General features: G+C 39.7%; 2 protein-coding genes, 1 long non-coding RNA gene and 1 pseudogene across 5 annotated transcripts; 3 read left to right on the top strand and 1 right to left on the bottom strand.

Moving 5' to 3' along the window:
- Positions 1 to 1266: 1266 nt before the first annotated feature.
- LOC120104732 lies at positions 1267 to 1364 on the top strand (annotated as a pseudogene).
- An 18966-nt stretch (positions 1365 to 20330) lies between these two features.
- Positions 20331 to 22811, top strand: LOC103713515 (fasciclin-like arabinogalactan protein 17). The gene is made up of 2 exons (XM_008800473.4): positions 20331 to 21758; positions 22520 to 22811. The coding sequence occupies exons 1-2, from the start codon at positions 20438 to 20440 to the stop codon at positions 22591 to 22593; spliced, it is 1395 nt and encodes a 464-aa protein (XP_008798695.2). The 5' UTR covers positions 20331 to 20437; the 3' UTR covers positions 22594 to 22811.
- A 1900-nt stretch (positions 22812 to 24711) lies between these two features.
- On the top strand, positions 24712 to 43099 carry LOC120104731. The gene is made up of 2 exons (XR_005507091.1): positions 24712 to 25345; positions 42900 to 43099. It is a non-coding gene; the product is annotated as an uncharacterized LOC120104731 (long non-coding RNA).
- LOC103713516 (calcium-dependent protein kinase 10-like) lies at positions 26640 to 47252 on the bottom strand. 3 transcript variants are annotated; one of them, XR_001879812.3, is made up of 8 exons: positions 45719 to 47252; positions 43691 to 43834; positions 43441 to 43593; positions 42879 to 42994; positions 39467 to 39634; positions 37844 to 38068; positions 37495 to 37741; positions 26640 to 26763 (listed from the first exon to the last, which is right to left on the bottom strand). XR_001879812.3 is itself a non-coding variant. In XM_008800475.4 (8 exons), exons 2-8 carry the CDS (start codon positions 46545 to 46547, stop codon positions 37619 to 37621), a joined length of 1758 nt encoding a protein of 585 aa, XP_008798697.1. In that variant the 5' UTR covers positions 46548 to 46666; positions 46757 to 47252; the 3' UTR covers positions 37287 to 37618. The 3 variants fall into 3 exon arrangements, 2 of the variants coding, with proteins under 2 accessions (XP_008798697.1, XP_038972306.1); XM_008800475.4 differs by lacking the exon at positions 26640 to 26763 and having other exon boundaries at positions 37287 to 37741; positions 45719 to 46666; positions 46757 to 47252; XM_039116378.1 differs by lacking the exon at positions 26640 to 26763 and having other exon boundaries at positions 37287 to 37741.
- Between the last annotated feature and the right edge of the window lie 24837 nt (positions 47253 to 72089).

Raw genomic sequence — 72089 nt, forward strand, 5'->3', positions numbered from 1 at the left:
GCTCCTAAATCTAGTAATGCTCGCTCAATCCTAAAATTGCCAATGATGCACGAGATAGTTGGGCAACCTGGATCCTTATATTTAGGAAGAATGTTATGCTGTAAAATTGCACTCACATTTTCAGCCAGAAATGCCTTCTTCTTGACATTTAAACGATGCTTGACAGTGCACAAATCTTTTAAAAATTTTGCATAGGAAGGCACTTGTTTTATTGCATCAAGAAGAGGTACATTGATTTTTACTTGCTTAAAAAGCTCAAGAATTTCAGAGTTTGGTTCAAGCTTTTGCAAGGGCTTTAATCTTTGTAGAAATGGTGCAGGAAAAGGACATTCAATTTTTTCAGTAGATGTTGGTGCTTCAGTTTCTTCATTATCCTTTTCTTTTGTCTTGGGAGGGTCAGAATCAGGTATGACTTGTGTTTGTTCTGGGACTGGTCGGTCAATAATCTTTCCACTTCGCAAAGTTATTATACTCTTTGCTTGCTCTTTATGCGAAGTTGAAGATGATGCATTACTACCGCCATAGACTTGAGGATTAGGTTGTGGTTGAGCTGGTAGCTTACCTTTCTCTTGAGCACTTAAAATAGTGGTCAGCGTTGTCAGTTGATTTCTTAATTCATCATTGATTTTAGCTTGACCTTGCATGAAAGATTGCAAAGTTTCTTCGAGACTGGATTTTTGAGGGGGTGCGTGTGCATAATGAGGTTGCGGAGGTGGAGGAGTTGGGTTATATACTTGTTGAGGTTGGTCATTCCTCCACCTGAAATTTGGATGGTTCTTCCATCCAGGGTTGTAAGTACCCGAAAAAGAATTATTGAAAGATTTTTGATAGGTATTCATAACATTGGCCTGATCGTGCAAGACTTCCTTGAATGCGGGTATTGTGGGGCAATCAGTGATGAGATGGCCAGGCATCTCGCAAATCCTACAACACTCGCTGTTATGTTCTACGGTCTTGACGGGTTCAATCCTTCTAAGTTCAATTTCCTCTACCTTCCTAGTAAGGGCTGCCATTTTAGCTTGAATATCATCCTGAGTATTAAGGTTGTAAAGGCCCCCGTGTGGAATGCTAGTAGGCTTAGGCAAAGGTTTATTCGCTCTATCCCCTGTATCCCATAATTGTGCAGTCTCTGCGAGAGAGTCTAAATAGTCCCATGCCTCATCGGGTTGCTTTTCCAAAAATAGACCATTGCACATAGTCTCTATAAATTGTTTCAACTGTGGAGACAACCCTTCGTAAAAGAAACTAATGGTTCTCCATGTTTCAAACCCATGATGAGGACAAGAGAGAAGCAAATCTTTAAATCTCTCCCAGCATTCATAAAATGTTTCATGGTCTTTTTGTTGGAAATTACTAATGTGCCTTTTCAAAAAGTTAGTCCTTTGTGCGGGAAAGAATTTTTTCAAGAATTCTCTTTGCATGTCATGCCATGTTCCTAGCGATCTAGGTCTCAAGGAGTTCAGCCATGTTTTGGCTTTATCCTTCAAGGAAAAAGGAAACAAGGTTAATTTAAGGACATCTTCCGATACATTTGGCACTCTAAATGTGATGCTAATTTCCTCAAAATCCTTAAGGTGAAGATAAGGGTTCTCGGATTCCATTCCATGATACTTTGGCAGCAATTGAATTACTCCTGGTTTGATTTCAAAGTGTCCTACATTTTCAGGAATAATCATGCATGAAGGTTGACTAGTCCTAGTGGGATGTAAGTATTGTCGAAGTGTCATAACTGGGGGTCTACCTTCATCACCATGGTGACTTCCTACATCATCCGGAAAATTTGCCATCTCACAAGGTGTGAGATAATGCGAAGGAATTTCAAGGATGTATCCTAAGGGATGATCTAAAGTTGTACGACTTAATCGACCGGTGTCGTCCCTATTCCAACCTAGCATACAAAATTTAATTAATTTTTTTTTATTTTTTTTTAAAAAAATAAATATAAATGTAAGTACCAACTAAAGATACCCTAAAACTACACCCTAAAACAAAAACCTATTCACAATCACACATGTAACTAAACATTACACCTCAATTTCTAATGTTTTTCTTAAATTTCTAGACAGCTCCTAAGTGGTTTGAAGAGGGCACCTAAGCCTCCAATCCGGTCTAATGAACCGAGTTGACCAGGTAAGCTCCCAGGTAAGTGGAGGGGTCACGATGCGTTCGCAAAGGTCCCACTTAAAACCCACTTGCCTCGAACAGATGAACTGTCTCCCTTATAGGGACAAAGCTTGCCTAGACATCAACTAAGCCACAGAGCGAAATTGGTGCAACTTTCGGTGGTCTTCGTCCTATTGAGCTCGAATGTCCTTAGGGGCCAACGTCTAGTTGATTTTAATTAAGCTTAGGATATTTATGCAATGGGGTGATTTTTGGGCTAAGGACGAGTGATGAAATCTCGATCTTATTTTTTTAAATGGGTTCAGCTCTTAGAATAGTTTATGCTGATGCCTTATACTATATGCAACAATAAAGAGATTTTTTTTATATTTTATGACATGACATTAAATTTCACTGAATAGGTGATCAAGCAAATTATTTATTTTTTTTTCTTAAATTTTCAATTAGCAACCAGGGTTAATGAGATATGATAACAATAAAATTCTGATCTAAAACAATTAAATGCAGAAAATTCAAAACAGACAGCAGCAAGTTTTCGTATTAATCTGATAGTCTTAAAAGTTTCAGAATGTCAATCAGACCGTTCAGATGAAAGAAACACAGGTCCTGCAGCTGACGACCAAATTTGAGTTCAATCAGACGGTGAATTACTTTGATATCAGAGTTTGATGCAGACTGTGCAGGGAATAAAAAAACAGCAGTAAAGAATTTTTTTTTTTCCGAAAGAAAAAGACTAACTACTAAAGTACTAATTAAATCTAAAATTATAATAATAAATCAGCCGTTCCCCGGCAACGGCGCCAAAAACTTGATGCAAAAATAAAATTGTTCTCCCAAGTGCAGGAGAATCGCACAAGTAGTAAATTCTCGGAAGTCCGAGGTCGAATCCTCAGGGAACGAAATGTATATGAGATTATTTAATATAATTTTAGATTAATTAATTCAATAAATTTGTGGATTAAAATTATATTTTGATTTTTAGAAATTAAAATGCAGAGAATAATAAACACAATTCAATGAAATAAAAATGGTAGGGATCTGGAATCCCCCTTGATGATATTGCATCCAAGGAATAAACTCTATGGTTCTTGATTTAAGATTTAATGTAGGATAGATCTAATCATGGTATATGTTTCATGAACATATGAACTCAATTTCTAAGCATTCGTCGTGCTTTCTACGTCTACGACGAATCAAATACTAAAGCAATCCATATATCAATAATCATAATCCATTTAAGAACTATCTACGAAATAACTATGCATGGATCAAAAACATATCAGTAAATATAATTCATTCAAGGCAAAAGTTTAGAGTTTACTTCAAAGAGTAATACATCAAAGGTTCCTCCATCTCCCTCCTAAGAAATCAGCCACCCATTTTAAAAATTAGTCCCTCTTTCATTTTCCCCTTTTCCTTTCTTTCTTTTTCTTTTCGGAAACAGGGGAGGCCCTGTTTTTTTTTTGAATGAACTGCCCTCCCCTTTGCCAACCGTGAGAACCCTCTTATATGCTGCGATTGGTCCCTGATCCCACAGGATAAGGGAAGATTCCGAGTATCCCGGATGCGAGAAGGCCAAACGCGGGATGGGAGCTGATCACGGATCCTTGGGGCTGACGTGGCGTGGCAGGCTCGGCTGAAGATCCTCGCAGACGGCTGGGAATGCTGTGGATACGGGTGAATCACCACGGTTGGCTGGGAGATCTGGGAGAAGTTGGATGCGGGAAGGCTTCACGGAAGGATGTGTGGACTGCGAGGAAGACGGAAGGCTGATTGCTTGCTTAATCCGGAAGAAAAGGATGGACGCGGACGGGAGATAATCGCTGATGCTGAAATCACGGGATGGGAAGATGGATCTTTGCTGGGATGAGGTGCGGACGAGGCGTGCGCTCGTGAGGAACTCGGACGTGGACGCTGCGATGAAGTCGGATGGAGCTGGGACGTGCTGTGAACGTGGAAGCTTGGGAGATGCCGGGATGATGGATGGCTGGATCGAAGGATGAAATTTGGGTGCTGGGAGGTTGCACGGACACTGGATGAGGGGTCACACGTTGGGCTGCTCTGGAGAAGCAGACGCGGAAGATGCTTCGCGATTCTTCCACGTGGGTGGATGGGCTGCACGCGGCTCAGATGCTTGGGCTCATAGAAGACTGAAGCTGCGATGAAGTGGACAGCTGAACTTGACCTCCTCCTAGTGTGCAACTGGGGTCGACCCATGCGGTTGGCTGGTCACCTATAGTGATGCATCTTTTTGAACCCAATGTGCATTTTAGCTTTGATTTCCGATCACCTGCACCCCACAAAAATATAATATTAATACAGCAATTTTATCATTATTTGTTAGCAATAATACTAATTTAAGTGATGTATAGATCGCACTTTTGTGCTCTCATCAGGACACTCTTCCACATCCAACCTCTTCATCGGCTTCAGCTTTCATATTTATTGAAACATTCTATATACTCTGAAGCTTTAAGTTTTCTGGTTACAACATTCATTTATTTGGATTAACTGTTGCTGTAATAGTTTTATTCATTTGAAACTTGTAAAGGCTCTTCCAAGCCTTGATTGGAAGTTGCTGAATTGGGAGTATTCAGCAAAGAAAAAAGTTTTTGGTTGCTTTGTCTGAAAACCAACTGGATTGTTTGTGAGTCTGGAAAAACAAACGGTGTAAAATTTTTGGTTGGTTTATCTGAAAACCAACTAGGTTATTTGTGAGCCCGGAAAACAAACGGTGATAGGTTTTCGGTTGGTTGCCTGGAAAAACCAACTGGGTTTTTGATTATGAGCCCGAAAAACAATTAGGCTGTAATCTGCTGGATTACAGTGAATCTCAAGCTAGGCTTGGGGAGTGGATATAGGTGCTGGGAGTGCATCGAACCACTATAAATTCTGGTGTTTGTGTGTGTGGTTTATCTCTCTTCTTCCACCGCATATTTCTGACTGCTTTCCTCATCTTATTCACCGCTTTAATTATGCAACCTTATTTTCACTGCTGAATCTACAAGTTACTAGAGGACAACTGTAACTCATTCACTTCACGCTATTAATTTTTAAAAGACCCAATTCACCCCCCCTCTTGGGCTGCACCTCTAGGCAACAGGTCATCTTCTCTGCAAACAAGTAGTAGTTGTCATTGATTGTACTTAGCTTGCTGGCACATTACTCATGCCATCCTCGATCAACATTCTTGTATCATCTAATCCTCTAGCCAAATTTCTAAAGACTAGGAGGATAATTCATAGTGTCATTGACCTCGGTCTCAATGACCTAGCCAACTCTCGAAGGATGACTAGGATCTAGAGCACCATCGACACCCAACTATACACCTCTGATCTCCTAGTTGGTCATGGAGCAAACTTGACCAACCTAAGGGGTTAACTTTCTTGCTTTGCCTCAAATTATTGATTAATAGCCTGAGGATGATAGTGTTATTTTGATGATTAACAAGCAATTATCTAGAGTATGCTATAAGTTAAGTTGATACTTCATTTATAAGTTCATTACTCTCAGTATATTTGGTTAATTGAAAATAGATACATGACCTTGTTCATTTGAATGAATCTAACCTTGAGAATGCAGCAAAGTGTGGATTGAGTCGATCCAAAGGTTGATTGGGTCGACCCCGGCACATTAAGAAATCATTTGGCACACTCCTGCAAAAATGGCACAAATGAACAGTGAGTTGGGTCGACCCAAGGTAAGCATGAGTCGACCCAACCTTGAAGAACCTCAAAAACACAACTGAAGAATGCTCTCTGGATTTACTGAGAGGGTCGACCCAAACAGTGGTCGAGTCGACCCAAGCTTGAGTCGACCCAAACCCTGAGAGAGTCGACCCAAAGGCAAGACAGAAAGACAGATAGAAAATGGTTCTTTGGAATTACTGAGAGGGTCGACCCAAGAAGAAGTTGAGTCGACCCAAGTGGACTTTGAGTCGACCCAAAGAATGGTTGGGTCGACCCATGGGAAGGAAGGCTGAAATTGAAGTTTCTGTGGTTTCTGAGAGGGTCGACCCAAGGAATGTTTGAGTCGACCCAAGGCAAAGTTGGGTCGACCCAAGGACAGGTTGAGCCGACCCAAACACGGGCTGAACAGTAACGGCTAGTTCTGCAACTGTACTTTTTGTCCTTCCCAAGGTGAGTAACGGCTAGTTTTTCAAATCTAACCATTGGGACTTGTCCTAAGAAGGTGGGAAGCTATTTAAAGGGGCACTATTCATCAGAGAGAACAACTTTTGAGTGAAATATCAAAGAGTACCCAAGAATACAAAAGTGCCCTAATCTTCTTCATCAAGAGCTTCATTCAAGAATCAAAGAAAGGGATTGAGCAGATTCAAAGAGGCATCAAGAGCTCCATCCTCCTTAAAGAGTGAAGCATCCTTGACAAAGAAGAGCAAAGCGACTTCAAAGCGATAAATACTTTCTAACTCTTCCTTGTAGCTTATATTGTTTCATATGCTCATTTAGGAGTTTGAATCTTTCCTTTTGTTTATTAAACACTTTGTAAAGGTTCGTTGGTGAGCCCGCAAAATCAACAAAGGTTTTTGGTGAACCCGGAAAACCAAAGTGTAAAGGTTCGTTGGTGAGCCCGCAAAACCAACAAAGGTTTTTGGTGAACCCGGAAAACCAAAGTGTAAAGGTTAGTTGGTGAGCCCGCAAAACCAACAAAGGTTTTTGGTGAACCCGGAAAACCAAAGTGTATAGGTTCGTTGGTGAGCCCGTAAAACCAACAAAGGTTTTTGGATTGTGAGCCCGAAAAACAATCCAACTGTAATCCGCGAGATTATAGTGAATTCCCAAGGGGACGCTTGGGGAGTGGACGTAGGTGCTAAGGAGAGCACCGAACCACTATATATTGTTGTGTTTGTGTTGTGCTTGTGTTTTCATTTACTCTTGCATCATCTTCTACTCTTGCGTTAGTTTAACTCACTCAAATAGCTTAAGAAAGCATCCACCGCACTTAATTAAGAAAACGTTTAAAGCACCAAAATTTAGAAGAAACCAATTCACCCCCCCTCTTGGCTTGTCACCTTGGGCAACAAGTGGTATCAGAGCGAGGTGCTCTAATAGTGCTCATTGATCTAACAATCAAGAGTTAAAGATCATGACAACCCAAGTGGGATGTGCAATGAGTGAGGGGCAATCCACAAATAGACCACCTCTATTTAATGGCACAAACTACACATATTGGAAAGCTAGAATGAGGATATTCATTCAAGCTTCGGACTATGAACTGTGGCAAATCATCACTAGAGGACCTCACACACCCACACTTAACATAGATGGCACTATCATACCCAAACCAGAAATGGATTGGAATGAAAGTGATAGAAGATTAGCACAGTTAAATGCAAAAGCTGTAAATACACTTTACTGCTCTTTAGATGTAAATGAATTTAATAGAATATCCACTTGCACCACCGCCAAAGAAATTTGGGATAGACTTGAGGTCACACATGAAGGGACCAATCAAGTTAAGGAGTCCAAGATAAACATATTAGTACACAAGTATGAACTGTTTAAAATGGAATCTACTGAGTCCATAACTGATATGTTTACTCGTTTTACTGATATTATAAATGGGCTTAAAAGTTTAGGAAAGTCTTATTCTAACTCTGATTTGGTGCGTAAAATTCTCAGGTCTCTACCAAGGAATTGGGAGGCCAAGGTAACCGCTATTCAAGAGGCAAAGGACCTCAACACACTGCAGTTAGAGGAGCTCCTAGGATCTCTCATAACCCATGAGTTGACAATGAGGCAAAATTCAGAAGATGAGGTCAAGAGAAGAAAACCCATTGCCCTAAAGACTACCACCCCTAGACAACAAACTGAATCGGAAGATTCAGATGATGATGAAGATATTGATGAAGAAGGGATGGCAGTGCTTGGGAGAAAATTCAGAAGATTCATGAGAGGTAAGAATAAGTTCCATAAAAAGAAACCCTTTCTTAAAGGTAACTCAAGCAAAGAAAAGGTTAAGGATAAGGAAAAAGAAAAGGAGACTCCCATTTGCTATGAGTGTAACAAACCCGGGCATTATAAGATAGATTGCCCAGATTTGAAGTGGATGGCAAGAAAGTTGAAAAAAAAGAATTTTATGGCCGATTGGAGTGAAAGTGAGGAATCAAGTTCGGAGGACGAAGATCATCAAGACACGGCCCAAATATGTCATATGGCCAATGACGATGAGGTAGATTCTGAACTTGACTGTGATTTTACTGTTGATGAATTGCATGATGCATTCTTAGAACTCATGGAAGAACATAAGAAAGTAATTAATAAAAATAAAGCTCTAAAAGAAGAAAATCAATCTCTCATTAAAGATAAGATAAAACTGTCTCATAACTATGAAACATTAAGTAGGAAACTTGAAAATGAAACCAAAAATCTAATTGCTGAAAATGTCAAGCTAAAAGAAGATGCTGAAAAATATAAATCTTTGGTAGATAGATTTACTCTTAGTTCTACCAAATTAAACTTGATTCTTGATAGCCAAAAAGCTGTATATGATAAGGCCGGTTTAGGGTATAGAACAAATAGGAAACAAAAACTCTTAAAGAATATTTTTGTAAAAGCTAAAAGGGAAAATATTACTTGTTATTGTTGTAATAAGATAGGACATAGAGCATATGAATGTAATTTTAGAAAGTCTAGTCAAAACAGATCAAGTAATAATCAAAAGATAAAATTCAAGAAAGTTTGGGTTCCAAAAGGAACATGGAGTACTAACCCTAAAGGACCCAACTTAGCTTGGGTACCTAAAGGTTCTTCTTGATCTTGATTGCAGGTGTGTCTTGCAGCTGATAAAATGGAAAAACGATGGTATCTAGATAGTGGCTGTTCAAGATACATGACCGGTGACGAAGATCAATTTGTCACCTTGGAACCAAAGAAAGGTGGAGTAGTGACCTATGGAGACAATGGTAAAGGGTATATCATTGGAAAGGGTAAAATTTTCATTGCTCCATCTATTTTTATAGAAAATGTTTTATTAGTTAAGGGTTTGAAACATAACCTTCTTAGCATAAGTCAATTTTGTGATAAAGGATTTAAAGTTACATTTGAAGCATCTGTATGCATAATCACAAATCCTAAAGATAATAGCATTGTACTTGTAGGACAAAGGCAAAGAAATATTTAGTTAGTAGATCTTCATGAGTTAGGCAAGAAAAATGGTTTATGCTTAATTACTAATGAAGAAAAGAAAATTGAAACTAGTTGGCTTTGGCATCGAAGATTAGGACATGCTAGTATGGAATTAATATCAAAACTAGTTAAGAAGGAATTAATAAAGGATGTGCCAAAATTGATTTTTGAAAAGGACAAAATATGTGGACCATGTTCATTGGGAAAACAAACTAAGTCATCTTTCAAATCGAAAAACGTAGTATCAACAACTAGACCATTTGAACTCATACACATGGATTTATTTGGACCTACTAGAACTACAAGTCTAGGAGGAAAGAAATATGGACTAGTTATTGTTGATGATTTTTCAAGGTATACATGGGTTTCATTTTTGGCACATAAGAATGAAGCATTTTCAGAATTTTTGAAACTATATAATAAAATCATAAATGAAAAGAAACTCACCTTAGTAGCCATTCGAAGTGATCATGGTACTGAATTTGAAAATCAACACTTCGAGGAATTTTGCACTAAAAATGGAATATCACATCAATTTTCAGCACCTAGAACGCCTCAACAAAATGGGGTTGTTGAAAGAAAAAATAGGACATTGGCAGAAATGGCACGCACAATGTTGTGCGAGTCAAATCTTCCAAAGTACTTTTGGGCTGAAGCTATAAACACCTCTTGCCATATTCTAAATCGAGTTTTAATACGACCTATAACTAAGAAAACTCCTTATGAACTTTGGAAGAATAGAAACCAACTGCAAAATATTTTAAAGTGTTTGGATGTAGATGTTTTATCTTAAATAATGGCAAGGAGGACTTAAGTAAATTTGATGCCAAGTCAGATGAAGGTATCTTCTTAGGATACTCCACATCTAGCAAGGCATATAGAGTATTCAACAAAAGAACCTTAGTAGTAGAAGAGTCAGTCAATATTATATTTGATGAGTCTGATAGTGAGTCTGCTAGGAAAGAAAATACTATTGATGATGATACAGGAATTATCGACTTTGAAAAGTTGAAAATTGATGACGTGCCAAATCAAGATAAGGGAGATGATTGCGTGCCACCACAACCCCAAGACGTGCCAAAAGAATGGAGGTATGCACATGGACATCCTAAAGATTTAATCATTGGTGATCCATCTCAAGGGGTAAGAACTCGATCATCTCTTAGAAATTTAAATGATTATCTTGCTTTCGTTTCACAATTAGAACCTAAAACTTATGAAGAGGCTGAAAAAGATACTAACTGGATAAATGCCATGCAAGAGGAATTAAATCAATTTAAAAGAAGTAATGTATGGACATTAACTGAAAGACCAAAGCATAATTCAGTAATTGGAACAAAATGGGTATCTAGAAATAAATTAGATGAAAATGGATTAGTTATAAGGAATAAGGCTAGACTTGTAGCTAAGGGATACAATCAAGAAGAAGGAATAGATTTTGATGAGACATTTGCTCCTGTAGCTAGATTAGAGGCTATTAGATTGCTTCTGGCATTTGCATGTTTCATGGATTTTAAATTATATCAAATGGATGTGAAGAGTGCATTCTTAAATAGTATTATTGAGGATGAAGTATATGTAGAACAACCTCCAGGATTTGAAAATCATGAATTGCCAAATCATGTGTTTAAACTACATAAGGCATTATATGGATTAAAGCAAGCACCTAGGGCTTGGTATGATCGACTAAGTAAATTTCTGCTTGAAAATGATTTTTGTAGAGGAAATGTAGATAAAACTTTATTCATCAAAAGAAAGGACAAAAATCTATTAGTGGTGCAAATATATGTAGATGACATAATCTTTGGTGCCACTAATGATACTCTATGCAAAGAATTCGCTGATTTAATGCATGGAGAATTTGAGATGAGTTTGATGGGAGAACTAAGCTTCTTTCTAGGATTACAAATCAAACAAACCAAAGAAGGCATTTTCATTCATCAAACTAAGTATACAAAGGAAATACTGAAGAAGTTTGGGAATGAAAATCATAAGGGAATTGGCACTCCAATGAATCCTACTAGTAAGCTAGACAAAGATGAAAAAGGGAAAAGTGTTGATATTAAGCTCTATAGAGGACTAATTGGATCCTTGCTCTATCTTACTGCTAGTAGACCCGACATTGTATTTAGTGTAGGGATATGTGCTAGATACCAATCGGATCCTAAGGAGTCACATTTAAGTGCTGTTAAGAGAATCCTTAGATACTTAAGAGGAACTACCACCATTGGATTATGGTACTCGAGAGACTCCTGTCTAGATTTGCTTGCATATTCAGATGCTGACTTTGCTGGATGCAAGTTAGATAGGAAGAGCACAAGTGGCACATGTCAATTCTTAGGAAATAACTTAGTATCATGGTTTAGTAAGAAGCAGAACTCAGTGGCACTGTCCACAGCTGAAGCTGAATACATAGCTGCTGGTAGTTGTTGTGCTCAAGTATTATGGCTCAAGCAATAACTAGAGGACTATGGAGTCAAACTAGATAATATTCCTATTAAGTGTGATAATACTAGTGCTATCAATCTCACTAAAAATCCAGTTCAGCACTCTAAAGCCAAACACATAGAAATAAGGTACCATTTTATTAGGGATCATGTGCAAAATGGAAATGTATGTATTGAGCATATATGCACGAAAAAACAATTGGCCGACATATTTACCAAACCATTGAGTGAAGATAGATTCTGTATGCTCAGGAGGGAATTAGGCATATGTGATCCTTTTTATTAAAGAAATATAAAAGGAAGATAGTAGTCTCATGATACATTCCTCTAATTTCAAAAATCCCATGAAACATCAGTCAAATTTGTTATCTATAGATTTCTTACTCATGTATCATTGTTCCATAAAGAGTTTATAAGGATTGGAAGCAAGGAAAACTTTTTAGAAGCAAAAAGGAAGAGAAAAGAAAATTTCTGCACTTGGGTCGACCCAACCCAGAACATGGGTCGACCCAACGTTGAGTCGACCCAAGAAAAATCTTGAGTCGACCCAACGTCGGGACCCCACTGTTAAAAGGGGGCCCGAGAGCACATCTAGGGCACTGTTTGCCCTTTGTCTTCTTCCGAAAAGACTAGCCCCCACTCTCCAATCTCCACTAAACTCCTCCAAACAGTAGATTTCTTAAGGATCTTGGAGAAATGGGACCCAAACGAGCCGTAGCCAAGAGATCCGGAAGAGTGACCCGGGTCCAACAAGAGGAAAGGCACCCTACCGAGCCTTCTCCCGTGTCTCCAAGATGTGAGGCATGTGCGGAGGTCCCTCCTCCTCCTTCCCCCTCAGTGATCCTTGCAAGATTTGCGGGGAGGCCGGTTACTACCGGGAGAAGGATCCATTCGGAGTTTTTCAATCAAGAAGGGTTTCGGATTTGGGAATGGATCCAAAGACAAGGTTGGGAGTATCTTTGCTCCCTAGATGTGGTCATCTACCCCGGGTTGGTACAAGAGTTCTATGCCTTCCTCAAGACTGGTATGGGAGGGCTTGTGTCGGAAGTTCGAGGGGTTCGGATCCGTATATCCGAGGAGAGCTTGAGTGAGTTACTACACCTACCCTGCATAGGAGCCACTCCGGAGAGGCCAGAAGACAAAATGAGAGCTCTGCAATTGATCATGGAAAACGAGAACTTCGATTTTTCTCAGAAGGTAATAGCTAGTTCTCTTTCCGCTGAGATGAGGTTATTGCTCAATATGATAAATAGGATTTTATTTCCGAAGACCGGGAGATTTGATCTCATCTCAGAGCGAGATCTAGCAGTTATGGAGTATATGATTCGGGGGACTCCTCTAAATCTTCCGGCTATGATATTAAGGCAGATGAGGAAGGTGATGTGCAGCAACAGGGTATCACTACCTTATGGTATGATACTTACATTGATCTTCCGTCAGCATGGTTTACCTCTTGAGGAGGAGGCATCCAAGAGTCTGCATCACACGGACACGTACACTGCACGGACACTCATACGCATGGGATATGCGAAAGTGAACGGGCAGTGGATTCACACCGGTGCAGGCATTCAGGGTGAGGCACCAGAGGGAGAGGCACCAGAGGATGAGGATGAGGAGCCTATGGATCATCCTACTGCACCCTCAGAGGCTGGACCATCGTCATCCGCTCCTCCGACAGATACGGATGACTTCTAGAGCAGGATGACAGAGCTCATGACAGCTCAGGCGAGGACTATTACTGACGGGCTCACGAGCCGATTGGACGCCCGGTTGGATGTCATGTCTGCTGAGATCAGTGATCTGAGGCAGCAGATAGGAGCACTCCGGAGAGAGAGAGAGACACATGGACCATCTGTGCCACAGGCTGCTGAGTCAGAGATATCGGCACAGAGTCATCCCGCTCGTCGTGCTCCACGCCAGACACAGTCTCACCAGGCTCGACCTCCCCTCGCCACGTATGCTAGGAGGATGAGGACTAGATCCCAGCCATTAGATTCCCCCTAGGCTGATCTTAGCGTCTATGTTTAGAGCCTAGGCTAGATATCTAGTTCTCACATGTATCTTGCTTTTCTCCTATGTATCTTGTTTTTATCTTATGTATCTTTACATCTTGATTAAGGAACATTGTATCTGTCTTTGTTTTTGACATGAATATATGAAAATGTTCCTATTTTGATCAATGAAGTTTGAAGTTTATTATTTATTGCATCTTTTCCCATATATATATTTTTGATGATAACAAAAAGGGGGAGAAGAAAAGAAAGAGTATTTAAGAAAAGAAAGAGTATTTAAGAAAAGAAAGAGTATTAAGAAAAGAAAGAGTATTCAATTTAAGTAAAGAAAGAGTATTAATTTTGGGAGAAGTAAAGATATATAACAAAAAGGGGAGAAATAAAGATAAAAGTTATGTAAAGAAAAGAGAAATAAATGGGCAAACAAATTGAAAATCATATAAGAAAGCTTATACATCTAAGGGGGAGCAATTTGTAACAATGAAATTGACTAAATCAAAAATTTCCATCAAAGTTCAGAATTTGGCACATATAAATTCAGAATTTGGCACGCACCTCTCGCACCCCGATACATAACCTGAAACTCAGAGTTTATCTCAAATTTTTGAAGTTTCATTGCTAATGAATTATAAATGAAAGGGGGAGCAATTCAAAAAGTCAAATTGGCAACATTTGAATGATATAGGGGGAGATTTCACAAGTATATATGAAAAGCTGAAATTCAGCAATTTAATCCCTTTTATAAACTGATTTTAAAGACAAGTATCAATAGACTTATACTCTTTATTTTGTAATCATCAAAAAGGGGGAGATTGAGGATGATAGTGTTATTTTGATGATTAACAAGCAATTATCTAGAGTATGCTATAAGTTAAGTTGATACTTCATTTATAAGTTCATTACTCTCAGTATATTTGGTTAATTGAAAATAGATACATGACCTTGTTCATTTGAATGAATCTAACCTTGAGAATGCAGCAAAGTGTGGATTGAGTCGACCCAAAGGTTGATTGGGTCGACCCCGGCACATCAAGAAATCATTTGGCACACTCCTGCAAAAATGGCACAAATGAACAGTGAGTTGGGTCGACCCAAGGTAAGCATGAGTCGACCCAACCTTGAAGAACCTCAAAAACACAACTGAAGAATGCTCTCTGGATTTACTGAGAGGGTCGACCCAAACAGTGGTTGAGTCGACCCAAGCTTGAGTCGACCCAAACCCTGAGAGAGTCGACCCAAAGGCAAGACAGAAAGACAGACAGAAAATGGTTCTCTGGAATTACTGAGAGGGTCGACCCAAGAAGAAGTTGAGTCGACCCAAGTGGACTTTGAGTCGACCCAAAGAATGGTTGGGTCGACCCATGGGAAGGAAGGCTGAAATTGAAGTTTCTGTGGTTTCTGAGAGGGTCGACCCAAGGAATGTTTGAGTCGACCCAAGGCAAAGTTGGGTCGACCCAAGGACAGGTTGAGCCGACCCAAACACGGGCTGAACAGTAACGGCTAGTTCTGCAACTGTACTTTTTGTCCTTCCCAAGGTGAGTAACGGCTAGTTTTTCAAATCTAACCATTGGGACTTGTCCTAAGAAGGTGGGAAGCTATTTAAAGGGGCACTATTCATCAGAGAGAACAACTTTTGAGTGGAATATCAAAGAGTACCCAAGAATACAAAAGTGCCATAATCTTCTTCATCAAGAGCTTCATTCAAGAATCAAAGAAAGGGATTGAGCAGATTCAAAGAGGCATCAAGAGCTCCATCCCCCTTAAAGAGTGAAGCATCCTTGACAAAGAAGAGCAAAGCGACTTCAAAGCGATAAATACTTTCTAACTCTTCCTTGTAGCTTATATTGTTTCATATGCTCATTTAGGAGTTTGAATCTTTCCTTTTGTTTATTAAACACTTTGTAAAGGTTCGTTGGTGAGCTCGCAAAACCAACAAAGGTTTTTGGTGAACCCGGAAAACCAAAGTGTAAAGGTTCGTTGGTGAGCCCGCAAAACCAACAAAGGTTTTTGGTGAACCCGGAAAACCAAAGTGTAAAGGTTAGTTGGTGAGCCCGCAAAACCAACAAAGGTTTTTGGTGAACCCGGAAAACCAAAGTGTATAGGTTCGTTGGTGAGCCCGTAAAACCAACAAAGGTTTTTGGATTGTGAGCCCGGAAAACAATCCAACTGTAATCCGCGAGATTATAGTGAATTCCCAAGGGGACGCTTGGGGAGTGGACGTAGGTGCTAAGGAGAGCACCGAACCACTATATATTGTTGTGTTTGTGTTGTGCTTGTGTTTTCATTTACTCTTGCATCATCTTCTACTCTTGCGTTAGTTTAACTCACTCAAATAGCTTAAGAAAGCATCCACCGCACTTAATTAAGAAAACGTTTAAAGCACCAAAATTTAGAAGAAACCAATTCACCCCCCCCCCTCTTGGCTTGTCACCTTGGGCAACATAGCCTTATGAGAAAGTTGAGTGAGAGACCTCACAAAAAGTGGAGCTTGAGTTTGAAGTAGTCATTCTCGAAGATGAGCTCAAACCAACTATGAACACCTAAGACAACCTCCAAGATAAGATTTGGTTGACCAAGCACTTGCTTACATCTCTGGAAACATGACTGATGAAAGCTGATGATAAGTTAAAGGCCCTAGAGGCAACTCGAGCTAAGCAAGCGAGGAATAATGAGAAGAAGTTCAAGACTCTAGATGAAGCACATTCCTAGCTCTGCGACTACATTTTTCAGCTCTCAAGGTTTCTTTCTAGAAAGGGCAAGGCTGATGAAATGACTGAGCAACTGCATTGTGAATGAGAGCAAGTCAAGCATATAGCTAGGAACCTATTAGCTCCCTGACCTTGTAAACATTGGCCATAATATTGAAACGATGTATCCCCCTTCTAGCCAAAAATAATATAATAATGAATGAATCTTTTTTTGATGACCAAACACTATTGTGTATTTTATTCAATTACTAAAACCGCGTACTTTATAACTTCGCATTTGGACCAAGTTCAAGAATCTCCATTGTCATCCTTTATGGATATTTGCTAAGTATGAGAACCCTTTTCATCCATAAACTGCATGAGAGTGCTCAATTGATTGACTAACTAATTTCCAAGTGAAATAAAACTATTTGCATATAATACTAACATAATGTTAGCCCCCGACATATGAAGTTAGCACGCATGATAACTAGAGGGAAAATAGTGGTATCCATTGATGTAGTTGCCCCACGATCTTTCCAATAGAAGTAGATTGTATAACGGGGTGGTACTAATGCTACCACCCATCTGTTACCACTAGAATATGACCAGCTTCATATGTCGGGGGCTAACATAATGTTAGCCCCCGACATATGAAGTTAGCACGCATGATAACTAGAGGGAAAATAGTGGTATCCATTGATGTAGTTGCCCCACGATCTTCCCAATAGAAGTAGATTGTATAACGGGGTGGTACTAATGCTACCACCCATCTGTTACCACTAGAATATGACCAGCTTCAACAGTAGAGATGTATTGTTACTACCACCCATCCTTACCACTAGGGTATGATCGACTTTAATAGTATAGATTTATATCAGTATGATTCTACTGACCTCTCTCTCGACAGCCATCTGAAAATCAAGATGGCCATATCCCTCATATTTAATCATTGGCTTGATGTTGATTGAGCTATAGGTGACTACCTAATTAATCTGACTTGATCCTATATTCACTAGTAGGATCCTCTCCCTGCTGAGGTCTGCTGACCTCGAGGATTCTATAGAGCAGTCTTCGACCTTGCCCTTCTTGAAATCTAAAAATCAAAGTTAGGCTTCTCAAGGATCCTTACTTTCTTATATTGTAAATGTTGATAGGTTGATTTGCCCTCCACATGGTATGATCGGCCAAGTTCACAAAAGTACATATTGGAGCATGTGTGATACTAGCCCTTGACAATAGAAACAACCCTCTTAACTTGCTCAATCATCAAATCCAAGGATGTCTTGTGTCATTCATGAGTGGCCTCAGCACAATGGTTAGTTGATAGGTGACTACTTTTAGTAGGCCGCAATGGCTTATATTTATCCAGAACTGGAACTGCATAACCATCTCTCATTAGAATATAGGATGGTGGGTGGATTAATTCTACCTAAGAAATGTGGCTTTTGAAGCTAGGCTCCCTAGGAGTAGAGTCAGTCAGCTTCCTGAAAGCTTCAATTCCTTATAGGGATGGAGGAACTTATCTTGATGACCCAGCTTAGGAACTCATGATAGCTACTCGTACAATCTCATCAGGAGTGCTATTAAAGGCGTGTTGGCCACTAGATTCTCTATTGAGGGGAGGAATGATTGATCCATCCTTGGTCGATTCATACAGGTGCTTGGGCATGCCGTCAGTAGTAAAACTAAAAAAAAAAGAGGTTAAAGGGTTGGTAGCATGGGTGCTGATACCATGAGCTTTAAGAATGCTCAGTATCGTGATATCACCTACTTGGAAGAGGAGGTAGGTTATAGTTGGTTTACGATTTTACTATAAGAACTATAGATAAACTATGGTAAAATAAGATAAATAAAGCAAGTAAATTAAATGTAAATGCCAGGATATTGTAAAGATAAAGATCAACAATAGATATTTTATTGGTCAGAGAGTTCTTTTCTTAAGAGTTATATCCCATTATTTATACATAATATTATAAATAGTCTGAAAACCACCTATCTATAGTGAGAGCATCTCTCTATATCTGATCTCCATCTGTTCTGATGGTTTAGTAATTTGAGCTAATGCCACGCGTCACACTCCCTTTTTCCCTTTCTAGACCTATAGGAAGATTTTATAGGTCATTGAATCTAATTGGCCTTATACTTGATATAGTTGCTCTTCGCTCGGTCAGTCTTAGATATCTACCAACCTGTCCTGGTTGATACCATCCTCACTCAGCCCGTGAGATGTCATATATATTCTATACTAAGTCGCCCTCGAGCTTGCTCAGTCTATTTTCTAAGATGTAATTGGAGAATGTTAAGGCTTTGGCCTTTCAGTCAACCAACTTAGTTTGTCAATTCAAGGTGCTTTGCTCAAAACTCTTTATCATTATCTTGTCCTAATTTTGCTACATGGCTGGATATACGTGTACCCTTTAGATACTATCATTAGTTAAGACATAGTGTAAATAATATTATAAACGTGTTAAAGTCGTGGACTATCAATAAATGGAAGCTAATGGTGGTGTAGCAAGTTTTATGGAAAATAATATGCCTGTGTGGAATCAGACAGTGGTGGATTCATGGTTCATGTGGTCATTCCAAGTAGAGATGATATAAATTGACTTATCCTATTTCCGCTCCCCGGCCACGACCTTGTAGTATGCAAAATTCTGATATTTCTTGGCTTGCTTTTGACCGATGTAAGGGAAGTACGAAAATAAGCAAAAAAACTACGAACAGTAATTCATATGGGATAGAAGGAAAAAACAATATATTCCCTAAGTTGTATCAAAACTTGTTTATTTTCTATATTATTTTTAATAAAAAAATAAAATAAATGAATAGTTAAGATAATTAGAACAAGAGAGAAAACAATAAACATTATCAACCAACAAATGGCACCTAAAGAGAGAGAACAAGAGCAAGATCACATATAATATTGTACGGTCCAGATTAATAAATAATTTAACATGCTATATTGGCATAAAAAGCGAGAGCCACACGCCGCCGAGATTGCACCATGGAGACAGGAAAGAAAGAGCCAGAGAGAACCTCCTACCTAATACCAAAACCTGGGGCTTCTTTGATGCCTTCCCGCCTTCCGCATACCCAAATCTCTACCTCCGAAGGCTACCGGCAATTCCCGCTGTTCTTTAATCGCTAGATCTAATCCCTTCAACTTGTTTTCAGTTAATTAAAAAAAATAAAAAAGAAGACAAGAAGTTAAAAATAGATGTCTTGTAATCCTTTTGGAACAGCGACAGCTCATCTTACCATCCCTCCCTTGCCACACCATCCAACTCGCGAAGACATGTTGCAAATAGTACCGGGACAACGCCGCGCCTCGAGACACTTACGAGGAGTGATAGCTGTCAAAAAAAAAATATATTTTTATTATTTTTAAAAATTTATTGGCTAAAAAAATTCTTACTAAAATGTTTTTTTTTAAAATATATTTGAATATATGATAGTTAAAACGATAATTTCTGGTATATTTAGTTGACGATATGACACATGTTAAATTGACTTATATTTAATTAAGCATTTGATTTTCTAAAAAAATAGATAAAATGTCTGTCATGCTTTAAATAAAAAAAAAATTTATTCAATTCTATTTAAAAAGCAAGAGAGTCCTTTTGAAAAACAATAATTCATCCTAATTCTTAACCAATAAAAAATAGACTTTTCTATGTTCTATATAAATTTTTAATAAAATATTAAAAATTTATTTTATAAAAAAACTATTTATTATTTTTTATTTTTTTAATATAAAGTATTTTTTATTTTTTTGTTTTTTTCTCTTTCTGCCAACCAAACTGGTCGTCAGAAGAAGGTTACTTGCAAACCTGGCTAGTTAGTCGTCAGAAGAAAGTTACTTCTAAACCTAGCAAGTAGGAGGGTAAAAGAGTCTTGCTCACTTCCACTTTACCTTTCCCCTTCTCACTTTCCTCACCAAACACGGATACCCTAGCAAAAGAGAGAGAGAGAGGTAGCAGTAGAAGGCTTTTGTGTTCTTCTCCCTCCCCGGCGTCATGGATTCCCAGGTCTATGGCGGCTCTCCGACGATCCTCTTTTTCGTTCTACTGTTCTCCGTCGCCGGCATCCCCTCCGCATTGCCGGAGAACTCCGTCTACCGTCCCACATTGCCATCAAACGGCTCCGGCCAGATCAACTCCAACTCCATCCTCGTCGCCCTCCTCGACTCCCACTACACCGAGCTCGCCGAGCTCGTCGAGAAGGCCCTTCTCCTCCAGACACTCGAGGACGCCGTCGGCCGCCACAACGTCACCATCTTCGCCCCCCGCAACGAAGCCCTCGAGCGCGATCTCGAACCCGAGTTCAAGCGATTCCTCCTCGAACCCCGGAATCTCAAATCCCTCCAGACTTTGATCTTATTCCACGTGATCCCCTCCCGGATCGGCTCCGATTCCTGGCCGACATTCGAATCTGCCCGCCACCGCACACTTTCCGCCGACCACGTCCACCTCTCCGGCGGCGGCGCGGCTAAGCTGGTAGACCTTGCCGCCGTGGTCCACCCGGACGCGGTGGTCCGCCCGGACGGCGTGATCCACGGCATCGAGCGCCTCCTCGTCCCCCGATCTGTTCAGGAGGACTTCAACCGCCGCCGCAGCCTGGCCTCCATCTCCGCCGTCCTCCCCGTTGGAGCGCCCGAGGTGGACCCCCGCACCCACCGCCTCAAGAAGCTCGCCCCGCCCGCCCCTGCCGGCTCTCCGCCGGCCCTCCCCATTTACGACGCCATAGCCCCCGGCCCCGCCCTCGCCCCCGCTCCCGCCCCCGGCCCCGGCTCCGGCAAGCACTGGTTCGACGGCGAGAGCCAGGTCAAGGACTTCATCCAAACCCTCCTCCTCTACGGCGGCTACAACGAGCTCGCCGACATTCTGGTAAATCTAACGTCGTTAGCGACGGAGATGGGGCGTTTGGTCTCGGAGGGCTACGTCCTCACCGTCCTCGCTCCCAACGACGAGGCGATGGCCAAACTGACGGCAGATCAGCTGAGCGAACCTGGAGCACCGGAGCAGATTGTGTACTACCACCTGATCCCGGAGTATCAGACGGAGGAGAGCATGTACAATGCGGTGAGGCGTTTCGGGAAGGTGCGTTACGACACGCTCCGTCTCCCCCACAAGGTGGTGGCGCGGGAGGCCGACGGCTCTGTCAAGTTTGGCCAGGGACAGGGCTCCGCATATCTCTTCGACCCGGATATCTACACCGACGGCCGGATCTCCGTCCAGGGGATCGACGCCGTTCTTTTTCCGCCGGAGGAGGAGACTCACGCCGCCGTCGCGCCGGCAGCCGTCAGGAGCAACGTCAAGGCCGCCAAGCCAAGGAGAGGTCAGCAACTATCATTATTACCATTTACTATTACTACTATTATTATTACTATGATGAATTTTTGTACAATTATTTATGCGGTTTGTTGGGATGGGTTCGGGTTGTGTCGAGAAAGAATGATTGATGTTCTTTGGTCACGTCAACCGTTGGATCGCATTATGCACAACTTTTAAAGCACTCAGCACAGACTTCAAAGCGGCAATTGCACGATCCAACGGTGGATTCGCGCGAAGGAAGGTGAATCCTTTTTTCGTGCGTAAGATTCAACCCGCAAGAGGTTTGGCTTGGCGGTGGATATTGGAATACTCCGGCCAACATTTTGATATTTTCTTAATTACTATTTGTCTGAAAATTGAGACTTTCACGATTTTGATTGACCGGGAAACGTATGGACGAGATTATTCGATTAGATCGTGAGATTTGGTGTTGCTCTCAGGTGATTGTAACCTGGGGTTTAATTGGTGAGTTTAGTGAATTACATGTAATAAGGTGTTAATTAGGGTTGGTAACGCATATGCTTGTGTCGGTGGTGCTGTGTTTGTGTATATATATATGGTGGAGGGTATTTATCCTGTGCGCCTTTTCTTGCTATCTTTGTTCATTTGTTACCATTTTCTTCTTTTACTATTTATGATTTTTTCATTATTTTTTTTTTTTTGGTACAAGTTATTTTTTTCTTCGGAATTATTAGCTGTCGGTAGAGTAGATGAATAGTTATTTGTTTTAAGTGGAGGTATAAATTTGTTTTTTTTGCAATGCAGGGAAGTTGTTGGAACTTGGGTGCAAAATGCTGGGGGCTTTGGGTCAGCTGGCTCGTTTCACCACCTGCCAATAGGTAAAGGTGCATCAAACGGAAGCTAATTCACATGGAAAAGAAAGGTGCTACCCTGTTGCAAATTCTTCCCGTAATAACACGAAGGATGATTAAAAAGGGGTTTTGTATGTTTTTGTATATAAATGTTTTTGTGGGTTGTCAATTGGCAAGAATCATGAACGTTCATAGATAAATTCTTCTTGCACCATATGATGTGAAATCACCTATGTTCTACCCTAGCTATATTCTGCTGCTTTTTACATTTGTTTTCTACAAAAGAGGCGTCAAATTAAGACCAGGAATAAGTGGATTCATAGGCATCATCTCTTAGCAAATGAGCCAACTGGCCTGGCGCCTGAGCATCCATCCAGCACTAAAGGCTGCAAATGGGTCGGTTTGACCTTTGATCCGACCCAATCCATTTAGATCCGATTCAACCTATATTTAAGGACCCTTAGGGTGAGTCGGGATTGCAAATTAGGCCTATTTTATTTTTCGGTTTAGGTTTGAGTTTATTGAATCTCGATTCAATCTGATTTCTTGTTTTTTGAATTAATTTGAAATCGTTTTTCTAACCATTTGATCCGATAATCCGAATTATTTATGTTGGGCCTGCAGTGCCTGTAGGCCGCATGGGAGGATGAATGGATTTTACCGTCTCTTTTGGCGAGCTTAGCGGTGGGGAGCCAGGGGGGTTGGCCGGGCTGCAGCCGCGGGGTTTAATGGGGGATTAAGCTGGTTGTTGGGTGCAGATGGGATGGAATGGTGGGTTGGCTTGGTCTTGCAAACAATGGACGCGGCTGCCCATGGAGGAAGAAAGTAGATCTCCGTACGGTTTGCTTTCCTTCCCTCCCGCTTTAAGCCTGCTCTCCCAAATAAAGGAGGGGCCTGCACTTGGTACGTGCGTATATTGGCCTTGGGCTGTGAGGCTCCTGTTTGTGCATCTAATTAGGAACGGTGTACATGAGTACGCCAGGTCACGTGCATGGACGGAGGGTGCAGATATCATGCGAGGGAGATGCTTCAGTCAGACTAGCTAGCTAGGTATGAGGTATGTTTATGGAAGCAGTGAAAGAGTGCTGCTAGTATATATTTCAAAATAATATTATATTTAAACTAAAATAGTATATATTCTAAAATGTGTTAAATTTGTTTATTTTGGTAAAAAAAATTTAGATAAAAGGTTTAATTTTAAAGTAGCGAATGATGCTTCTTTATTATGAATTATAGCATGACCTGACTAGGATCCGAACTGAATTCGATTTTTTTTTTTATTGGGTCCAAATTATACATAGACTCGATTCGATCCGAATGACCTGTTGAGTCTGTGGATCCATTTCGATCCGATCTGTATTGAGTTGGGTTTGGATCTAATATTAGAATTTGAATAAGAAATCGAATTGGGTCGGGTTCACTCATAATTTAGTCCGACCCATTTGCACTCCTATCTAGTACGCATCATCAAATTGACGTGACAATGCCAACCAATTTTCCTATAGATATGAGTAGCCTTAAAAGCCTATGTTACCCCCATCTGCAATATATCTCTTAAAAAAGGATTAAAAATTGAGGCAGACTAGCATCTGAACCATTAATTGAAGATATCACTTTAATCCAATTACGTTGCAACCAAACCTGACATGCTTTAAATTTGAATATAGCTACACACAGGCCCTCCCAAGTAACCTAAATAATCTCTAATAACTATTCAAACACCTACTACAATGTTACTTGCAAAACCTGCTGTAATTGCAACAAAAAGAGAGAATAATAAAATAAAAAAAAGAAAAGAACAAAAATATATAATATTTATATAGTTCGGCCTATGACAATGCAAAAGTTTCACTATAAAATATTAGAGATTAGAAAATACAAGATTATCTCATAAACTGTTGCTCTCAATTCATCCGATCATAAAGATATTTAATTGCTCTTTTTACTTATACCATGTCTTATGTTAGGGAATCCGAATCAATCCAAATCCTCTGACACTCCTTTTCGGCTGCTATTTTTATAGTTACAAAGAAGATAAATAATAAAATAAATTAATTATCAATTGAGCTGATATTTTTCCGATAATCAACATTGCAACAATTTGCTGAAACAGCAACATTGTTTTACCAGCACATATAAAAAGTGTCGGTAAATTAAAATTTTATCCAATATATTTGTTTGTTCTGTTGGAATTAACGGTCTTAATGTTGTGATGCTCAGAAGCTAACCATCCATACACGCACATCACAATAGAACAGCCATATATGGTAGGCTTACGCTGGCGATGGGCAATGGTTTCCTTCTTTTTATTAGAAACCCCGGTCCTCGCGCGCCTATCATTTCAAGTTCTGATTTTAGAGGGAAGAGATTTGGTATTCCAATCCTTAGATGAGTGTTTTAGTGAGAGAGAGGGTAGCCGGCTTAATTAATTTACCTTGAGATCCGAGAGAACTCTGCTTCTTTCGATCCCTAGCTTTTCCTCTCCAACCTCATACAGTGCCCCATACCTCCATGATGTCAATTGCAAGGTCTTCCGCTTGCCGATAGTGAGAACTCCACTCTTCCACAGCTTTTCCTCTCCGACTTCACACAGCCCACAACTGCTCCTCCTCGTCAATCAGGAACCCTTTTGCTCGCTGATCAACGCTTCCGCTCCGGGATCAGGGGAGTATCGTCAATCGCTAGATCATAAATTTGGAACCCAAGCTGCTGCCCCCATGTACCTCCTGCAGCATGATTACCTCCTCACCATGCTTCTGCCTCCAAATCTAACCAAAAGGTATCGGATCTCTGAACCAAGTTTTTCTTTCCCTATAGAGATGCTTGGAAGGTTCATCTTTGTTTTGCAACGCATAGAAGGCTTAGTTTAAAGGGTATATACATTTAGAAGGATTAATTGGAGAGATCTCACCCCCATATTATTTATGCACATATATTAAGGATTTTTGTTCAAATAAAACCGAGTTCTGCATGACTTGCAAGGAATTATGTTACGGTTTGATAGATAGAACCGAAATATTTTGCTTTTATTTTGTATTTTGGGGTATTTGATAAGATATTCTGTAGGTATGCTTTTTGTGCTCTGTTTTGTTGCTGGAAGAAATCTCTGTTTTTGTGCTCACATGACTTTTCCATTGATCCACGTTGATTCTGCAAAATTAAATTGTTACTTCTGTACAATTTGACTGTTTATGGGGTTGCTAGAGCCCCATTGTGAAGTTCTGTAGGGAATGGAGACATAAAGCCTAAAACTGAGAATTTTGGGGATGTAGAAAAATATGAAGAAGAATTATAGCAATTGTTGAAGCAAATTGCTGCATCTTTATGTAATATTGTAACAATGTGGGGAAGTTGGAAGGTTATAGCAGAACTCGATCGATAATTCAGAACCGGTTGAGCACAATAAGCTCATTTTTTAAATACTCATTAATCAATGCAATCTATACATAGTTTATTCATCCAACTTTAGAGTGCATTTTGCACATAGCATGGCTGTTAATTCTGCATATTTATATTTTTATTTATGCACCATATACAAAGCCCATCCAGCACACTAATTGTAGCCAGCTTATGACATGAGAAGTTTCGACAATGATCAAGTTGAATTGTTTGAAGCCCAATATCTTGCTCTGATATGTGCATATGATATTGCCCCCTTTATAATAGCTCACACCCTTAAAATAGAAGAGCATGATCTGAAACTAGTACATTTACAGAAATCTAGTCTTTTATTTTTATGTTTTACCAACATATTTCAGTATTCTTTTTTGAGAAATGTACATGTTGCAGCATTCTTATGAACCATAATTTGCTTGCTAAGAAGTGATGTTGATCAAGATGCACGAATAATTATAAGGGTAGTATGTAAAATTATATGGGCAGCATTATCAATAGCAATATGCTATCCTCAAAAGGCTACTATAGATTTCCTTTTGTCACGCCCTGAACCCGGAGTGCGACAGGCGCTGTATGTTTGTACGGCGGACCGTACAGGCAGGCATGGCAATGGATCATATCAAAGCAATGATAGATCCTTAAAATTTATTTAAACATTAATTTATTCAAAAAGTTCTTACAGTAGTTTCAAAGTAGCATGTGGTAAAAAAAATCTAACTAATCTAACTAAGATATCAACAACCGAAGAATCTTCAGAAAATCTAGCGCACACCCGAGTCCTGTGTGATCATGCCTCTAGATCTGAAAAACAGAGAAAATATGATAATAAGCTACATTAGCCCAATAAGCAATATAATACCCCAGAGTGGGGACAAAGTATGACAGATATTTAATTAAAATACAAAATAATGACTGAAAAATAAATCACAAATAAATATATTTTTTTAAAAATTTATTAAGCATTTTTATAAAAACTGATACTAGGATCCTAACATCAATAGGCTATGGCGACGTAACCCAGTAGCATGGGTTGCATAAAGTGCCGAAAACCACTATTATTAACCACCGGTGGCAATGATATCCAAATACCACTATTTTAATTACTGGTGGTGCGGTGCTGAAATTGGTTTCTTACAGATTATAAGTTGATGGCCAATGAATAATTCCCATTGGCGGGGCCATATTATAGCCATGCTGAGAATACATACATACAAAAGAGATAACTTGCCCAGTCATATTTTTCAGATTTCATAACACATACATAATTTTAAAATGATTATTAATATTCCTGACCCATTTTACTAAGTACAAAACAAAATATCAGAATTTAATCAACTAATTATTAATTTTACCAAAAATTTGGAAAATACACTTTGAAGTATTATGTTATTTATCCCTTTTTGTTTTAAATCTCACTTCAGACAAATGTGTCAAATACACTTGTTTAATATCATTAAAATATTATTAATTTTAATATCATTCCAGGAATCAAAATTAAACACTACTATCTCATGCTTCTAGATTAGGTTGGTCGAGTGAGAGTGCCCGACTACTCAGGTTAGTTCGAGCCAGAAGGATTCAATGGGTCAGATAAAGATCAAAAGTAGTCAAATCTAGCTGGGGCTGAAGCAATGGTTGTGTGGAGTGATTGATTATAACCCTATTTGATTTTGATGAGCTCAAAGCATTTGAGTATATCTTATGTTATACTAATGAATTCAATCTAGTGTTTCAGCCAAATATTTGTGAATTTATGTTTAATTATCTCTAGCTTTGGTTCAATACATTTTGGCTAAGTATGGAACTCAGTTTGAACCAAAGTCTGGAACTAGAGTCGACTCCGGAAGATTTCGAGTCGACTCCAAGTGTTTCAGACGTTCTGGCACAGACTCGAGTCGACTCCGGCACATTACGAGTCGACTCCGACTGAGAACAAACAGCAAGACAGAAAGATGAATCTCAGACCCTATCACCGAGTTGACTCCTGAAGAATTCGAGTCGACTCCGATGCTTGCCGAGTCGACTTTAGCAAAGTGCGAGTCGACTCCAAGGAGTAACAGACAGATTGACAGAGAAGTTGTTTTGGACTCTGAGAGCCGAATCGACTCCAGAAGAACTCGAGTCGACTCCAGAAGAACTTGAGTCGACTCCGACGGTTGGCGAGTCGACTCCTAAAGAAGCAAGAGTCGACTCTCAGAGGAATGCAAGACTAAAAGTCAGAGAGCCAACTTCGGTGTCTGAGAGCTGAGTCGACTCCAGCAAAGTCCGAGTCGACTCCGAGGCAGTTCAACTCCAAAGACAGAAGACCAGTTTTTCGGTGTCTGAGAGCCGAGTCGACTCCAGCAAAGTCCGAGTCGACTCCGAGGCAGTTCAACTCCAAAGACAGAAGACCAGTTTTTCTGGCTCTGAGAGCCGAGTCGACTCCAAGAGAATCCGAGTCGACTCGAGGAAGTAAACCCGAAAGAAAGATCTTTGGATTCCTGAAGAACGAGTCGTCTCCAGAAGGGAGAATCATCTCCGGACATTGGCGAGTCGACTCCAGGTTTAGCCGAGTCGACTCCAGAACGGGACAGCACTTTATTTCAAATTTTGAACAGTGGGCGAGTCGTCTCCAGTAAAGCATGAGTCGACTCCAGCAACAGCCGAGTCGACTCCAGATCGAGCGAGTCGACTCCAATCCCAACGGACACTTTGTCAGGAGTTGCAGATTGTGCAGAACGGCTCTAAAAGTGTGTCTAACGGTTAGTTTTCGATGGGGATTGCTTAAATAGCCAGAGTGAACAGTAATAGAGCAAGAAAGAGAGACTCCATTCAAAGCAAAAGGAATTTCCACCTACCAAAGCCTTTCAAGAGTTAATACAAGAGAAAGAAGGAAGAAGTGCATTGAAGTCCATCCTCCAAACGTCTTCCTCGCATTCAAGGCTCTCCTCTGACATCAGACCACCAGTGCATTCAAAGAGGAGACTCAGAGTTCGAGAAGCCCCTTCTTCCTCTTCCAAAATTTGTTTGAGGGCTTCTAACTCTACATTATTTATATTGTTCATATTTGCTTGTTAAGAAGCTTTTCCTGTACTCTTTACAAACTGTTTTCTTGTTACTTGATTCAATCAGGGGATTGAATCAAGGTTGTAGAGGTTTGTTGGTGAGCCGAGGTTAAAACCAACGGTGTAAGGGTTCGATTGTGATCCCGGAAAAATAATCGGGTGGTTCTAGTCGATGAGCCTGTGAAAATCGACCGAGTTCGTTGTGATCTCGTAAAACAACAAGTTGGGTTGTGAGCTTGTAAAACAACCGGCTGTAATCCGAGGGATTATAGTGAACTCCCAAGTGAAGCTTGGGGAGTGGACGTAGGAGCAAGGGTTAGCTCCGAACCACTATAAAATCTCTTGTGTTTGTGATTGTTTAATTGTCTCTCCCATTCCCCTCATCCACTGCATATGGTAAACTAATTAATCCACTTGCAATAAAGTTTAATTAGTTACTCATTAAGTTTTTAATTTGCAATTATTACTTAAAATCCAATTCACCCCCCCTCTTGGGTTGTCTTCTTGGGCAACAGGTTGGTCAACTGCTCGGGTACCGGAGCGGTTCAAGGTCTCTAAACTGGGTCAACTTGGATTTGGGTAACAAGATTAGGGCTTGATGGGGGGCAAAATAGATCGTCCTACTCAGGGCAAGGGATCATCCCATCCCGGCCGAGCAGACGCCGACACCAACCAGGCAGGACCTCGGTCCCGCTCAGAACCAGCCTAATCTTGGACTCCGCCGAAGGCTCAATTGACCTCGGCCGGATCTCTCCGCTGCTACGACCTGCAGCAACCTCTTCTGATGCTTATAATGATGTTCTGGGCCCGAGCTCGGAATGCCCTATTGTGTCAGCTGCGAGTCCAAGAGCTTCTTCAACTGCAGGACTACTTGCTGATGCGCCCCTTATATTCGCCTTTACATTCGCCGACATGCCTCAACTCAAGCTCGGGGCGTTTTTACATTCGCGGACACGCCCCGACTCGAGCTCGAGGTGCCCTTTATTGTCGCCAATGCGCCCCAACCGAGCTCGGGGCGCCTCTTATATTCGCCGACGCGCTCTAGCTGAGTCGGGGTGCCTTTATATTCGCCGACATGCCCCAATCCAAGCTCGGGGCGCCCTTAATATTCAACGATAAGCCTCGGCCAAGTTCGGGGCGCCTCATCTAACAACGTGCCCCGACCCTTGAGCTCAGGGCGCTCTATCGAGCAAACCTCGAAATCGGAGAAGCTAGGCCGACCTCAGCACCCGCCAAGCCGACCTCGCCGAGTACACGATGCGACCCCTCATCGAGCTTGGCCTCGCCCACGACCGTATCTACATGTGTGCCCACGCTTGCCTACGTGGCCGTGCATTACAACATCACCGTGCCATGCTTTGCTTGCTGGCCAACAACAGTCAAGGACAACGCCATGTTGCTCCAGCCATACCCCGTCACACCCATCAACGTCTTACCGTTCATAGGAACAACCTACGCCATGCGCGTCAAGCAAGCTCTAGCTGCACGCCATCTGTCTAAAATCCATCTCCTCCCATGATGAGGACGGGCCATACCTCTGCCACTTGGACACCTCTACGAGGACTATAAATAGCCTCATCATGTAACACTACAGGAATTTTTGGACCAACTAAGATCCACCCTAACTTGAGCGTTGGAGGACCCTCACTGGAACTACTGGTGAGGCTTTGTGCAGGCACACCATCGCGCAGAAAGTGGCTCTCTCTTTTACTCCAGCCGGCAGCTCCCTCGACTCTCCCGGTGTGGTCACCCTCGAGCTAAATTTGAACAATATTTGGCGCTAGAGGAAGGGCCTAAGTCGTGATCATGAGGTTAAGGAGTTACAGAGCTCCAAATGCATCAAGTAGCTGGGTACCAACACCCGGCAACTTGCTTCAAAGTCCACCCCCTGCAGCTCTTGCACCAGCGGACCAGATTTCTCAGGTCTAGCCAGAGCAGTTTGATCTGCTCCTTCAGCAGGTCCAAACATTGACTGCGGCCGTCCAAGGCCTGCAGCGAGGCGAGGTCCAGTCTGCACCCCCTTTTCGCGGACGTAAGTCCATTGGACGTCACCCGCGGCGTTGTTCTCCTGCTAGGCAACGCACGATGAACGACGAAAGGGAGCCTCGCCACCATTGAAGCTTCCATCGAGCTTGATCCCCAAGCCAAGTGGCTCGTCGCGCAGCCACCGCCTTGAGAGCCTGCATTGAAGCCCAACACCCCGATCACAGGAGCAACTATCAGCGACAGGGTCCGCCCCATGACGGGATGCCTGTAGCATCGACCAAGGGCCGGAGAGGCCCCGTCAACCACATGCAACGACACCCCCCCAAGCTCAACAAAAAAATCGAGGAGTTGGAGCGACAAATTCAAATGCTTCGAGAACAAGCTCCGAAGTGCGACGTCGACGTTGACTTCATAACCGAGTCTTTGTTTCCGTTTCCTCGACGAGGAGCTGATGAGCCAATCTCCCAAAGGTTCAAGATGCTGCAATAGAGCCATATGACGGCTCATCCGATCCTTTGGATCATCTGGAGAGCTACAAGGCTCTTATGACACTCCAAGGGGCTACAGACGTCCTACTTTGCAGGGCCTTTCCAGCAACTCTTCGCAAGGCAGCTCACCTTTGATTCTCTGGGTTGAAGCCCAGCTCATTCCTTTCCTTCGAGTAGCTAGGCAGGCAGCTTGCCACCCACTTTGCTGCCAGCCGGCGTCAGTGTCGGATCTCAGACTCCCTCTTCGCCATCAAGCAGAGAAAAAGAGAATCCCTGAAAGGCTATATCGATTGCTTTACCTTGGCCACATAGGAGGTTCGCGATCTCGACCAGTCCATCGCCATGTCGGCGTTGAAGATTGGAGCTTGGTCCTACAAGTTCCACTTCTCCATCGAGAAAAGCTTCCCTGCCGACTTTGCAGAAGTGTTGGCTTGAGCTCGAAAGTACGCCAAGGCTGAGGAATCCATGGCCTCTCGGCGCGAGGCAGCCAAGCGGCCTACTAAAATGCAGAAGAAGCGCCACGAGGAACGCTTCCGCCCAAGGATCAGATCCCCCAGCGCGAGAAGAATCCTCCTCGGCTTAGGAGCCCGGTTCGCTCGAGGTCTCCTTCCCAAAATCTCAATAAATACACTCCCGTTCTTCAAGATCCTCAAGAAGCCAAAGGATTTTGTATGGTCCGAGGAGTGCCAGCAAGCCTTTGAAGAGCTCGGACGCTATCTCACCTCTCCTCCTCTGCTTACAAAGCCCTAGTGTGGGGAGGTTCTCTACCTGTATCTTACAGTCTCTCCAACCGCAATAAGCTCGGTACTAGTCCGAGAAGAAGACAAATGCCAGAAGCCCATATTCTATACTAACCGAATCCTGCGAGATGCGGAGACTAGATATTCCAAGTTAGAGAAAACAACCTACGCACTCGTCACCTCGGCCCGTAGGCTTCGACCATACTTTCAGGCGCACACCATAGCAGTGCTGACCGACCAACCTATACGGCAAATTTTGCAGCGGTCATCGAGCTGGAAGGATTGCCAAATGGGCAGTTGAGCTCAAAAAATTTGATCTTGGGTACCGCCCTAGTCCGGCGATTAAAGCTCAAGCGCTCGCCGACTTCTTGGTGGAGTCCACCTTGCCGGACGACCCTCAAACCGAGCTCAACCGAGAAGAAAAAGATGCTCCCGAACGGCCATGGATCCTAATATCGACAGCTCCTCGACTTCGGGGGGCAGCACATTCCACTTTAGCCCATAAAGGAGTTAGGCTGGGAATGTTTTATATATGAGCTTCCAAGGAATGTTTGTTTTTTTTTTTGGTGCAACGGCGGCTCACACACTACGGGTGTGAATGCGGCTAACAAAATCAAAAAATAGAACACTACGTAATGGCTCTGGAGCTTTAGATAGATAATCTTCTTTTGAGAGTAGCTAAAGGCTTTCTTCTTTGATTTTTAAAATTAATGAATTAAACTCAAAGCAATAGATTAATCAACTTTATAGTCAACTATTTTGCATAATCAAAATAAATCCTTTAGGGTCAATAGGTTGTGCCTTTGGAGACTTCATGATAACAGGTTATTTTCTTTTTATAGATGAGACCTCCTATAATGGGATCTTTGATCCTTCCTCTAGCTCAAATCTGTTGCCGCTAAGGCCCGGCCTGTCTCGGGCGCTAAGTGGGAGAGGTGCTGGAGGGCTCGGCCATATGCTACTTGTGTCGTGCAAGGCTTCGACTCAAGGTGGATGGTTGTAATCATGATCCTAATCCGCAATCGAGCTCCAACCTAAAACAACAAAGATAATGAAGTCTTCTTGCTAGAGTGTGTTCAACGTGGGACCTTTCAATGCCTAAGTCAGAACGATACTCAGGGAACAAAGGAGGTTGTCAGCAGTCTATCAGGGCACCTGAGCACTTACTTAGATGATCCCTCGGAGTGTGGATTGTATAGGCGAAGGCAAGAGCCTGTCGCCCTAGAATTCGGGCACGTCGGTTGGCCAGGTTTGGCAAGCCTCTGCAAGTTCCGAGAATAAGGTGCGAGTGTTTCGCACGCGGATCATGTCTTCCCTTTTGCCTTGCATGATCTTAAAGGCTGCTCGAGATTTTAGCCGACGTGTCGCTAGCTGTAGGGAGTCTTTGAAATTTGAATTCAGCCGTGCACTTCTAAGCATGCCACATGGCGGGCTCTAGTTGGCAGTCTGTAGGCTTTGTGGTGAGCTTTGGTTGGCCGGCCTTTCATATGAGTCGTGATCGGTTCCGAGGCATCTCTGGTGCTAAAGGATAGTAGCATTCAAGCATATTCTTCTCCAAATATTGGAACATCCACAAGGTATATTGTAGGTATTCCAAGATTTGGGAAAGTGGTACCTAGCACATTCCACTTTAGCCCATAAAGGAGTTAGGCTGAGAATGGCTAGCAATCCTACACATAAATGCCTTTTGCCTGATGCTTAAAAGTTGAAGACCTAGGTCCCCATCCGATCTAGGAAGACACAATGTTCCAAGGTGCAGCACCTTTCTATCAACCAAGTGCCCTTGTAGGAATGCTTTGAAATACTTTTCCATTCTAATCAAAACAAATTGAGGAACATTGCAACTTGACATGAAATATATTGGAATAGAGGAGAGCACAGATTGTAGCAAGGTCATCCTGCCAGCAAAGGACAAAGCCTTCCATTTCTAATTGTCAAGTTTGGCATTAATTTTTTTCATTATCGGATAATACTCAGCTGCAAAAAGTTTGCAACCAGATCAAGGCACTCCTAGATATGTCCACACCCTTACTTTGACGAGGATTTGCAAGATACTTCTGATTTTTGCTTTAACACACATAGGAGTGGAGGGACTGAAAGAGAGATGTGATTTAGTTAAGTTGACACTTTGCCCATGGTAGGTACAGTATAAATCAATAATTCTCTTGAGACACAAGCAATCTTTTTTTCTTGCCCTATCCGCCAATAGACAATCATCCGCAAATGCAATATGAAAAATTAGGCCCCTCTCTACTAATTTATAGCTCCTAAGCATACCACTTTCAGTAGCTTGTTAAGGAGTCCTTGAAAGCATTTCAGAACATAAAAAACAAGAAGGATGATAAGGAGCATCCTTGTCCAAGTCCTAACATTGAAGAAACTAGCTCGATGGAGATCCATTGACCAAGACAGAGAATCTGGGAGCAGTAATGCAAGCCTTAATCCAAAAGATCAATCTGTCATGAATGCCAAAATAAGTGAAGACGGCAAATAAATAATCACATTTAACTCTATAAACCCTTTCCATGTCTACCTTAAGTACCATTAACCTTTTCCTAGTATAAGCCTTCTCCAATGAATGCATTATTTCCTATGCTGATAAAATATTATCAGAATCTGGGAGCAGTAACGCAAGCCTTAATCCAAAAAAGATCAATCTGTCATGAAAGCCAAAATGAGAGAGGATTGCAAATAAACAATCTCATTTAACTCTATCATAAACCCTTTCCATGTACCATCAACCTTTTCCTAGTATAAGCCTTCTCCAATGAATGCATTATTTCCTAGGCTAATAAAATATTATCAGAAATATTGAGATCATGAGCAAAGGCTCCTTGAGCATCAGGTATCAAGGATGGAATGATTGATTTCATTCTATTTACTAGATTTTTTTTAGTCACAATTTTTTTTAGTGGATAACAAAGATTAGCTGGTCTGTAATCATTCAGTGGCACTGGATTTTGTTTATTTGGGATGAAGGTTTTAAACGTTTCCTTCCACGAAAAAGGCATAAAAGTAGTTCTGAAAAAATATTTAATAGCAAGGATTATCTCATTTTCTATGATAGGTCAAAACTCCTTAAGGAATAGTAGTTGAAAGCCATCAGAACTAGGAGCCTTATCCGAGTGCATACTTTTTATTGCATGCTCAATCTCCTCCAATGTAACTGCTGAGATTAGCCTCCCATTCTAATCATCACTGATCTTCAAGGAGACTGGACGCATCCAGATCTCATCTATGCATTGGTTTACAGTCCCTTTTTTGCTGAAATCATACATAAGGGTCCGTCTAATCTCATCATCTTCTTCCACCATTTGTCCATCAAGTGCTCTTATCATTGTCATTCTATTCCTTCAATTTCGCAGAATGGTATACCAATTGAAGAATTGAGCGTTGGGATCACCATCTTCGAGCCACTGGATTCTAGATTTTTGCCTCCAAAAAAATTTCCTGCATGCAAAAATTCTTGTTTTATAGCCGAAGTAATTTCAATAATTTCATGTGCTCCTAATGATTAAGACCCCTATTTTGAGCAACCTCAATATATAGATCAAGGATTTCATTATTATCACTCCCTTCTTGAAAATTTTGCCAATATATTCTCTGTCCCATCTCTTGAGGGCTTCTGTGGCGTTCTTGAGCAACAAAGGTACCTCGATACATGGAGAAGAATTGCCACAGCATATCCAAGCTTGTCAGACTACTTGTATTTCTTTGCAAGATGACTAGAATTTTTCAAAATGAAAAAGATTAGTATTATTAAGAAACTTATCCATGGCAATAAGTAAAATAGACTAGCGATCAGATGCATAACAAGCCAAATGATGCAACTTAGATTCAGGAAAGAGGTCCCTTCACTTGCTTGAGGCAAACACTCGATCTTTCCCAAACATGAGCAAGACCCATTCTATTGTTGCACTAGGTGTAATTAGGACCCTCAAAATCCAGTTCAGTTAGACCATTGGATTGAAGGAATTTTTAAAATTCTGTAACATTTCTGTGAATATGAAAGGCCTTGCCCCCTTTTTGTCATTAGCACATGTATTACCATTAAATTCTCTAGTTAGAGCCATAGGTATACCCATAGCAAGTTCATTAAAGGTATCTTCCCATATTATCCTCTTTTCCACAATATTTGTGCTAGCATACACAATAATAAGAATCCATGAAGGATATATAGGTTGAGATATATTACCGAAGACTACTTGTTTGTTTGCATATAAAGTTTGCATTACCCAGATCCTTCCTTCATATAACAATAATGCCACCAGATAAAACCTTTGCAGGCACAACAAAGAAATTCCATAGATGAGCAATGAATCTCTGAATTCTAGGGAAAAAATTCTCAGAGATTTTTCTTGCAAGAAGGCAAGAAATATCAGGACTATAACTACGAATTAAATTTTTAACATAATTTAAAAAAGGAAGGCTGAGCCGCTCCCCTACAAGCCCTATGGATGATTAATAAGTCTACTAATTTATTTTAGCTAATGTGAGCTGCTTCATATATGTCATTAATGCCCAAGGAACTTATTCTAGTTGCAAGATTGTAATGAAATGAGATAATATTTGAATATGCATCGAGTTGTACATTTCCTCTTTCAACTTTTATCACTGGATCTGTGGAGGAATATTATTGCTGCATGGTTCATGCATCCAACATACCATTGTTCAGAAGGGATTAGTTGTTAATTATCATGAGAAACACCTAGAGTTCATTGCAGAATCACGCAATGAAAATAAATAGACAACAATCTGTGTAAAGTTTGAAGATTTGCATTCTAGGTAATATTCTGAAATTTGCTAGGTAATTATTTTGGTTTGTTAATACTCCTTGTCAAGTGTTTCAGCCATTTGTATTACATAATTAAGTCCTGATCTTTTCTAAGAAATCCACTTCTTTACTCAAGCGACTCCACTTTCAAGCCTAAACACAGCAAAGAGGTTACCAAGGACGCTTAGTAGGAATCAGCTGCCACTGTAATCCATGTGCCTTGAAAAATGAAATTTCATCGCTAATCTGTAGTGGATTATAAATAAGAAAAATTATAAACCTTGCATGAGAATTCATCTGACCAAAAAATATAAGCAAATATGACCAGTAACCAACAATCATAGAGATACATATAATAACAAAATGATGAAATACTTCATGCTAAAGTAGCCTGGTAAGAGCAGCAGAAAACAGCTACAGCTGACCATAAGACCATCTAAACAACAAGAGAAACATCATGCACCACTATTCATTTTTCAGATTCAGCTTACAGAACCTACCTCTGCCATATTTTCCAATTCTGAGGGCACCCTGGATCTCTACAGCTGGAGCGCGATTTCAAACCTATGTTAAATCTATAAACAATGATTAAAGAAAAAGAATGAAGACCTTCTCACTATCTAGTTAACCAAGCCTTGGAGCCTCCCTAAAACCAATGCTGAAACTATTTTGCAACCCTTTCTTGCCAAAGCCAGCATTTCCTTTTTGCATCATTGCAACAAATTCATTATAATCTATGCATCCATCCTGCAAAATAAAAAAATAAAAAACAACTAAGATGAGCACATCATTTTCCTTAATACAGATTAAAGATTTCAATTAAAATAGATGTGAGAGTAAAAAAATTACATTGTCTTGATCCACTTCTCTGATCATTTCTTCTAGTCGGACATCTTCTATACCAAACTCTTCGCAAGCCTGCTGCAGCTCATCTTGAGTTATGTAACCACTCCCATCTTTGTCAAAATATGAGAAGGCAGCAAATAAGTGATCCTCCCTTTCAATCTTGTTCATATGTAAAGTGGCAGCAATAAACTCGCCATAATCAATTGTACCACTGTTATCAACATCCGCCTGCAATTTGCATAGGAGAGAAATTATAAAAGATGACGAGTAGAATATTATACTGGTGCACTCTCTCAGATATAATGAGTATTTTGAGAATGAGCAGTGACTATCCACAGATGAAACAAATCAAATAAAACTCATTCTCCATCAAAACTTAGAAGGGCTTACCCAAAAGTGTGACATTTTACCATATGAAGCCATGGTTTCACTAACTACAATTGTCCATATTTAGAATGAATAGACTGTTACTTCCATGCCTCATCCTGAGGTATCTTGGATGCTAACATTTATCCTGTGTCAGTTATTATCAATTGTTATCACTTCACTAATATGGTGTAATCAGGACAACAGAATACACAGACCATGTATTAAGGTTTAATCAAACAATTCTTTTGGGTAAAATTATATTTCCTATGTTACCTTGATGTCTCTTTGTTGTTAAAGTATGGTTTAAAATGCTTGTTGTAGTTACAACGTTACATCTATCAACATATACATATGCATCTAACTAATAATTAAATCTAGGGTGCTTATATACTTCAAAGTTCAAAAGATACTTATAACCACAACCATCTAGCTTTTTCCCAACCACTTGGGGTTGGCTAGCACAAAGGATACTTCAACACTAGAAATCAGGTGCGTCAGTACTAAAATCAAGTCATCTTTAGTGTTCAATAGTATATTATTAACATCTTGTTTTCATATTGAGGATTCATGCTAGCATTAATATTGTAGAACAGTATATTTGTTCTTTTTGACACACTGATCCATGCATGATACATCTAGACACTAAGAATCTATAACTCATTCTGGAGCTTTGATGAAAGCAGACCATATAGGTAAGTTAAGAACAACCCATATTTCCAACAAATCATCTTCCTTAATAGCCAAAACAAATTAAATGTGTTTTGTTTAAGCCTGGGAATGAGTTTCAGGTAGCCGTCCAAGTCTACCTTTAATCACCATCTACTTTCATCATAAGCAGATCAAATTTAGTCTTTGGTATCAACACTAGCATTCCTGTGGATGAAGTAGCTTCACTGCCTCCACTGCCTTCTTCAAGCATCAACCATGCTTGGAAAGAAAAGATGAAGAATAGACTCCAAGGGATATATAGAAGAGTCAAAAGATCACAAATAAGAGAATCCAGCCTTTTTACGTATTAACGAGAATCTTAATACATATTCAAAGCAGGGATGCTAGACAAATATAAAAGTTTCGATACAATAAACCAGGTAATCCCATTACCATTTTTGTTTTCTGTTCAGCCTCTTCTTAACGAGATTTGGCATACAAAATACAGATTTATGAGCTATAGTTGGTTACTTCTCACTAGAGAAAAAAAAACATTAACTATCAAACATGCAACAATTCTAATTCCAATGAATTTAAGTTGACACTTACCGCCTGCATAAGTGCATAAATTTCTGACTCTTTAAGGTTAGCACCCACTCTTTTCAATCCAGCCTTGAGTTCTTCAAAAGTGATCTGTCCGCTATTGTCTGTGTCTATCATCTTAAACATCTCCTTGAGGCCAGCAATTTCATCCTCTGAGAGGCTTTCAGCAATAACCTATACAATTTTTTTAAAAAAAAGTGAGAAAAGAGAACAATGTGAAATGATGATTATAGCAGAGTGCATGCGCTACGAATTATTAAAATTTATGAGGCATGCTCACTGAATCAAGTACATGGAGTAGAAATTAGATGTTTATTGTAATAATAAAAGCAGGCGGTAGACAATGCTAGATTTTGAAGATAGGTGTAAACCATTAAAAATAGTAAAGCAACAATGAAAAGGAAACAGAACATAACAAATTTTACATACATGGTTAGTTGATATAATTACTAGAAGAAATAGAATTACTAAGAGGGGGTGCAACATTTGCAATTATCAAGTACATGTTGCACCACATAGTGATTTGAACCATTGGTGAAGTCGTAAGGCATAGTAGTCAGTGGAGCATGTATGTACTTTTTTATGATACATTTCATGGAAATTATAAATTTTTATTAATACCACCATAAGTAGTGCCATAAATAATCATACGTATTTCTTTTCCGGGACTTGTATTGCCAAAAAACTTTAAAGAATATAGTAATACAGTAGTGATGCCCTTAACTAAGAGGTAAAGGTGGCAAAAAGAATATAATGCGGAAACAATATGTCAAATATATCAACTAGGCAAGTCAGGCATAGATCAGGACTTCAAGTACCCCATAAGTAAGGCAGGTGGAGTATAGGTTAACAAGTTTACTCATACATTTCAGTATAGGGGCTGAACTAACTGATGCAAACTATTTCCATGTTTGCAAAACCAACCAGCTTTTATGACACTTTAAAACAATATATGAAGCAAAGAGATAATTTTCACAGTTTATGAAGACATCAAAAAGCAACACAAAGCTCAAACAAGAGAACATTGACTTCTTCAAAAGTAGGGGGGCAACATTTGTGTATAGATTATCGAAGTAATTTGATGGTGCCAAGAGGGCATACCGGTCGATGTCCGGTACGGTTCGGTACTATACCGAACCGGTAGGGTGTATTGGTTCACGGACCGCCACCCCCAATTGTTTTTTGGAGTTTTCAAAAAAAATAATTGGTAATTACTCTTTTTTAACTTTTTCAATAAATTTAAGTCTAATTTGATATTTTTTTGATTTTTTTTATTTTTTTAAAATTCTGGTTAAACCTAGATGATGCATCTTATTACTTTAAAATGATACAAATCATAAAATGAACAACGTAAAATATCTTCAAACCCAGTAATGACGTAAAAATTAAAAAAAAATTATATAATCAATTATATATATTTAAAATTCAACATACATACTGATACCTAAAATTGAATCGAGTGGCGATACCTCTTGTAGATATCCGAATCATTAGCATAGTCAGGAGGCACATCAGCCTACCTATCTAACCAAGAGGCGTAGTCTTGTATGTTCATTCTATAAGGAACATGTACCAAATTATAAGCACTCTCGGATCTCTCGTTGGAGCTCTAGCTCTGAGAAGTGTCCTTTAGTTGATAATACGACAGTGGAGGGGCCCATATGAATATGTCGGCAGCAAACTTCGATCCATAAAACGCTCCAGGCTGCGTAGGGTAGTAGCACCAGAAGATGCCTCAGACATACCATATCCATATCCATTTACATATAGATCATAGGTTGTATGTGGCTGCGGATAATAGGATCCAATATACGACTCGAAACCTGATACGTCTATGGATCCTACTCCACGTGCGAGATCATCTGCAGTTGCATCGTGTCCTTTTGAATGATCTTGAAGAGCCCGTCTTTTCTTATTTTACAATTTTTGAACTATTTTTTCAAGCCAACCCTCAAAAAAGAAGGAAAGAAGATAGGAGAGAGGAAGCACACCTTAGTTAGCCTTGAATCTTCCTTCTGATAGCTTAAATCAGTGTTGTTTGTGGATTTTTGGAAAAGAAAAAATGGCGAAGCCGCTTTCAAATTGCATTTGTAAGGCCTTCTCGGGCCTTTCGAACGCCAAAAGGCCTTAAGTGGCAGTGGCAATAATGCCATACCCAACTCGGTTTGAAACCGGGTTGACTTGGTGCAAACTGGCCGGTTCGCACCGAGTCGGCACTGAATTGACCGATTCCGGTCGGTTCCGGTCGGTAGAGGACCGATTCTAGCGATCCAATCGCAGTTTCGTCCGGAACCGAATAGGATTGCCGACCCGATCCGGTTTCGCACTGGGTAGGCTCAGTAATGCCTAAACCGAGCTGTTCGGCCCGGTTCGGCATTCCCTGGTGCCAAGCATGTCAAGTTTGAGCCAATAAAAGATCAAATAACAACAAATGAGATTTCACAAGAAACCTGAATCTTGAAATCCTGCCATTTGCTAATTTACACCTTGTTACACTCTTTCCTTCTTTCCCAATGGCAAGGACCTCATTCTCGCCAGCTCACTCCCACTTCAAGTTTGCTAACACTCTTCCCATTTCCTTTTCCAATATAACAACCTCCATTCCTTCTGTTAGTTGGCACCAGCAGTGCTTAACCTTACACTTTCTAAAGTCCAACTTTCTTAGACAAAGGAGGGGGCAGCGATGAGATGAGGAAGGGGTGAAGGTGGAAAGGAGGCATAGAATGCAATAAGCATACCAAAATAAGGCAAAGATGGAGAGAATGTAGGTTGAGAGGAACATGCAATTCTGGATGTAAAGGTGGAAGAAGGGGAAGGTAGACTGGAGTACATGACTGCAGCAGATGTGTATGAAGAGGTGTGAGGAGAGGAGTGGCCATAGCCCTGGAATGAGAAACATGGAACACTAGAAATCAAAATGTTTTTAGGACCCATTTTTTTCTCGATTGAGAAAGGAAGGGAAGATAGTAAATTACCAACTCCAAATACTTAGAGATGCACCACCGAAAACTCAAACCCAGAACAAGCTCCAAGGAGAGGAGGGGGAGTGATTACTGGGGCATCACCCAATTCACAATGTACGTAGGACTTTAAGCATCATTGTGTCCACCAAATTTCTATATCAATAATCGTAAGAAAACATTGATAATCCACAAGGAGTATTTAATCAATTTAAGAAGAAAAGGATTTCAAAAATGTTTTACTAGAAAATATGGGTCTAGACATGCATGACAATGCATATTGCCCCTTCTCTATACAACATAAATTTGCATAATCAGATATTCATAAAAGGCCCAACATTTATTACTTGTTGGTCACATATAAGAATCACTGTTGTTGGTATATATAATTATTTTCCAAGAACTGCACAAATTAACACCGTCTTTAATTTATGAGCTTCCTGAATTCCAGAACTTACTCTGAGAGCCATCTTCTTAAGCTTGTTCATTGCAGAGAATTGCTTCAAGCGAGACAGAACTGCAGAATCCAGAGGCTTATCGAGAGCAACACCATCAACCTGAACCCAAGGATGGCCTGCAAGAAAGATGACAGTTTGAATGATCTTAGATCATAAACTCTGTGACATGAATCTAAGCTGAGCAATCATATTTTTCCTCAGAGAGATAAAATTCACTTTTATTTGCAACTTCCATTTACAACTGTTCAGAAATTTCATCAAAAATTGCATAATATAATAGATCAAATTGACCATTTGTAGGTAGCGTTGCATGATCAAAAGCCAAGCTTAAGCTTATTATTTAGTTCATATTGTCACCCTGCCAAGTTTAAAGTATGTGATGATTTCTTGCTACACCACTAGATATGATCCATTATTCTTTTTGTATTGAGCTCCTTGTATTGAGCTCCTCAAATGGATATTATGTAATTATGAATATTTTCTCCGGAAACAGACTTGAACGAGTTTCAAACCACAGTGAAGATCTCAAAATGGAAGCAATGACACTAGATTGAGAACCTACACAAAACATCATGTGCAGTCAACCGCTTTTTGGGATCCCTAACAAGCATTCTCCTTACAAGATCTTTAGCACTTGCTGAGATGCTAGGCCATGGATGTGACTGAAAGTCAAGTTTGCCATGTAAAACCTCTTCAAATATATCTTGCTCAGTTTCTGATGCAAAAAATCAAAGGCATCATAATTAGTTGCAAAGATGATCGTAATGATGTATAGATAGGCTTAAGTGTTTAATGAAGACCAAAGTTCTTACCAGCCCAAAATGGAGGGACACCACTAAGAAGGATGTAAATTATTACCCCAGCACTCCAGACATCTGCCTCTGGACCATATTGCATTTTCAGGACTTCAGGTGCAACATAATAAGGGCTACCAACGACATCAGTGAATATTTCTCCTGAAATATTAGAACAAAAGGGGGTTATTAATCAGATATAGAAAGGTATTATAATGTCTTGAAGGAAAATAAGTAAATGATAGGTCAAACTCGTGGAATTAGACTAAATCAAGGAAAATATTTGAGGGCGATATAAAGATTTGCACTGAAATAATTCAATAGCTTCATGCAAAATTATTTATACGTTATATATTATCTCTTTCTATCTGAAGAGTCTTATTAAAACAGGAAATCAGGATAGTGGTACTATGTCTAAAAAACAAAAGAACTTAGTTCAATTTTATGTCCACAGAAAAATAGGTGAAGTGTCACTATAAAAGTTTCAGAGAAGGAAATACTTAGAGCTACAAATGGATAGCTTGAGCAACTGGAATCTGTTTGAAAATGCATTAACATGTGCATGTAATACAGAAATTCATGCAGAGGCAACCAATCACCAGACAAACCCCGTGCTCAATCTGACATGGTGAAACCAGCAACTAAAACATCTTACATGGTCATCCAATCTTGTTCTTTTTATACATCAACAAAGAAGTGCAAAGAGGCATTCACCCCATCTGTCTAATCTATTGTCATAACAACATTTCCCTAGGGCATCAGTTACACTAGAAACCTGAAAAGAAACTGTACGCCTTCGTTAAGAATTTGATACACCGGGACTTTGTAAATAGCCAGTAGGTTTATCCATGGGTTTGCTGGAATAGGGACATGGTCACATCAGAGATCTCACAGGCGGACGCCACAACTGATGTTGAAGCAGAAATTTGTTTATCAGCAATATGGTAAAGATAACCGATTTTCATTGTTTCCTATAGTTCGCATTCTCTTTTATGGTCCACATCTACAAGGTTTAGACCCTTGATTTCACACAAAATTTCCTTACAAACCTCGTTAATATCTGTACAATTCCCCGCCCTTGGGTTTATTTCATAAGAATTTTCCAAAATTTTCAGCAGCAGGTACTAAAACTCATCTCAGAGGTCACATATCATGGAGACCCCTAACCATGTTTCCACAATAATTGGACACTATTATTTTGCAAAGACAATTTCATTCTGCAGCCAATCCTCTTTATGTCAGCATAAGAAAAACATGAGTCCTAATACTTCAAATTAGTGGTCCAAGCAATCATAAGACCATATGATGATAATTCACAATCATTGACAGGATTTCAATAGATCCAAAAAGTAAGACTTCTATGCCTTAGTAGATTAGCAATAAGTTCTTCTATTTTCTATAGGTACATGACAACATTGCAATGGTTAAATTAATCTTATGCTTTATTAAACCATTTCCATTGTTCTGGTCTTGCAGTAACTGTGGCCACTTGATGCATGAAAATTCCTTCAAAATGACTGACACGAAGCAGTCAGGCAGACAGCAAATTGAAAATCCTTCTGCATTTCCTTCACTTCCTCCTATCAATTGTTCAAATCCCAAGGTTGACATGCTTGATCACTCATGATAATTTTCATATAGACATATTGCGCACCTATTCTGTTCTCTATAACTAAAAGAGAGCTCCTTCGAATTATGATCGAAAATTCATGACATGAAAGCAACTAATATGGATCGAATACATTTTATCACACCGAGTTTCTTTAGATAGCTCTCTTAACAGCTAAGAGCCATTATTTTTGGGTTTCATGTTGTCATGCTTCAAACAAACCTCTTTAGCACCATAATAAAAGTCTCTGAAGTAATTAGAAAATACCATAGCAATGTGCATCATGGATGTAGTTGGCCTTCATTAAGGCAACAATATGGCTAGATGACAATAGTTTCAGAAACAAAGCCTATATATATGAAGGTGCACCTGGAACTTTATAGTTTGCAGGTATAATGAAGTAACTAAACACTTAAATTGAGAAAAGATAAATGTACCTGGCTGAAAGAAAATCGACAATCCAAAGTCGATGGTCGTCAGAGGTGCCTCCTCTGTCTGGTTGACAAACAGAAAATTCTCCGGCTTCAGATCACGATGCATGACCCCCAATGAATGGCAAACTTCCACAACACCCACAATCACTCGTGCAAGCTCTGCTGCTTTTCTCTCTGTGTAATGCCCCTTCTGGATAATCCTATCAAATAGCTCACCCCCTGCACACAACTCCATGACAACATGAACAGCCACAGCATCTTCATAAGCACCCTTGATGGAAATAACATTCGGGTGGCCTGATAAATGATGCATTATCTGGATTTCTCTCCTCACATCCTCCACATCATCTTCTGTCGTTAATTTCCTCTTCAAGATACACTTGCAAGCATACTCCTTCCCAGTTGCCTTCTCCACACACAGATACGTAGTTCCGAACTGCCCCTGCCCGAGCTTCCTTATTATGCGATAAATATCCTTCAAATTCGCCGTTTTACGCCTCAATACCGAATCCGTCAGAAGGCCGGCGCTCGAGGCTCTCTTGACATGGTGCGGCTTCCTGTGTGTCGGCGGCTCCTTTGCCGGTTTTGCCTCTTCTTGAGGAGGAAGTTCAGCAGGCTTTGTTTCTTCTTCCTGGATCTTAACTGGATCCGGAGGCTTGCTTTGGACGACAGCGGCTGTTTTAGCCGGCGCCGCCGAGGACTCGTCACAGACGGGCTCGCCGTTGGCATGTGCGAGGACGGCCTCCGGCGGTCGGGCACGCCAGAGAATGGCAGAAACTGATTGGAAAAACCCATTCTTTGTGATGCTGGGCCCGACACATGCGTTCCCCATCGGAAGCAACAGTCAAATTTCTCCGCAATCCCTCTCCGGCATCGGATTTGAGCCACCCAAAGAGCATTCAAACCATAGTCCCAGAGCAATAGCAAGAACTTGATGCAAAACAGGAGAAACTTTCCGAGAAGATAAAAAGAAATTTAGCAAAACAAAGAGGAAGATATCAAAAATGGAAGAGGCACGGAGAGAATTTCAAGCAAGTTTACCGGGAACCGGACAAAGGTCGCATCTTTCCCTGAAAACAACAAACTCCTTCCATAATCCCAGAAAACCCAAACCCGACCGACACGGAGACGTTTCTGCACCGAATCCTCCGCTTCTAACGCGGGATGGATAAGCAGAGATGTGGAAGACACACTGCCGGGAAACACAGATGGGGGCACAGACGGTCATTTTAACGGTCGGAAAAAAACGGCCTCTCTCTCTAACTCGGCGGAGTCAAACAAACGCGTTTGGAGCTGTCCAAATCTGAATTCTCTTTTCTTCTTCTTTCCTTTCATTTTTATTGTTATCAGAAGCTAACTGAGGTGGGTTCATTAGATTTTGATGGTGGAGCAGATGGTCACGCGTTTTTCTGACTGTTTTCAGGGTTTGGGTTGGAAAAGTGGGCTCTGGTAACTCCGCTGATTGCCCCGGCGAGCGCCGGTCACGCCGGGAGGTTTGGTAATGATTTCTTATTTCTCCTCGCCGACCATGTCAACAGGCGGGCATTTTGTTTGGACTATGGAGACATTTCCTCGTTCAATCACCATGTGAGGTTGGTCTTTTGTGAAGCGAGGGGGAAAAAACAAATGCCGTATTGAAAACCGATGGACAAGTCGTTTTGGGGGAAGTAATATCAATGGCAAGGAGTCCCAGTCTGTGTGAATGGTTTGTAATCCGTTGTATTGACGAATATTAATCGAAACTCGAGCGAAGTGGGCCAGATATTGGACGCAACCCGCCGAACGAAAACTTGGAATCCGAAAATTTCTCAAAAATATATCCAGATTGATAATATTCTTCTCTTCTCTTTAATTGGTTCATTCATAAATAATATAAACAAAAAATGATATCCATGCAAGATGGTAATAAAAATAAAAATATATTTCTATCTAATAGAAGAATAATGAAAATCTTAAAACAAGAAATGTGATACTAACCTCTCCAATCGTTTCGATCCCTATGGTATGGAATAGTACTTCAATTGTCGGGAGGAATAGAGACAAAATCTTTTTATGAGCTCCTGCTACCTTTGATCGCTTTGATAATAAACTCTAATTCACAATTTTTCGAGTGCGGAAAAAAAATTCTTTTTAAATTTTTTTTAAAAAAAGAAGTGGAATTTCTTTGAGCATTTTTTTTTCGAAGAGTCCCATTAGAAACCTAATTTCAGTATGATTGAATTTTCTTGTGTGCATTTTTCTTGCATGCATATAAATTTTGTAATGCATAAATATAATCTAATTTTCTCTTCTTGCATGCACTTATTTTGTTCATGCGGGTAAATTTTCTGTTTTATGTAATATATGCAAAAAAAATTTAACATGATCCCAAAAAGTCAAATTTAGCACAAAAAGAATTCCATTGCATGCTAAATACCTAATTTCATTGCATGCATAAAAAACAAATTTTATTTGAATCTTATTTTTTTATGCAATCATTGAATTGCGTGCATTTTTGTGCATGTGTACAAATTTTTTTGGTACATAAATATGTGTACACAAACAATTTCTTATGTGCATAAAAACTTAATTTTATTTGAATCTAATTTAATTATTTTTTTGAGTGCATGGAATATTTAATTTAATTGATTTCTTTTTTTTGGCATGAGTGAAATTATTGGTTGTGTGCAAATTAATTTTTTGTGAGTAAATTACTTTTTTGTGCATGCATGGATTGCTTGCATTTTTTAATATGACTTCCAAAAATTTAAATTTACTACACAAAGAATTTCCTTGCATGCATAAAAAATAATTGCATACGCTATTTTTTGTGCATGCATGCAATTTTTTTTGGTGTGTAAACATGTCTATGTAAATAATTTTATCATGCTAAGGACTTAATTTTAGTACTATCAAATTTTCTTGCATTCATAAACATTTAATTTTATTTGAATCTTTTTTTTTTTGTGTATGCATGGAATATCTAATTTAATTAATTTCCTTTTTCTGCATGCATGGAATTATTTTTTTGTGCATAAATTAATTTCTATTTTTTTGTATGCATGGAATAGCATGCACTTGTGTGCATGTGTGCAAACTTTTTTTTGGTGCGCAAGCATTTGTACATAAAGAATTTTGTTGCACAATAAAAAATTAATTTTAGTACAATTGAATTTAGTTGCATGCATAAAATTGAATTGAATTTAATTAATTTTATTTTTTGTGCATGCATAGAATTGCATGCCGGTTTTGTGCATACATCGATTTTTTTAGTGTGCAAACATGTGTATGTAAAGAATTTCCTTGCTTGCATGAAAACCTAATTTTACTTGAATCTAATTAATTAATTATTTCATACATGCAAGAAATATCTTATTTAATTAATTTGTTCGTGCGTTTATGGAGTTACTTTTTTATATATAAATTTATTTTTTGTGCATGCATGGAATTACATGCATTTTTTTGCATGCATAAAATTTTGAATCTAATTTAATTTCTTCTACTGTGCGTGCAAGAAAAATCTAATTTAATTAATTTCTTTTTTGTGCATAAATTAATTTTTTATGTATGTGTATGGAATTATGTGCATTTCTTTTAATGAATTTCGAAAATATGAAATTAGTACATATAGAATTTCGTTGCATGCATAAAATGAATTTTTTATTTGTGTGTACACTGAATTGCATGCATTTTTTTGTGCGTTTGCAAAAATTTTTTGGGGGTGTTTAAATATGTGTACATAAAGAATTTCATTACGAGCTAAAAATGTAATGTAAAAAAATACAATACTAACCTAGAAGCGGGTTTTTTTTTCCTAGTCTTCTACTACCCTCTATTTCTGTGATACTAAATGCAAGGTTGCAATTCAAATGTCACCATTATAAAAAAAATGAATAAATTTTGAAATTGCATATTAATATAACTTAATATTCAGTAAATATTTAACAGATTTGTATATTAATGTCTAATAGTTGAATAAAATAGCAGGAATAATTGAAGAAATAATGTAAAAAAATGCAATACTAACCCAAAGTTCATATAGGAAAAATCACAATACTATCCCAAAAATGAGGTTCTTTTTTTCGGTTTTCTAGTTCCTTCAATCAATGTGACACTAAATGTAAGTTTGCAATTTAAAAGTTACCATTATAAAAAAATAAATGATCAAAAGAATTGCATAGTAATAGAAGTTAATATTTAATAATTGAAAAAATAATGTGAAAAAAGTATTACTAACCCAAAAGCTATTTTTTTTTTTCCGATCATTGCAAGAAGAACTTTATTCTCATTTCCAGAGCTACTGTCGATAGAAATTTTACGAATAGGAAGAAGACGAGATTTGATTGTTAGACCTTCTCAGGATTCTAGGAAAAGCCTACTATCAACAACTTCGTAGATTTAATAATCACTTTCTTTTCCTTAGTTGTACTAATCTAAGGCTAGGAAGACTCTAGTATTATGGATGTGGAGGATGTAGAATTTTTTTTTCAATTCAAATATTATTATTATTATAAGAAAAACAAATAATCAAAGAAATTCCATATAAATGGAAGCTATTGTTTAATGAATATTTAACATATATGTATATTAATATTTAATATTTGAATAAAATAACTAGAATAACCGAACAAATAATGTAAGAAAATGCAATGCTAACCCAGAGGTGAAGATTTTTTTCTTTCCAATCTGCTCCTACACTTAATTGCATTGACACCTTAATGTCACACTAAATACATGAGACCTAGCTTTCACAACTCACATCCTTTCTAGAATTCAAGTCCTAGATCCATTTAAGAATAAAGGTAGCCACGACAATGAAAAAAAAATCCTAGATCCATCCAGGCCTGATAACTCTCGAGTCAAGAAGCTGGCTTCAACAACTCTAAATATAAAAAGCCGACCCTAAGGGCTCGTTTGGTTCGCGGGAAAAGAAAGGGGGAAAGTGTGGTCAACGGGAAAGTAATGAGATGCCTCTTGTTTGGTTGGAGTTTTCAAAGGAGAGAGAAGGGAAAGTTATATTCCCATGGGAATGTGATTCCCACATTTCATGGGAAAGTCTTTCCCATGAGAAACATGGGAAAGTTACTTTCCCATGAGGCGGGAATCACTCCATTTTTACTTTTTCCCAAAAAGTCCTTTCAGCATTAAAGAAGCATTAAAGAGGCATTAAAAACCTAATTTTTATTAAGGGCATAATAGGAATTATATATAACTTTCCTAGGAAAGTGGATGGCCAACCAAACATAAGCACCTTGGAAATTTGTCACTTTCCCATGGTCAACCAAACATGCCAAAAGTACTTTCCTAGGCATCCTCTTCCTAGGAATTTGTTTTCCAGGAATCATATTCCTAGGAAGGAAAATGCTTCCCGCGAACCAAACGAGCCCTAATAGCTTTCAGAACAAAAGGATCTCAGAGGCTCATATCAACTAAAGATCTATGCTCTCAATTACATTTCCGACCCGACAAGATGCCATGTATCTTGAACCATCAGCCTTTTGTGATTTCAAAAGATCTACCCAAAATAGTCCACGGAAAATTCAAGATCCCCGCTCAAAGATGAGATACCTACAACTTGGCCCACCTATCTGCTTCCTTAGCTCGAGCCATATAGAATGACTCAGACTCGGAAATGGGGGACATATGATGCGGCCAAACCTGACCTACCAATCAGGGGGTTAACATGTAGCACCAAGAAAAAACTATTTTAGTTGGACTCATATTTTTGGGTTGATTCAGCTAAAAAAAGCAAAGAGTTAGCTCTCTACTTGACTTTAGACTCTAAAGTACAAATCTAGTGGGACAAAGACTTTGTATCTATAAAAAAGTGCTTAGGATACCAAGTACGCATCTCATATTCGTCTACACTACTCTTCTTTTTCAGGCCTTTTTCTGTTCTACTACTCCCCAAAATCTCTATATTGGCTTGAGCATCGAAGAGTCCCCCACCGGCCACAGGTTCAAAGACCTCCAGCCTTCTATCTTCTTTCTTTGTGCATATTGATTAGCACTCTTCCACCATCCATATTGTATTTTGGCTGCAACACTATCAAAAGAATAGTTCATCAAAAAGAGATTATATTTATAAAAAAATGTTGTGTCGATAAATGACCAAGGTGATGTTGTGTGATCAGATTCATGCAGTTTATGATCCATGTGGCTACCTAGATATACTTAAGAGATTTCTAAAGCATTTTGGTTAGGACCTTAAGCCAACATGAAAGCCAGAAAGAGAAAACCAGAAGCAGCTAACCAATAGAGCCAAAGTCTCTTTACTCAGCCCGGTGATCTCGGCAACCAACCAGTGCCGAGCAACACCTCCTCATGGCAGAAGCAATTCGGTCCCTCTACCCAAATGCACATAAAATTCCAACAATTCCATCATATGCTAGGTGATTACAACATGCCACTAGGTTATTATGCCATTTCAACAAGTTGTTACAATACGACCACGAGTTTGTTTGGATACAATCCTAGAAGATTCTGAATTTTAGCTATAAATAGGCCCGAAGACCCTTTGAGAAAGGTAACTGCTCATTTGCTCAATACTCATTCGCTTTACTGCTCCATTATTTTCTAATGCATTCTTCTTCTTCTTCCTTCCCTCGAAAAACTTTCTCTAACTTAAGAATCAGAAGGCTCGATCGGAGCCAATCTGACGAGCCCTTTGACCTTCTCCTATTGCCTTGCAGGTCCATAGAGGCGATCCACATCATTATCCCAGGATTAGTGGTAGATTGGTGTAGTCTATTGGAATGAAGAAAAAAAGCCATGAGACTCAAAGAAGCAATCGTCGAGCATCCATCCGGCCTACTCTTGATGGCTTCTTATCCAGCTCCCTAAGATCTCAGCCCCCTCAATCAGTTGCAAGAGCCGTCAATGCCAGATTTTTGACCTACTCACCTAGCAGGTGCAGGATCTGATAACGGTGGTGCAGAACTCGCAGCAGCAGGCTAGCGACTCCTTTGCTAGTCAGCTGAACCACCAAGATGGTCGAGCACAAGGTAGCAGCTTCCCTCACTCCAAAAGCTCCGTGAAGGGCTAGAAGTGCAAATTCTCCAGCTCTTCCTCCAACATGAGTTCTAGTTCTAATTACTCTTCTACATGCCGACCGAAAAAAGCTTGCAATGGGAGGCCGACCTCCACCATTAGATCAAGGAGATGCGCAGCCAGATCAAGGCCCATGTAAGGGTCGAAAGTTGAAGTAGGAGATGCATCTGGAGGTGATGAACAAGCCCTCCTTCACCAAGGAGATCATGGACGAGCCCCTGTCGAATTGATTTTAGACACCATAGTTTGAGCACTAAGATGGTACCACAAATCCAATGGACCATCTAGAGTTTTGTTGTCCGATTCCTGTTTACCTGAAAATAAGCTAAACAGATCGTTGTTAGAACCGACAAATAAAGTTTAATTTAATTATACTCTTACCTTTTCTACTCGAAGAATAGTGGTCGTAAGAGGTCGATCCATAGGGAGGCGGTTTGAGTTGCAGAAAAATCAAAACGTTCACTCGGATTCAAAATCGATTTTTGAATAACAAAAGAAAAACATTACTTTGGGGATGTTGAATGATTCTCTAGTCTACCAGAGAATGTTTTCTATTTGAAAATAAATAAAGAAAAAAAAGAAAACTTTGCAATTGAAATCTGATGCAGAGTAGGGGTCGATTTCTAAAAACAGATTATAAATTAAAATCGTCAATCGAACAGCAAAAATTAATTCCAGGGTTATCTTAAAACTAAGAATTCTAGAATGCATACAATAAATTGTAGAATATTAAATTAAAACTTAGACATGGATTGCATAAAAAAAAACTTAATAGATTGCATAAAAAGTAGAAATTAAACTAAACCTAGAACATTGATTGCATGAAAGAAAATTGATTGATTTCATAAAAAAAAATGATTACAAAAAGTAAAAAAATTGAAGATGAAGCCTAATGCTTCTTTCTTCTGCAAATAAAAATAAAAATAAGAAAATTTTATTTTCTCTCCCTTTCTCTCCCACGGTGGAACTTCAACATAAAATACTCTTTTTTTTTCTTCTTTCCAAGAACAGAGCATCCCCTGTTCTTGGTTCTTTTTCTTTTGGACCAGCCGAGCCCTCCCCACCTTTTCTCCCCTCCTTCTCCTTTATAGATCGCCCCCACCCCTTGAAACCGGCAATGGATCCCCTGATGGAGAGGTAACGGACGTGGGTCTTGGGGGATTTGCCGGGACACGGAGCGGACGCAGGAGGGCTGGCTGCGATGCTGGGATTTGGGGGAGAATCACGGGCGGCTGAAGCGGCTCCTTGAATCGGCTGGGACGCTGCATATAGGATTCGCTGGCTGAAGAATAAACGGACGCGTGAGGAGGACGTGGTAACAGACGTGTTCCACCAGAAGAAGAGATGATGGGTTTCCTTCTTTGGGTGCCGGATTGGAAGCGGGAGGTTGAGATGTTATCTGGAATGGAGGGGGGTCTCCCGTGATCGATGGGAGGAACGCACGGAAGAAGCCAGGAGGAAGGCGTGGATTTGGATGTGGGGCGCTGGGATCACGGAAGAAGGGTTGGCCGCGGGATTACTTGGAGGCTGTCGCGGGATCGACGGGATGCTTCACGGCTGGCCGCGGGATTACTGGGAGGAGCTGATGATGGTGCGGATGTGGCTGGAACGGGCGGAAGAAGATGGATTTTCTTCTTTGGCCCACAGACGGATGGAGTGCTAAGTCGGAGGAGACGCGGGCTGGATGCGGAGACGTGCCGGAAAGCTAGCTGCATCGCGGGATGAACTCCATCACGTGAAGATGCTGGCTTGACTTGAGCTCGGACATGTGTTTGTTCGAAACGTCCGGAAGGAACGAAGACGAGCTGGACATGGGGACTGCATGGCTTCGGTTGGGACCTTCATCGCGTGAAGCTTGGAATGGGCTAATATGCTGAGGCATGGCATGGCACGGGCTGTTGCTGGCTGGCATGCTGGGATGAGCTGAGCTCAAACCCAATGTTATTGGGTCTCTTGGATTACTTGCACTCAAACACAAATACAACGTTAATTAGTTAATTTTATCATTAATGATTAGCTATAATACTAATTAAGATGGTATGACGATTGCACCTTTGTGCTCTCATCAAGTCTTAAAGCGCTCATGCAAGCCAATAATGTTGTGATGTACCGGGCCTTCCTAGCTACTCTCAAAAAGATTGGTCGGCTCTTATTTTCAAGTCTTCAGTCAGGCTTGGTCAGCTCCTTTAACTAGCTTGGTTGCCAACTAGTCAGCTGCTTCCTTAGCAACAAAAAGTAAAGGAAGAACTCCACCAACATGTTCGCCATCAAGTAGAGAAAAGATGAGTCCCTTTAAAGCTATATTAGCTGGTTTAATGCTAAACTCTCTAGGTACATGAGTTGGATTACTCCATTGTGGTAGCCGGAGCAATGTTGGGGCTAAAGAGCTTGGGCTTTAGTTTTTCATTGGAAAAAAGACCTCTGAAGGACTTGGTAGAGCTACCTTCTAGGTAGATAAATACATGTATGCTGAGGAGGCTATGGCAGCTTGGAAAGAGGCAGCAGGAGGAAGGAATGGTAAAAGATGCTAGAGCCATAAGGAGGTGGATGAGGCAAGGAGAAAGCATGGTTGAGAAGAAATTATCATCATGTGACCTCAGAGTCTACCTTCAAAGTTTGATATGTATACTCTTCTCAACGCTCCAAGGGCTCATCTGATGGAGTTCTAGGCCAAGGATATCTTGGCCAGCCTCGGAAGATAAAGACTCCTACTAATGAGAGGGACCTAAATAAATATTGTCAATTTCACAGGGATCATAGGTATGACACCGAGGAATGCCTTTATCTAAGGGATGAGATCGAAGCCCTCATTCGATGAGGACATCTCCACTGCTACATCGATGCCCAATAGGAGAATGTTGGATGAGATAGATGAGCCTCATTCAAGCTAGACTGTGAAAAGCTACTCCCTGGGGGTGATAGCTTCTCTCCATGGAGGAGTTGTGGCAAGAGAAGGTTCGTGATCAGAAGACCTCAGTGGTAGGACTAGATCCAAAAAGATCGTGGAAACTAGACGAGAAGAGTACCAGACATCCAGGCTCTAATATTCTTAAGGCCAACCATAGTAAGAATTATGAAATTGAGTTTTATACATTTATATTGCTAATGATCAATAAAATCGCATTTCGGCTCTTCTCCAAAACAACATTCTTCTAAATCTCAGCTTGATCGAGCTAAGGAGACACCTCAGAATTGATTGGGACCTTCGAGAAGAAAAGTCTCAACATGACTGAGCTGAGAAAACACCCGAGGATTGATTGAGACCTCAAAGAAGAAAAGTCCTAGTGCAAACTAGGTTCGATAGGAGTAAATGCACTCAGCTCGATCACTTAGGTGTTAGTAGTCTAGAAAAGCCCAACCAATCAAAAGTTGTAGTGCAAACTAGGCTCGGATGGAAGAAAGCATGCTTAGCTCGATCACTCGGGTGTTAGTGGTCCAAAAGAACCCAACTGATCAGAAGTCTTTGTATAACTAGGCTCGAATTGGAGGAAGTGTGCTTGGCTCGATCTTCCAGGTGTTAGCAGTCTAGAAGAACCCACCGATCAAAAGTTCTAGTACAAATTAGGCTTATCCTCATGGTCGTTCTCACGTGAATTATAACTATGGCTTCATTTTATCTCATTCCTGGGAGCATGTTAGCTTTATCGTGGTTTGACCTCAAGGGCTCTATGATCTTATGTATCCAACCTCAAGTTATCTCTAAAGTAATTTTGGATTTATTTTGGCTTATTTTTTAGCAATCTTTTATACTCAATTGACCTCCGCGTCCGACAACAAAAGTCTCTGAGACAACCTCAAATTCTTAAAATGATAAATCAAATATTCAAATAAAAGAAGAGGAATGCATAAAAGTAATTCTACTTCATTAATATAATGCATGATTACAATGCAAGTCGAAGACTAGATGGGTCGGGCTCCAGTCCTTTGAGGTTGATGACTTTAGCGAGATCACTCGACTCAGGAAGTCACCCCTGCCTTGTCCTACACCTCTGCAATGGTGCCAAGAAGTATTAGAAGAAGACCTACATCGAGGTCTACTACTATGGATCCAAGAAGGGGTGTTTGACCCACCACACTACCAGAAAACACGCGTATAGTGACGGAGATTCCCGTCACTATACCGTGTTTCCGGTTACTAATACGGAATTTGTGACCAAAGCTCCCGTCACGAAATTGGTTACAAAAATACGCGTCACTAAATTTTCAATGACGACGGCGATTCCCGTCACTAAACTTCGTGACAAAACCACCGTCACTAAACCATTACAAATCCAAGAATTAAATATTTAGGAAATTACGTATTTGAACGTAACTTGGTCACTGATTTTGTCACAGAATTCGGTCACAAATTTGGTCACTGATTTGTCACAACCTTCAGTGACAAATTTAGTCGTCACAGACATGGTCACAAATTTTGTCACTAAATTTATCACTAATTCCGTCACTGACTCACTGAGCAAAATCAATTTTTAGAAACCAAAATTCTGTCACTAAGTTTATGTTAACTCATCACAATACTTGGAAAATAATTCAGTAACCAAATTTAATCACTGATCACATTCAAATAATCTGGTACATTTGGTACATTGATTGGCTCATAATAAAAGAAAAATACAAGCTAGAGCCTCATCCAGTCATATGTATAAACAAAACAATGGAAGTGTTCTGCTGAAAGCTTTTCATTCAGCATCTCTCTTTCCAGAATACAACAGACATATATAAATGTCGTCAGTATATGATTCCAATGGATTGACATAAATGACTTCAACTCTATCAACCGGAAAGGAGTCGGAACAAGAACTTGTACTCGTTCAGATAGAAAGCCAGCAGTATGCTTTGACCCTTTGCTTTTGCATTGCCCCTTGTTGTTTCGTTTAACCTGTTTCATTCCATTCATCAGAGGGGGAAAAAAAAACAGAGAGAGAGAGAGAGAGAGCATTGCCCCTTTTTGTTTCCTTTAACCTGTTTCCTTTAGCAAAGTATATCCCATCTGAAGTTAAAAAGAAAGCATTACAATTCAGTTCATAGTTACTTACAGAAATATAAAAACATGAGCAAAGTTAAGAGTGATATTAGATGAGGGCATACCTGAGAAGCTGAAATTATTAACCGAAATTACAATAACCAATGACAACATCCATATTTAAACCAAAACCAAAAGGGAGTATCCCATAATCATGATTCATCTCACTATGAATTGGATTCAACATTGGCCGAGCATTGAGTTGATTGAGTTTCATTGTAGAAACTTGAGTTTATGACATCTTCTACAATCTCATCTAACTCGGCATCCTCAACATCTACATTGAAATATTGCAATAATTAATAATAAATTTATTCAAAAAATAATAGAAATATAATTAATAAAACATATACCTTTCTTTTCCAACACCCAATCTTGAGTACAAATCAAGGCCTCGGCAATATTCAATTTAAGTGCACTACGATACTTATCAATTACCCGCCCACCGATACTAAAAGCAGATTCAGTCACCCTCCAGCATGGCTCTTGCCAGGCATGAGGTGGACGAAGTTAGAGAAGAGCTTTGACATTTCCCTCTAGCGTTGTCGGAAGCCCTATAGGAATGACTCAATAGAGGGTTCGGCAACCTCCCGTTCGTAGCTCACCAAGAACTTGCACTCCTTTATTGCTTGGAGAGCCCTCTTCTCAACCTCGATGAGTTGCCGTTTGGTTGCCTGCAGTTCCCCCTCAACCTCCGAAGCTAGGATTTAGCCACCTCAACCCCGCCCTACATGGCTCTCAGCTTGGCCTCCACCTTAGTTGCCCTTCGATCAGTGTCAATATCTGCTGAAGCCATCTATAGCTTCTTTTGTCTACCTAGAGTAGGGATCTCAATTCAACCTTAGCCTCGACCGCTTTCTCTTTGGCCCTTTGGAAAGCCAACTAGATCACCTCCATTTGATGTTGAAGGCAATTTTCCCATGGAGAATCTATGTGCACGTTATCTTGCAAAGAGAAGAAGGGAAGGTTAGCAAAAGTGTTGCCCAGTAGATACAACCCAAGAGGGGGGGTGAATTGGGTCTTTTAAAACTTTTATACTACTTCTGAAACTTTTCAATTAATTATGCTAAGTTGTATAGATGCACAGTGGAATTTAAACTTAGCAACAGTTTGATTTATTGAATGAGACTTGATTAAGTAAATTGAGTATGCTTGCAACTAAGGGATGCGTAAATAAAAGTTAAGCAAGCAATTTATCTAAGTAAGTAAGTGAGCAAGTTAGACAATGACAAAAAGCATCACAAACACAACAAACATATAGTGGTTCGGTGCACCCCAGCACCTACATCCACTCCCCAAGACCTCTTGGGAATTTCACTATAATCCTTCAGATTACAGCCGGTTGTTTTACAAGCTCACAACCCAACTTGTTGTTTTGCGAGATCACAACGAACTCGGTCGGTTTTCACAGGCTCACCGACTAGAACCAACTGATTATTTTTCCGGGTTCACAATCAAACCCAGTTGGTTTTTCCAAAGGCTCACCAACCACAACCTTACAACGATTGTTTTCCGGGTTCACAATCAACCCAGTTGGTTTTCCCAAAGGCTCACCAACCACAACCTTACACCGTTGGTTTTTCTTTTGGCTCACCAACAAACCTTAACCTCTTGATTCAATCCCTTGATTGAATCAAGTTACAAGATATTAAACTAAGAATTTAAAGCAAATACAAGCTTCTTAACTAAGCAAATATAGCAAATATAAACAAATAGAGTAAAGAGAAGCCCTCAAACGAGTTTTGAAGATGAAGGAGCTCGGCTTCTTCTTTACTTGACCCTCATCTGATTTGGCACGAAGTAGAGGATCACCGAGGCAGCACACGGATGGAGAGGAAGCTTTGGAATTCACTTGGATGCTCTTCTTCTCTCTATTTCGCTTTGGATGGCCCTTTTGTGCTTATGGAGGATTTCCCTTGTAATCTCTTTGAGATCTCTTTCCTAAATGTTCTCTCCCACTTCCATACCTTCTTTCCTAGCTCTCCTCTTGATTTTATAGCTTTGGATGGCGTGGAAACAAGAATCTAGCCGTTAGAGACAAAAATAGAGCCGTTGGACACAGTCTGTACCTCCTGACAATATTTTCGTTGGGATCGGAGTCGACTCGCGCGATCTGGAGTCGACTCGCCTGTTGCAGGAGTCGACTCATGCTTGACTGGAGACGACTCGGCCACTGTTCCAAATTTGAATTAATGTGCATGCCTTGTCCTAGAGTCGACTCGGACCAAACTGGAGTCGACTTGCCAATAGTTGGAGACGACTCGGGCACTTGGGGGTCGGCTCATTCTCAGGAATCCAGAGGACATATTTTCTGATTTTCTTCCTCGAGTCGACTCGGATTCTCTTGGAATCGACTCGGCTCTCAGAGCCCGAAAACTGATCCTCTGTATTTTGGGATCGCGCTGCCTTTGAGTCGACTCGAACTATCTTGGAGTCGACTCGCCTCTCAGAGACAAAAATACCGTCTTCTGTCTTTGGGGTTGCGCTGTCTTGGAGTCGACTCGGACTTTGCGGGAGTCGACTCGGCTCACAGTGTCCGAAATTTGCTCTCTGACTTTTGCCTTGTTTTCCTTAGGAGTTGACTTGCCAGCCATCGGAGTCGACTCGAGTTCTTCAGGAGTCGACTCGGCTCTCAGGGTCCAAAATAGCTTCTCTGTCTTTCTGTCTGTTACTCCCTGGAGTCGACTCGTTCTACTCTGGAGTCGACTCGGCAAGCATCGGAGTCGACTCGAATTCTTCAGGAGTCGACTCGAGGACTATTCTTTTGAATTTTTCTTTGAATTTGCTCCTCTAACTTGAATCCTTTGAACTTGAAACTTGGGCCAATAAATTGTAGCTTTCTTCCAACTTTTCTTGAGAGCTTTGGAGGCCTTCTTGTGTTCTTCCAACTAGCTATGTTTCTTGCAAAATAAATATCTTTCTTCTTGCAACACAAACATTAGTATTTATACTTCAAGGTTTTGTGATCATCAAAATCAATCTTTAAATCAATCTTTGGGTCATCAGTCTCCCCCTTTTTGATGATGACAAAACTTGGAGTATATGCAATATAAAATATGTTGTGTTCTAGAAGTAATGCATAGCTAAGTTGTTTGAAGTAGAAAATATATATCTTTAAAATATACTTCATGATAATACTTTTAGTTTTAATCTTAGCATAATCAACACATAAATCATTATGAGCATATACTCAGATATTTCTCCCCCTTTTTGACAACATCAAAAAGATATTTCTCCCCCTTTTTGACAACATCAAAAAGATAAGAATGTTCAAGGCAATAATGTTAGAAAAAGATAAATGAGCATAGATCAGAGCCATTTCGGATAATTTCAGAGCAAATTATGATGAGAGCACATCTAATGTGATTCCAAGGATAGTTTTCAACTCAAGTGTAGATGGAATCTTTCTTAAGTTAATTCAAGAAGTACCACAAATGATATTCAAGGAAAGCACGAATGAAAATCTAACCTCTCTTCAATAATAAGTATGAAAGCTTGTTCATTTAAGATCTTTTGCCCAATATATTAAGTATTTTATCAACATGAGAGCAATTTAATTAATTTTCAGAGTATAAGATCAAAACTTATATACTTGAAAAACATATCATCATGTTGGATCATTAATTCTTAATGACTTCAAAGTTCTTTTATGATAATAAGAGCATTGGGGCACAAATACCAAAATATGGATTCATGCAATTCTTGATACATCTTAGAGCTCTTTTAAAGACTTTCTTTTATTCCTTTAGAAAATAAGCACAATTTGATACATAAAAATATGAATTGGCACAAAATTGAAGTTCTAAAGAGCAAGCCAATTAGGACTCATTAGTGAATTTTAAAATAGATTTTCTAAGAGATACTCAAGAAAATTCAACACATTATTCTCCCCCTTTTTCATTAAATTAGAGGCTCTTAGGATCAACTATTTGAATTGCAATTTGGTTCATGATTGATGCATTAGATATACTAACCAAATAACAAGCCTCAAAGTGTATCGTAAAGATTTTCAGATTAAATTTCAGATGATACATATTGGAGAGTATTAGGATCACTTTTCATTTAGTATTCTTTCTCTCTCCTTTAGTTATGGATTTATGCGATTAAGTTCTATATGATCTTTCCTTCTGAAATTTTCTTTCTCCCCCTTAATTGATCGTTCCTATTTAAGAGTTTAGAATTTGAAGATAATGTTCAATAAAATTGTCAATCAAAAAAAAAATTTCTATAAGTTTCAGCTTATTTTCATAAGACTCAATGTTTGAGATAAGACAACCTTTATAGAACTCATCTCAAGGTATAAACTTATTATATAATTAAAGCAAGTTTTGCAATATAAGGAGGTTCATCAAAATCAATCCATAAAAATCAGGGTATGAGATACTGAATATCTAAAACTCCCCCTCAAAAGATGCATTCTTCTTTAATCATTCTTTTCTATGATATCGAGAATGTAGAGTAATCTAGCATTATTCAAAATTTGTAGCAATTACTCTTTCTAATCCTTCAAGAACAAGTTATGCTTTTTCTTAATCTTAGAGAAAATGTATAGGAATATTAATCAGAAAATGATTCATTTGAAGCTCAGTTTCTTTCAAAAGCATTTACATTTTCTTTCTTTTAGAATCATTTGAGTGAGCTAAAATATTTCTAGCTTTAAGATCATTCACTCTATATATATATTCTGATGGAAGTCTTTAAGAATGTAGGAGAGAAAAATATATAGATTATCATTGAGGTATATATATTTATAGAACTCAATTTCTTAATCATAGTTTTTCAGCAATGTATACATGAAACACAATAAATCTTTTTAATATCAAAATAAAATCATATATTTAGAAATTTTTGTTTGCAATCAAGATCATTGAAAGACACATCATTTGGACCAATTTTGGTACACTCTAAAGATAAGAAATGATATGTTTCGGATGCGTATCGGAGCAATCAACCAAAGCATCAAAATTAATTCTGTTTTTCTTACATTAAGATTTTATTTAGAAATCATATTGAGTTTAAGCTTTTATACAAAATCAGATTCTGAATTTCATGAAGATTTTCAATAGAGGCTTTCAAAGTCATAATTTGAGATATGTATCTTCTACATTGTAGCTCATCTTAAATCATTACGATTGAAAACACATATTTCAAACATATAAGAGCATATTCAGAATATTCGTATTTATGTTGAGTTTTGGTATGAATTAGAACATTATATACCAAAGTTATTGCCTAAATAGAGATATCCTTCTCTTCTCCTTTTTACAAATTTATTCAACTTTCAGATTTTAACGATGATTGTGAAAGACAAATCTAAAATTTCTTTTCAATAATACCAAACAAAAATTTTATGTAGTATTCCAAACATTCAATCAAATTGTCCAAGCATGGAGCATTACAAAATATTGAGAATCCATAATTCAGAACATCATGCCACATGCAAAATATATTATGTGTTAAGTCATGCATTAAAATATTAAGAAAAAGCATGTCAAGGATCAAAATCAATTCTTTTCAAATAAACTCCTCCTATTTAAATATAATTTTGCACTGATTTCATCCTTAAAATGTATTTTCAAGTGATTAAAAATTTGACTTGATTCTTCTTATATACTTTCATTTACTTTGTCTTTCATTTTTACTTTCTTATGCTCTATACTCTATTTGCTCCCTATCCGGTGGAGTTGGAAGGGGCACGAGGTACTACCACTAGCCTCCCTCTTGTGCCGTCCCTAATATACCCTACACCAAATAGTTGGGTCAAATAGTGCCGGGTACTACCACTAGCCTCCCCATTGGCACCATCCCTATGATGAGCAATATAGAAAGGTTAAAATGTTTCACTTCAAACTCTCCCTGTTTAAGTATAATTAATTACGGATTTTATCCCTTTCACAAGTCTCATAAATGTGCCAAATATATTATGCTTGTTTTGCTTTTCCTTAAGATGAAGTATTTGCCTTTACTTAGATTTTACTTCTCTTGAATAATATCAATTTTCTTTTCTTTATCTCTCTCTCTTTTTGTTATTCTCAAGTAATTTACATGAAGGATCAGAATAAAGAAATAATCTCATGTATTATATAGAGGTATATCATGCAAACAAATATTTTCATTTTACTCAAGGATTCATAGCTTCTCACAAGTTAATTTAAATCAGCATTTTAAGCATATACTTGTGTATTTCATGGTTATGATATAGGCAAAGATATATTTTAGTTTGTGTGGAGTGATTGATTAAAACCCTATTTGATTTTGATGAGCTTAAAGCATTTGAGTATATCTTTTGTTTACTAATGAATTCAATTGAGTGTTTCAGTGAAAATCTTGTCTAAGTGTCTCTAGATTTGGTTCAAGATAGTTTGGATAAGTTAAGAAGTCAATTTGAACCAAAGTCTGAGACTCGAGTCGACTCCAGAATATTACGAGTCGACTCCAAGCGTATCAGAATCACTGGCACGGGCTCGAGTCGACTCCGGATCATTACGAGTCGACTCCGACTGAGAACAGACAGACGAACAGAAAGCATCAACTCAAAATCTGTCAGCGAGTCGACTCCTGAAGTGCGTGAGTCGACTCCGATGCTTACCGAGTCGACTCCGGAGTAATATGAGTCGACTCCAAGGAGTTACAGACAGAAAAGTCAGAGAGCGATTTTCGACCCTGAGATTCGAGTCGACTCCTGTGGAACGCGAGTCGACTCCGATGGTTGGCAGGTCGACTCCAAAGAAAGCGAGAGTCGACTCTCAGTGGTTCACAAGGCAAAAGTCAGAGAGCAGTTTTCGGACTCTGAGATTCGAGTCGACTCCCGCAATGCGCGAGTCGACTCCGAGACAGCGCGATCCCAAAAAGACAGAAGACCAAATTATTGTCTCTGAGAGCCGAGTCGACTCCCAGACAGCTCGAGTCGACTCCAAGGCAGAAGGGTATGTTTCGGAAACTGAGAGCCGAGTCGACTCCGAAACAGTCCGAGTCGACTCCAAGACTGGACGAGGCGAATGACAGAAGATCGGGAGTTCGGGCTCTGAGCGCCGAGTCGACTCCCAGGACTGTCGAGTCGACTCGAGTGGGCCAAGTTGAAAATTAGCTCCATGGACTTCATGGGATGAGCCGACTCCGAGAATGCCAAGTCAGCTCCAGAAGTTGGCGAGTCGACTCTAGGTTAAGTCGAGTCGACTCCCAGTCGAGGAGGTCACTTTAATTCAAATCCGGAACAGTTGCCGAGCCGACTCCAGAAAAGCATGAGTCGACTCCCGCTACAGCCGAGTCGACTCCAGATCGCGCGAGTCGACTCCGACCCCCAACGGACATATTGTCAGGTTGTGCAGAGTGTGCAGAACGGGCAGAAAAAGGTGTCTAACGGCTAGTTTCCGTGGGGGATGGGTTAAATAGCCACAGAGGACTGTAGCAAGGCAGAGAACTACCATTCCATTCAAAAAGATCAAGCATTCATTCTCTGCAAGTGGTTTTTCAACGAAAAGAGGGAAGAGCGCCATTAACTCCTTCCAACCACATCTTCCCAACATTGAAAGAGATCTCCTCCTGCCTTCAAGTCGTCCAGAATTTCAAGAGGAGACCCGAAGTTCAAGAAGCCCTTTCTCTTCTCCAACTTAAACGCGTTTGAGGGCTCTTAACTTTGCTTTTATTAATATTGCTGTATATTTGCTTTTGAGAAGCTCTGTTTTTCTGTCCTCATTATTAGCATATTGTCTTAGCTTGGTTCAATCGGGGGATTGAATCAAGGGTGTAGAGGTTGGTTGGTGAGCCTAGGTTAAAACCAACGTGTAAGGGTTCGATTGTGATCCCGGAAAAACAATCGGGGTGGTTCTAGTCGGTGAGCCAGGGAAAACCGACCGAGTTCGTTGTGAGCTCGTAAAACAACAAGTTTGGTTGTGAGCTTGTAAAACAACCGACTGTAATCCAGGGGGTTATAGTGAATTCCCAAGTGAGACTTGGGGAGTGGACGTAGGAGCAAAGGTTAGCTCCGAACCACTATAAAAACCTTGTGTTTGTGATTGTTTGTTCCTTTCTCTTACTCTCATCTCACTCACAGCACATAGCAACTAACTAATCATCTTGCTAAAGTCTTAATTAGTCTTCCACAAATATTTTAGTTGCAAATTATTTTAAAAACCCAATTCACCCCCCCTCTTGGGTTGTCTATCTGGGCAGCAAGTGGTATCAGAGCCTAAACTCTTCTACCCTAAGAGTCAAAGATCAAAATGACAACCCCATTTGGATCTTCCCACATCGAGGGTCAGTCCACCCAAAGACCCCCATTCTTTAATGGATCCGACTACTCATATTGGAAGGCTAGGATGAGGATATTTATCCAAGCCCAAGATTATGAGATGTGGACCATCATATTGAATGGACCATACATCCCATCCATCCATGTAGAGGGTGTCACAGTACCCAAACTAGAAAAGGATTGGGATGACCATGACTTTAGGAAGGCACAACTCAATGCCAAAGCAATGAATGTGCTCTATTGTGCACCAGATAGGAATGAATTCAATAGAGTCTCTACTTGCAATTCTGCAAAAGAGATTTGGGATAGACTTGAAGTGACCCATGAGGGCACAAATCAAGTCAAAGAATCCAAAATAAATATATTGGTTCATAAGTATGAACTATTTAAGATGGATTCTAATGAAACAATCACATGCATGTTCACTAGATTTACTGACATTGTTAATGGCCTAAAAAGCCTTGGCAAAAACTATACTAACAGTGATCTTGTCAGGAAGATTCTTCGCTGCTTACCAAGGTCATGGAAAGCCAAAGTGACGGCAATCCAAGAAGCAAAGGATTTGAACAAGCTTCCTCTTGAGGAGCTTCTTGGATCTCTAATGACGCACGAGCTAACCATGAAGCAACACAACGAAGAAGAGTCCTCCCATAAGAAAAAGGTAATAGCTCTTAAATCTACTTCAACTAATAAAGACTTGTCTTGCAGTAGCAACAGTGAAGAAGAGGATCATGAGGGAGATGATGATGAGGCTCTTCTCGTGCGCAAATTCAGAAAATTCATCAACCAAAAGAAGACCTTTCATCAAAGGAGAGGCCCCTCAAATTCCTATCGCAAGGATAAAGGTAAGAAAAGGGAAAATGAGGGGATTGGGTGTTATGAGTGCAAGAAGCCGGGGCACATCAGAGCTGAGTGTCCCCTACTGAAGAAGGGGAGCAAGTACAAGAAGAAGAAAGCTCTTGTCACCACCCTATCGGACTCCGACGCATCATCGTCATCATCGGATGAGGAACTAGAAGAAAAGGCCAATTTCTGCTTCATGGCCAATGACAATGAGGTAACATCCGCACCACATTTAGATTTTACTTTCGATGAACTATATGATGCTTTCAATGAATTAATGGATGAATACAAAACAATAAACGTTAAAAACAAAGAACTAAAAGTAACTAACCAAACTCATCTCCGTAAGTATGATTCATTAGTTAAGGATAAAGATGTTCTTATCAAAGAGAATGCAGAACTTAAAACAAGCAACCAAATCTTGGTACAAAAGAATAATACCTTAACTAAAGAAAATGAAAGGCTGAACAAAGAAACATTAGAACCCAAAAACAATAAATATATAAATGAGAGTATCACAAAAGAACTAAATGATCTAAAAGCAGAAAAACAAACACTAACTAAAGAACTTGAAAAAATACAAACCTTTGGTTGAAAAATTTACATATAGTTCAGAAAAATTGAATATGATACTTAATAGTCAACGAGCGGTATTCAATAGAGCAGGTTTAGGATATAAACCAAAAAATAAACAAAAACTTCTTAGTAACTTCTTTGTTAAAGCAGGAGAAAGCAAAACTAAGAAAATAACCTGTTTTTGTTGTGGAACTTTAGGACATAAAGCAAATGTGTGCAATTATAGAAAAGGAAAAACAAAAAGAAAAATTAAAAGGGTATGGGTTCTAAAAGGAACCAACATGACTAACCATGAAGGACCCAAGAAAACTTGGGTACCTAAGATTATATGATTTGCTTGTGTAGGAGTGTCTTGCAGCCAAGGTCAACAAAAATTGCTGGTACTTGGATAGTGGCTGCTCAAGACACATGACGGGTGACAAGGATCAATTCTTCACCCTTGAAGCTAAGAAGGGAGGTGCTGTGACTTTTGGAGACAATAACCAAGGTCACATCATTGGTATAGGTAAAGTTCAAATTACCCCTTCTACTTTTATTGATAATGTTCGATATGTTGATGGTCTTAAGCATAATTTATTAAGCATTAGTCAATTATGTGATAGAGGTTATAATGTTATGTTTAAACCATCACTATGCATCATAACAAACCCAAATGACAATAGCTTAGTTTTTAAAGGAATAAGACGTGGAAATGTGTATGTTGTAGACCTTGAGGAGCTTGCCAAACACAACCCGTGTTTTGTTGTTAATGAAACTAAGGATAATGATGCTAGTTGGTTATGGCACCGTAAGTTAGGTCATGCAAGCATGGACACAATATCTAAACTAGTTAAAAGAGATTCTGTGATAGGTTTGCCAAAATTAAAGTTTGAAAAGAATAAAATATGTGAAGCATGTCAATTTGGCAAACAATCAAGGAACTCCTTTAAATCTATAAATTGTGTCTCTACCTCTAGACCTCTAGAACTACTACACATGGACCTATTCGGACCAACTAGAACAACAAGCCTAGGTGGAAATAAATATGGTCTAGTTATTGTAGATGATTATTCTAGATACACTTGGGTCATGTTCTTAGCTCATAAGGATCAAGCTTTTTCAGTTTTCAAGAAATTTCATAAAGAAGTAACCAATGCTAAAGATACTTTAGTAGTAGCTATTAGAAGTGACCATGGTACCGAATTTGAAAATCATTTATTTGATGAGTTTTGTAGTAAAAAGGGGATAACACACAATTTTTCTGCACCTAGGACACCACAACAAAATGGAGTTGTGGAGAGAAAAAATAGAACTCTAGAGGAAATGGCTAGAACTATGTTATGTGAAAGTAACCTCCCTAAGTACTTTTGGGGAGAAGCCATTAATACTTCTTGTCATATATTAAATAGAGTTTTATTGAGACCTATTATAAAGAAAACACCTTATGAACTTTGGAAAAACAGAAAACTAAAGGTAAACTATTTTCATATCTTTGGATGTAGGTGTTTTGTTCATAATAATGGGAAAGATAATCTAGGAAAATTTGATTCTAAATCTGATGAGGGCATATTCTTAGGGTACTCTACAACTAGTAAAGCATATAGAGTCTTTAATAAAAGAACCCTAGTTATAGAAGAATCCATACATGTTGTCTTCGATGATTCTAGTGATATCTCTTCTAGTAAGAGAGTTAATTTTGATGATGATACGGAAATTCTTGAAGAAAAGATTGACGAGATGACATTACAAGATAACAGTCAAAAATTAATTGAAGATGCATCATCAAGCCAAGAGACTATAGTAGATCATGGGCTAACCAAAGCTTGGAGGTATACTCACGGGCATCCTAAGGAATTAATTCTAGATGATCCGTCTCAACCTATTAGGACTAGAGCATCCCTTAGGAGCTTAAACAATCATCTAGCTTTCGTTTCACATTTTGAGCCTAAACGCATAGAAGAAGCTGAAAAAGATGTAAATTGGATAAATGCAATGCAAGAAGAATTAAACCAATTTACTAGAAACAAAGTATGGAATCTAGTTGAAAGACCTTCTGAATATCCAATTATAGGTACCAAATGGATTTATAAAAATAAACTTGATGAAAATGGAATTGTCATAAGGAATAAGGCTAGACTAGTAGCAAAGGGCTATAATCAAGAAGAAGGTATAGATTTTGATGAAACCTTTGCTCCTGTAGCTAGACTTGAGGCTATTAGATTATTATTAGCATATGCATGCTCTAAGGACTTCAAACTATTTCAAATGGATGTAAAAAGTGCATTTTTAAATGGGTATATTAATGAGGAGGTATATGTAGAACAACCTCCTGGTTTTGAAAATCATCAATACCCTAATCATGTATATAAATTGAACAAAGCACTTTATGGTTTGAAACAAGCACCTAGAGCATGGTATGAGAGGCTTAGCAAATTTCTATTAGAACATGAGTTCTCTAGGGGTAATGTAGATACAACACTATTTCTGAAAAAGCAAAACAAAGATATGTTATTAGTGCAGATTTACGTTGATGATATTATTTTTGGTGCTACTAACAATCGCCTCTGCGAAGAATTTGCTGATTTGATGCAGAGTGAATTTGAGATGAGCATGATGGGAGAGCTGAATTACTTCCTCGGGCTTCAAATCAAACAGTCTGAAGGAGGCATCTTCATCAATCAAGCCAAATATATCAAGGAGATACTTAAAAAGTTTGATATAGAGGGGAACAAGTCAATCAGCACCCCCATGAGCTCTTCATGCAAATTAGACCAAGATGAATCAGGTAAATCTGTAGATCAGAAACTATATAGAGGTATGATAGGATCTTTATTGTATCTTACTGCAAGTAGACCTGATATCATGTTTAGTGTTTGCATGTGTGCTAGATATCAGTCTAATCCTAAGGAATCACATCTAATTGCAGTTAAGAGAATCTTTAAATACCTAATAGGAACTAAGAATATAGGTTTATGGTATTCTAAAGAATCTAGCCTGATCTTAATAGGATATACAGATTCAGACTTTGCTGGATGTAAACTTGATAGAAAAAGCACCAGTGGGTCATGTCAATTCCTAGGAGAAAACTTAATATCATGGTTTAGCAAGAAACAAAACTCGGTTGCATTATCTACTGCTGAAGCGGAATATGTTGCAGCCGGGAATTGTTATGCTCAAATCTTGTGGATCAAACAACAATTAGAAGATTATGGCATTAAACAAGATAAAATACCCATTAATTGTGATAATACAAGTGCCATTAATCTAACTAAAAATCCAATTCAGCATTCAAGAACTAAACATATTGAGATAAGACATCACTTCATAAGAGATCATGTACTGAATGGTGATGTGACACTACAATTTGTTTGCACTGATGATCAATTAGCTGACATTTTTACAAAACCCCTAAGTGAAGAGAGATTTAGTGTGCTTAGGAGGGGATTAGGAGTGATTGATCCATCCTAGTGGTATTTTTCACTAGTTCATTGATTTTGATGATTAGATCATGGTTAATTTAGAGTTTCTTTACAATGATCATCAAATCAAATCATAACTTAGTGATTTTCCCTCATTCGGCACGAACATAGCATGATTTTTAGGTGCGTGCCAGAGTTCGAGACGACTCGAGCAAGTTTCAGAGTCGGCTCGTAAGGGGGAGTCGACTCGCACATTTACGGGAGTCGACTCGAGAACGATGGCAGCAGAGGGGGAGTCGACTCGCATATAGTCGAGAGTCGACTCGAGGTAAACAGGCGCATAAGGAGAGTCGACTCGCGCATATTTTGGAGTCGACTCGAGGTCGAGTCGACTCGCGACTCAGTGGAGTCGACTCGCAGTCGGGATCCGACTTTTTAACCCTAACTCCATCGTTTAGAAAACACATCTTTTCACCGCCGCCACTGTTCAAAACCCTAGAGTCGACTCCTAGAACGTCTCCGGCCGCCTCTAGGTCCTTTTCCCGTCGATTTTTCATCATCCATTAGGTTTTCATCCCGTTCTAGGTCAACCATGCCTCACAAAACCACTGTCCCAAGCCGGAAGAGGCCCCAATCCGCGACCGGTGCCGAGCGGCGTTCCAAGGCCCGGAACGACCCCGTGAGGCCACAACCTCCGGCTCGTTCCCCGCCGAGGGCCGTTCCCTCGAGGCCGTGTGCCGGGAAGGCGGTCTCCACCGGAAGATACGTCGATTTCGACTATCTCTCCCGGGAGGGCTTTACGATAGGAGAGAGGTTGCGAGTCCAGGGACTAGAGTATTTCCTTACCCTAGATCTCCCCACATACCCTGGACTAGTTAGAGAGTTTTATGGTACCGTCCATAGGGGAGATGGGGGTATAGAGGGCACGGTAGCCGGTGTCCCTTTGTTCGTCTCGGAGGATATCATTGCCCAAATCCTCCACCTTCCACAAGTAGGGGTGGCTCCCACACACCCCGAGGATAGGACTGAGGCCCTTACGGCCATTCTAGGTTATCCACCTCAGTCCCCCTTAGTTGAGGTATCCGCTAGCTCACTTCCAGTTGAGGTGCGGATCCTCCTGAGCATCCTGTCTAGGTCCCTCTTCCCGAAGACTGGCCGCTTCGATTTTGTTTCTGAGAGGGACCTCGCCCTTATGTTCTATATTCTCCAGGACACCCCAGTCAACTTCCCAAAACTTATTTATAGATATCTATG

This window comes from Phoenix dactylifera, unplaced genomic scaffold (genome assembly GCF_009389715.1).
Source record: "Phoenix dactylifera cultivar Barhee BC4 unplaced genomic scaffold, palm_55x_up_171113_PBpolish2nd_filt_p 000089F, whole genome shotgun sequence".
NCBI classification, from domain to species: Eukaryota; Viridiplantae; Streptophyta; class Magnoliopsida; order Arecales; family Arecaceae; genus Phoenix; species Phoenix dactylifera.

Coding starts and splice junctions, on each gene's coding strand:
- LOC103713515 (XM_008800473.4), top strand. CDS start 20,438: ATGGATTCCCAGGTCTATGGCGGCTCTCCGACGATCCTCTTTTTCGTT. Junction 21,759..22,519: donor GGCCGCCAAGCCAAGGAGAG/GTCAGCAACTAT, acceptor TTTGCAATGCAG/GGAAGTTGTTGGAACTTGGG.
- LOC103713516 (XM_008800475.4), bottom strand. CDS start 46,547: ATGGGGAACGCATGTGTCGGGCCCAGCATCACAAAGAATGGGTTTTTC. Junction 43,594..43,690: donor TGTCCCTCCATTTTGGGCTG/GTAAGAACTTTG, acceptor TTTTTGCATCAG/AAACTGAGCAAGATATATTT. Junction 38,069..39,466: donor TTTATGCACTTATGCAGGCG/GTAAGTGTCAAC, acceptor TGCAAATTGCAG/GCGGATGTTGATAACAGTGG.